Source organism: Odocoileus virginianus, chromosome 30 (assembly GCF_023699985.2).
Source record: "Odocoileus virginianus isolate 20LAN1187 ecotype Illinois chromosome 30, Ovbor_1.2, whole genome shotgun sequence".
Lineage (NCBI taxonomy): Eukaryota > Metazoa > Chordata > Mammalia > Artiodactyla > Cervidae > Odocoileus > Odocoileus virginianus.
Genome location: NC_069703.1, coordinates 33395259 through 33467347, shown reverse-complemented (window position 1 = coordinate 33467347; position 72089 = coordinate 33395259). Strand labels below are relative to the sequence as shown.

The 72089-nt window shown below is 40.4% G+C and overlaps 1 protein-coding gene across 3 annotated transcripts; it reads right to left on the bottom strand.

Moving 5' to 3' along the window:
• Positions 1-14439: 14439 nt before the first annotated feature.
• Positions 14440-64883, bottom strand: CDC42 (cell division cycle 42). Of its 3 annotated transcripts, none has more exons than XM_020874519.2 (6): positions 64780-64882; positions 33838-33992; positions 31240-31312; positions 20972-21081; positions 20643-20840; positions 14440-15975 (listed from the first exon to the last, which is right to left on the bottom strand). In XM_020874519.2, the coding sequence occupies exons 2-6, from the start codon at positions 33940-33942 to the stop codon at positions 15886-15888; spliced, it is 576 nt and encodes a 191-aa protein (XP_020730178.1). In that variant the 5' UTR covers positions 33943-33992; positions 64780-64882; the 3' UTR covers positions 14440-15885. The 3 variants fall into 3 exon arrangements, with proteins under 3 accessions (XP_020730178.1, XP_070314981.1, XP_020730179.1); XM_070458880.1 differs by lacking the exon at positions 64780-64882 and adding an exon at positions 63789-63809; XM_020874520.2 differs by lacking the exon at positions 14440-15975 and adding an exon at positions 16597-17468 and having other exon boundaries at positions 64780-64883.
• Positions 64884-72089: the final 7206 nt, after the last annotated feature.

Sequence of the window (72089 nt, the reverse complement as noted above, 5' to 3'; positions counted from 1 at the left end):
TAGATTAAAGCATTTCCATCCACCAGTACCCAGGACTGCAGGAGCCCACTCCCCTTTCAGGGCCCCCAAGAAAAGCCCCAGCCTGGCCCCCCAAGCCCTGGTTCTTGCACAAGGCCTCCCGAAGGGCCAGCCCATGTGGCTGTGTTATAAATGATGTCCCGACGGCCATCTGACCCACCGTCTCCTGGTCTCCTCATCTCCAAGTTCCCGAAGCCTCAGCCAAACACAACAGTGAGGACTCTTTCTTCAGGGCCCAGAATGCAAGGCTCCCCAGCACCTGGGAGCAGCTGGAAGCTGGAACTCAAGGACTCATCACTGCTGGTCTTCCTAGCCCGTGCCAAATGCATCTGTAAACAAGCCTTCTCAGTGGCTCCCTACAGCTGCTCCCCAGGGGTCAAAAGGGAGAGAAGCGGGCTAGAATCAGGGCGGCCCAGAGCTCACAAGTGAGGACTGAGCCAGGCAGGGCCTGGTCTGAAATGTCCCTGGGTACGGCCAGGCCTGCACTGCTGGTCCTGTGCCCGGAGCCTTAGATGGGTTCACCATTGCCCAGGACTGCTGCCCTGTACCAGGCTGCTGGGACCCCAAGAGGCATGGGGCCTGTGTCACACTGCTGTAGGTCCCACTGTTTTACAAGCTGGCGGAGAGAAAGAACTTGCTGGGGCGGAGATGCCTGGATGCTGGGCTGTTGTGCGTGATCTTGTTTGCTATAAAACAGCCAGACATTCCGAGAACCTGGAATCGCGCCGAGGCCATGCAGCTAGCCTTCCTGGCCATATATCTCCAGGCGGGGGACAGGCCTGAGACATCTGAGATAATAAAGACATGATTGTCTCAGCCCTGGGGCTTGTCTCCCCTTTGTCCCAGGGCCCAGCAGCCAGCAAGAAGTTTAAAGACGTCCTCCCCCTTCTCCTGGGAAAGTACAAATACATCAGATTCTATAGCCCCTGGGGTGAGCTTCCCAAGAACCAGGCCTGGGATTCCTGCTCCCAGCGCCACAGAGCAGAAGACAACCAAGGATCCATCCCGGGGCAGCATGCAGGCCGTTCCCTGTGCCCCATCTCCGATCCTCCCCACCCTCTAACAGGGGAACTGATCAATTTTAAGGAAGAGGAAACTGAAGCTGAGAGGGACCTAATGGGCTTGTCCAAAGTCACAGGTTTCAATAGCAGATGGTTTGAAACCTAGATCTGTTTTACTCCAACGCCTCCTGCCTCCATGTCAATTTTAAAACCACCCTGCAACACTTTAACGCTCCTTCTTTCCTAACGTCCAGTTTCCCATTCTCAAAGCAAGGTTGTTTACCCTTTAGCACCTGAAGGGAAAAAACTCATGAAGGAAGCAAAACCCAGACTGCTGAATCTGGAAGCCAAAACAGCAGTTGCCAGCCTGGTTTCCCCTGAGTCATTTCTACCTCAATCTGACCAAGTGACAACCACCACCTATCCCAGGGAAGGGCGGCTTCATGAGGGAAAAGGGACGTGAGAGGTGCTGAGGATGAGCCCCACCCACTGTGTGCACTAGTGGGACGCCAGCCCTAGCTTTCTTGACCGCAGGAGCCACTGAGCGGAGAGGGGGCATCATCTACGTGGACGTGGGGACTTGAGGAGAGGGAGCACCGGACTCAGAGCCAGAAGACTCTGACTTGGTCTGTCAATCTCACAGAAGCTCAACCCTATGCCAGTATTTTCTCATTTTGTAAAGTAAATACATGGTCTGCTTGCCTCACAGGCTTTTCTGAAAATGAACATTAAAGTGTTTTATCAGTAAATCCATGGCTAATTCATTTCAATGTATGACAAAAACCACTGCAATGTTGTAAAGTAATTAGCCTCCAACTAATAAAAATAAATGGAAAAAATAAATAAATAAAGTGTTTTATCAACAGCTTTACAAATAGATGATATTATGACCCCATACGTGTTTCTTCCCCTGTTGGTTTCTTTTGCATTCCTGGCTCCCCTTCCTCTCCCTGCCTTTCTTCTGTTCAAACATCTGAACTCACTATGTGCTTGACACCACACTGGATACAAGGAGAGGCTCACACACAAGTTAAGAAAAGATGAAAGAGACATAAGATCAGACACTGAGAGAGCCAACTGGCTTCCAGTGAACGGAAGGGCCAGGCCTGCTGAGAAATGGCCAGGATTTGGTTAAGCTTCAGGCCTGCCCAAGACCCTCTCGCCCTGGCTGTAGGGGCCCCAGAACCAGAAGCTCAGCTTCCCTCTAATTCAGACATTCATAGGCCCAGACTCAAGGATATGGATATAACCTTTCAAGACTACTTCCAGCCCCAGGATCCCACCAACCTGCCACTAACTCCTTGATTTTTCCATCCTCTACTCGTGAGTGTTGCCAAAATGAAGAGCCTCAACTCAATTAGATATAAACTTCCCTCCTTGGGAGGAAAAGGTCACTAGGAGAAAACAAGCAGTAGGAAATCTTTCTGAATGCCCCAGGGCAAAGTTGAAAACTCCCATTACCCACCCATTCCAGCCATCTAGGCTCAGAACCCTAAGAGGATGTGGAGGTCATCTCATCTAATAGTCTCAGTGCACAGCCTTAAGGAGTTCTCTGCTTACACATATTCCAACCAACCCCCAAACGCCTGAAATAAACCAGTTCCCTCCAGCTCCCATGCCCCACACAGACGTTTCACTCCTCTCTGGCAGACCAAATCTGATGCTGCTGCATGTATGGACAGAGCATGTCTACACAGAACGTATCTGTCTGGAAGGCCCCCAAAGACAGAGCCTGCACGAAGGCTTAGTTCATGATCCAATTTTAAGGAAGAATAAAAAGGGGGGAGGGTGTGGAGAAGACTGATGCTTGGCTGAAGGTTCACTGAAAGATACTCAGTTATTCTGAGATATGAGAAGCAAGATCATTGGCTCTGGAGGGCAGTAAGAGGTCTCAGAACTGAAGCACAGGCTGCAGGTATGGGTGACAAGACACTGCAGGCAGCGGGCTCTGTCCTCAGCCGCTCGAGACTCTGTACTCTCTTCCCACTCACGACACCTTGCCCAGTCTCAGCTGCATCACCAACCAGACTTCTCTCGCTGTTTCTCTGCCACCTAGTGGCTGCTCAGGAGCACTACAGGTCCACCTTGTGGCCCTTCTCAGCCCCTCCAGTTCTCTTCCCAAATATACCACTTAAGACACCCGGGAATTATGCTGATGCTTTTTATCTATACTGCTGTTCTTAACATGGCAAGGTGGGAATTGATTCTACTTTTCAAATAGGAAAACACAGGCTTACAGAAGTCAAGTCACTTGTCCAGAGTTACACTGGGAGTCAGTGGAAAGTATCACGCCACTCTATAGTTCACCTGAAGGGAGGAACAGAAGGCCCTAAAACTAAAGCTAATCTCAATTCTGCCGTAAATCCCTATATGCTCCAAGCTCCTCACAGTTAATTACCAGCCTAGTCAGGTGGATGGGACTGCAGCCTCCTCCGGCCACGGGACACACTGGGCGAGCACTGGGAAGGGAGCCAGTCGCCCCACTCAGCGCTCTGTCTGAAAACGGAAGCCACACAAAACATCTACACAAACGCTCACAAAACCATTATGTATAATAGCCAAAAGCTGGAAACAAGAGTCCACCAAGTGATGGATGAATTAGACAAAATGTGGTCATACAACAGGGTATTAGCCATAAAAGGGAATGAATTTCTGATATATGCTAAAATATGTATGAACCTTGGAAACATTATGTTAAGTTGATGAAACCAATCAAATGAGAGCACACAAAACTGTACGATTCCATTTCTATAAAACATCCAGGATAGGCAAATCTATAGGAAGAGAAAGTGGTATCCGTGGTTGCTTAGAAGCGGAGACACTGGGGAAGGGCTTAGGCAGAGACAGCAGGGGTTCAGGGTTTCTTTCTGAGGTGAAGAACACATCCTAGGGACCTGCCTGGTAGTCCAGTGGCTAAGATTCCGCACTTCCACTGAAGGGGGTGTGGGTTCGATTCCTGATAAGGGAACTAAGATCCCACGTGCCATGTAGCACAACCAAATAAAAAGGTCATAGTCGTACCACTGAAATTCTCAGTTGTAAGTACGAGGGATGTAATGTACAACATAACAAAGAAAACTAATAACATCGTATGTTATATATGAACAAAGAGAGTACATCCTGAGTTCTCATCACAAAGGAGAAAATTTTCTTCTATCTGTATGAGATGATGTTCACTAAACTTTACTGTGATCATTTCACATTGCGTGTAAGTCAGTCAATACACTGCACACCTAAATTTACACAGTGCCATATGTCAATTTTATCTCAAAATAAGGGGGAAAAAAACCCACTGAATTGTACATCGTAAATAAACTGTACAGTATGTGGATTATCTCTCAATTGTTGCATTTACACACACACACACACACAAAATGAGAGGGTTGGTCTAAATAATCTCTGAAGGCCCTTCCAGTTGTCATTTAGCGGACAGGGTCATCTATCACTATCAGACCAGCACCGATGACCTGACCTGAACAGATGCAACCTGATATTAAGACTGGTCCCATCAAAAGCCACCTGAAGAATTTTGCTCCACTCTCTGGAGCAGCCTCTGCCTCCAAATGGTAGATGCACTCTCTTCCTACCTTGAGGAACCCACATGGTGGACATCTACACACCCACTCACTCTACGGGGAAAAAAACCAGGCAATGCAGCCCGCCTCGGGCTCTGGAACTTTCTCTTTTTACAGAGGTCCTCCAAAGGTGTGGCTTCAATTTGAGCTCAACCCTTCTGAGAATGTTCATTCTCACTTGAAGCGGGCAAGCACATCTTGTAGGAAACACACTGGCTTTTGGAATCAGACAGCTCTGGAGCTGAACCATGGTTTCATTATTTTGAAGCTTCAGAATCTTGGGCAACTGACTTAGCTACTCTGAGCCTAAATTTCCGGTCAGATGAATAAGCTCCCACTTCTGGAGAAGGTAATGGCAACCCACTCCAGTACTCTTGCCTGGAAAATCCCACGGACAGAGGATCCTGGTAGGCTACGGTCCACGGGGTCGCAAAGAGTCGGACACAACTGAGCCACTTCAGTTTCAGTTCAGTTTTCTGGTAAGGGAGGCGCCATGTGTACCATTTGAGGGTACCATTCCATAAGCCACACACACTGCACTTCAGAAACCCCCTCCCTGTGAGCCCTGGCTCAAAAACTCTATCCTCTTGAGTCCTACATGACAGCTCCACCTCACCTCTCTCTCACTTTCAGTCTTCTAAGCCCTTAAGAGAATCTGATGGCCCACAACCTCTGGGGGAAAACCCCATGTCCTCAGACTTCCTGTTTCCCTGTAATTTATTAACTATGTTTTGTTACTTTTCATTAATAATATGCTGTGGTTTGTTAGTGAAGCTTATACCCTCCCCTGCTCCATGTGTAAAATGAGGGACTAAAGATAATTTCCTATTTCTTCTAGGTATACGAGACCCTCCCCCAAACCTGTGCTTGCTAACATTTATTTAAAAAACAACCAAACAAACAAACAGCATGTTTGAATGAGCAGAAAAGATGTCTATAACCAGAATGTAGAAATATGCTACTGGGGACAGATGAGCCACCTGCTAAATTTCGAGTTGTTATCACTGGTGCTAACACTACCAGACTCTCCCTCCAACCTGTGCTCTAACTTTTCTCTTTCTACAGGACTGGACAGGAATTTGTCACCCTAGTATAAAAAACAAAAACAAATCTCCTGAGGAGGTAGGCATTATTATCCCCACAAGAAAATATCAAATAACTTGCCCAAGATTATACAGCAGTAAACAGTAGAGGTGAGCTTCAAACCCAGGCAGGCTGGCTCTACAGAGTCTTTATAATGCTCTCCAGCAAAATGAACAATATATAAACAAGTGTCCCTGAAGTGAATAAATGCCTAAACAAGAATAAATCACACTAGGTGCCTTACCATTTGAACCCACGAATAATATAAAATTGGATGCTCTTCTATGAGAATACTTCTGTAACAGACCAATCTTTGTCCTTCTGTCTGACAAAACATTCATTGGGGGATGAAGATATATTATTCCTAATCTTTATGACAATTCTGCTAAAAAGTCAGCAGGTGTCACTGGCTCAACTTACAAACGTGTAATCGATATTGAAAAACTGAAGTATTAGTTTGCTCTAACACTACTAGCTACTGACACAGTCCAACTCACACTTAAGTTCCCTCTACTTCAAAGTATATGTATCTTTCTTTTTATTCCATATGGTTTCTCTTTAAAATTGCTTGCTTAAATCACAGCAGCTCTATTCCCCATGATAAATTTTCTGTCTCTATAACAGGGCTCTATGCAAGATTTTATTTGGAATAAGAGGCCTACTTCTAAAAAGATACAAACCAAAAAGGAATTGAACACCACTTTATCTACACATGGAGAAACTGAGGCTCAAAAAAGGTATAGCAACTTGTCCAAGGAAATTCTGATGCCCCAACTAGAACATGCACCTCCAACTCCCAATCCAGAGCTTTTTCCAGTAGAGGTATTACCTACCATGGGAGAAAGGGGTAAGACATCGAAGTTGTAAGATAAAACACCATAATGCAAGCTAGAAGCAAAACATCATACTTAGCAGGGTTCAAGAATCTTACAGGTTAAGGAAAGACTGGTCTTTAAAGAAATTAGCATTTAAGACAGAGGAATTTTACAGTAGCAGATGAGACAACTACCAATGGCATCCTAGAGTGAGTCATTCTCACATGAGGCAAGTGAGCACACAGGTGCCTGCCCGCCCCTCACAAGCTGCCAAGGGATGCACCAAACTCCCTGACGCCAATACAGTTGTGAAATACTAAAGCAATAGAGAAAAGGTGGCAGTTCTTAAATGAATGAGATTCAGAATCAAGCCAAACATCCCTCTCCCATCAGACCAGTGCAGATCTTATAAAGCTTTTACAAAGGAGGTCCAGGAAGCTGGTACTAAGGCTCCACTGTGGGTCTGGCACTGTGGACAAATAGCCAGCCCTATCCCAGAGTAGGTTAGATGTGAGATGGGAGGGATAATATACGTTCAAGCTCTCTGCAAGTATTTCCTATTCCTGGCAATGGGGCTGAAACCCCCTCATTCACAGCAGCCCAAGACCCAGAAGCCAGGAGGGCTCCCTGGCCCTGGTGCAAAGTGGGCCAACGGTGACGACAGCTTCAGTTCATCCCGTTTACTCCTGAGTATCTACTACTTGCCCAGGACCATGCTAAGTGCTTCACATACAGCATTTTATTGAACCCTCACATCTCTCAGGTAACAATACTTTTATTTCACAGAGGAGCATGCAAAGCTCAGAAGGCTTACGTTACTTGTCTAAGGCCAAATATCAAGTCAGTGACAGAGCCGAAGTTGTGTAACTTCAGTCTTGCCATCTGGCAAGTGATGTCATCTGTCCTCCCTCCCTTAGGGGGTCCTATTAAAGACCAAGTGAAAGCACTAATACAAACATAAATCCAAGTCTATGAGTTTACTAGGTAAACTCAAGACACAGTGAGGAACCCTGACCTCTGGAGAGATGCAGCCCCAGAATTCCAATTGCTTTTCCTTTATTTGGGTCAAGCTCATGAGAATTTTGTTATCTAGTAATAGAGTTCCTTTCTCCTGATCAGGCCCATGCTAGATATATGGAAAACAATGGTGTGATTCTAAAGGTCATTCTGTGAGTTGCTTTTTAAAAAAAAGAAAAAGAGCATGGGCTTCCCAGGTGGCACTAATGCTAAGAACCTGCCTGCCAATGCAGTTGTAAGAGAGGTGGGTTTGATTCCTGGGTCAGGAAGATCCCCTGAAGGAGGGCTCGGCAACCCACTCCAGTATCCTTGCCTGGAGACTCCCATGGACAGAGGAGCCTGGTGGGTTATAGTCCATATGGTTGCAAAGTCAAACACGACTGAAGTGACTTAGCACAGCACCAGGTTTCATGGTACTCCCAGTATCTTGCTGGCCTTGGTTACTCTCTAAGGTCCAGCTTTCTCATCAACAGACCCTGCTCTGCCAACCCACAGGGCTGCTATGACGAAAAAGGAATATCTCTACAGTTGAGCAGGGACTATAGGCAGACTATCCAAAATCAAAGGCACCTCAAGATCCTCTAAATCTATGCAAAGGAAAAGGGAATCATTCTCTCAGGCTAGAACTATTCCTAAAGTCACCTTCCCCAGAAGTCCTACCCAGTAACCTGCCATTACAGATAAAGCCTTTTATACTGCCATGCTTGCCCTCCGCATTATGCAATGCTTGAACTACAGTTCTTAAGCTTTGTAACTGGTCGAATACATTTTATTTTCACAATATATGTATGGTTAAGTACACAGGTCCCAGAATCAGACCTGAATTCTAATTCCGGTGGGAGATGTTAAGCAGTGATGAAGTCTGAGTTCTTACCTGTAAAACAAAGGTGCGCGTGTGCTCAGCCATGGATGGTAGCCCATCAGGTTCTTCTGTCCACTAAGTCTTCCAGGCAAAAATACTGGAGTGGGTTGCCATTTCTTACTCCAGGGGCTCTTCCTGACCCAGGGATTGAACCTACATGCCCTGTGTCTCCTGCTTGGCAGGTGGATTCTTTACCACTGAGCCACCTGAGAAGCCCCATAAAGCAGTTACTTGCAACATAAATCTCACAGGGACGTTCTGAGTATTAAATATGATAATACTGTGGGTTCAACACAGTGCAAGCACACAGTCTGTAGTCAGTAAACATCGCTATTCTTTTACCAAAGAGTATGTTGTTTCTTTTATGAACCTCAATAATTAGAGCAGAGCACTCTTGGGAGTGGTTAATGCTCCCTCTTTAACAATAAGATGTTTATGGGGGCTCCTAGGAGCTACCTCTCTTCATGCTACACCCACCCCTAAACTGGGCTCCAGTCTACTCCAACATGCCAGGTGCCTCTCTTCTTTGTTTCCTCTCCTTCCACCCAGAAATCCATACTCATCCACCTGACCCCTCCAGCCCTGTGTATCTCTGCATGTCCAAATCAGACCCATCTTTCACCTTTTTCAAGAAGCCTCTCCTGATTTGCTCTTGCCCCCAACCTTCCCGCTCCCCAGTGCACACCCGCACAGCTCAGCATGCTTCCCCTTCTTCCTGGTGGGCTCAGTTCCCCTCCCTGACTCTCATCCTTGCTGGAACCATCCTCATCCACCCCGTTATCTAACGGAGGGCCTCTTAGTACTAAAGGAACATGTAAAACTGACATCACAGAAAACAAAAGCATGGGGGAGGTCTGAGTTCTTAATAATGTTTTCTGAATAGTTCTTATCCCTTGATATTCACAAACTGGCTTGGACCAGGAGGATCTTCATGCTTAGCTTCATGGATTTGGCCAACCTGGGACAACAGTCCTAGTAATTCTGGGGCACGGGGGAAACTGCATGGCTGACCTGATCTTCAGAGGGGTTTTTTTTGTGTTTCTGCCTCCCAAGTGTCCGAGAAGGAAAGCAACTTCAGAGACGAAGCATCTCCAGCTGTTGGGATACATGCCCTATGAATGTGAAGTATTTCTATGAAATTGAGAAGCTTGGGTCTTAGATTCTTCTTAAAGAAAGTTCTAAACTACCTGGAGCTCTACCACCTTAGCTCTATAAAGAGTGAATCTGTACTCCTATAATTACTCAAACACAAACTCTCCAATATACACCCAGTAGCAATGTCAAAATGGTGTAAGTACGTACTCCGTCACATAAACCTAAATTCTCCCCACTGCGAAGCAAATCTGGTCGTTGTTAATATCTGCATTGCATTTATGTGTTTACAGAACACAGTCACATATATGGCATCATTTAATTCTCACACTCACTACCTGAGATGTAGAATTTATCATTATTTCTATTTACAGATTCACTGACAAAATCACGCAGCTAGTAGTCTTACAATTCGGGGCAATTATTTCCCTACAGCACACACCACTTTGGATTTTTACATTCTGACTGGCTACAAATTCTGACTCCTAACTTCTCCTAGGTAATTCAGGAATTTCCCTAGTCCACCAGGGAACTGGCTCAGTCACTATTCCTTTCTGCCTCACCACCTTCTCCACCCACATACAAGGATGTTGTTAGGCGAGTCCACCTGGAGTCACTGTCAGTTTTAACTTAAATTCACCACTAGGCGGAGTTAATCTCAACAATCCAAGAAATCCAGGGGCTACAGAACAGAGGGTCCAGAGTTAAAAATAGCTCAACAAATTGTTTAAAAGAGAGAGAGACAGCTGGATACTGGCACAAGTTTTCCCACTTACATGAGGCTATACCCCAAACAGCCAATGGCCCATTATCAGGGAGTTAAGAAAGAATTTTCAGTTCAGACTTTATGGCTCAAAAGCAATGAACATCTGCAAACCCACCGAGGTACTCCACTCCAGCTGCTGCCTCTGAGAGGACTGGTCACATGGGCGTTATATCAACTTACACCTAAACCACAAACCAAGAAACTAAGACCCTATACAATCAAATATTAATGTATCAGAATAAGGCTAATACAAAGGAAACCATTACCTATTTAACCACTCCAAAAAAAAATCAACCCAACTATACTGACAAAAGAGGAAATAAAGCCAAGTGACACTACCCAAAGGTCTGACAAATAACCAGGGTGGGTGTGGGGTGTGGGGTTGGGTGGGGGTGGGGTGGAATTGCATCAGAGGAACCAAGTGACCATGAGTTAAGGAGATTTCATCTCCTAGAAGTCCAATGTACTCTGTTGGAATAACTTCAATTTATACTCATTTCTAGCACTACCTTATACTTTTGAATCTGGACCTGTGTACTCTCTGCAGGTGAATTAGAATATTCCTGGAAGAGTGAAAAAGATGCCCATCTTCAATGAAATCTGTACAGTACACTTGTCTTCAAGTTATCAGGGAAATACAGTCTTCCTCCACATTCTAGCTTTAACTTAGAAAACCTTAGCTGAACTCTAAGCTCAAATACCTGCCCTCTTCTCAAACTGCTGCTTAAGTAACCTAACTGCTGAGACGACTGCCTAAACCATCTCAGTGCCAGTCCACCAGTAAGACTATGACTATGAACTTCGTAAACCTTCTTTCCGACTAAGGCTTACGAAGAAATGAAGGCCAGTTTGGGACCACAACTATGGAGAACCTCTTCCTCATAGGAGAAAGAAACTGTAAAGACTGTAGTCTAGAATTACTCTTAAACTCACGTCAGATATAAATGAAACCTTAGAGAGACCATCGAGTGCCACAGTTCTGAAACCTGGGGCATATTAAAATAGCAAATGAGCTTTAAAGATGTGATGTTCCTACAAAGAATAATTTGAAAAAAAATTGTGATGCCCAGACCCTATTTCCAGGGATTGCATAAAATTGCTGCAGGCATTATTCTTTTTAAAATAAGCTCCAAAGGTGCCATTGACACAGTCAGAGTTAAGAACCACTGAGGTGCACACTGGTCCCCAAACGTGATGAATCAAAAGTTCTATCTTGGGAATATCTGAAAACTAGCTTGATTCCCAGGTCCCACCCCACACCACACTTGAAACCTCAATGATAATTAAGTACAGAGTTATTTTATATACAAAGGGGCCAGAAGAGTGAAGCTGCCCGCGCACAGAGTTAGAGCTGTCATTCTCCAACGGCTCCAGAGCCTAGTACAGAACAAGCACTCTGACGAATGAATGTGTGTCTTGGGCATGCACATGCAGAGCCAAGTTTTACTCTCTCACATGGTTATTCAAAAGAAAGGCAGGTATCAAAATGTAAAGGAGAGAAAAATCAAAGCAGAAGTCAGGAACTCACATCTGTTTTATTCTCTGCTAATATCCTCAAGAGCCTTATTAAGAAGGAAAGAAAGAAAACCATAATTTTGAATTACTAAGTCTGAGGGAAATGAACGTCTGAGTGGCAGGCTTTGAGTGTGGCTATGTGGAACCCTCTGGACAACGGAATGTGAGGGACTTTCAATGTGCTTGCTCCTGTACCCACTCTGGCTCACCACCTGATGTCCTCTCTGGAAGGCTCCAGAACAAGAAACATGAAGCCAGCCTGGGCCCAATCTGAAGCCTGGAGGCAAAATCCAACTGACCCACAATCTAGAAAAATAAATGCTGTTGCATAAAGCCAGCTGAGAGTTAGGGTGGTTTGTAATGCACCATTATTGTAGGAATACTAATGAAATGGTGTTTTTTAATGGGGATGGGGCTCTTCAGAAAAAAATAAAAGTAATGTATAAACAAAGTATTTTAACAGTCCTGGAAAGAAGAAAATATTAAGGTGAGGTCTTCTGTTGAGCTTTCTAAGTTAAATCACCATGCTCTGAAGTTGGGGCAAACTGGGTAAGTCTTACAGAAAACAGTGAGAGCTAAGTCAGGAATGTGATTAAAGACATTCCCCTCACATGTTATTCAGATACCCTAACCATGAAGAGCTCAGCCTTTCCTGAAAAATAATGGGAGTTGCTACTTGTTGGTGAACAACCATCCAAATTTTCAATGTATGTTAGCTGTACCCAGAGGAGACTAAGTTTCAAACCTCAAGAAGCAGGGTCCCTATAAACCAGTTCCTTAGCAACTCTTCTAATAACCACTAACAACATTAAAATGGGAGGAGGAAAACAAGAGAATAGTCCAAATCTAACAAGGAAGAAAAAGTAATATTTTATCCATTCTGTGAAGATATTGTGAAGATAATTAGAAGACACCAATGATCTAAGGACAGCTTTCCAGGAAAAAAGCACCATTACACTAAATGTATAACACAAAATTTTAAGAGGTATTCTGATTATATTCAATACTATGAAAATAAGCCCTGGCTCAAAAAAAGGAAAAGTAACATTTTAGAATAAAGGAAATATTGCAATCATTCCTTTGATTCCATGATCAACCTTCTATTCCCTTAAAATATATTAATATAGTCCTTCTATTGTCATAAAATCCAACTCAAAGGGAATTCCCTGGGGGTCCAGTGGTCAAAACTAGGTGCTTTCACTGCTGGGGGCCTGGGTTTGATCCCTGGTCAGGAAATAAGATCCTGCAAGCCACGTGGTGCAGCCAAAAAGAAAATCCAGCTCAAAGGATGCCAACTTTAACAAACTACAGAACCTATTTCTAAGACCTTCAGTAAAACATCAGTATTATAGAAATATAGTGATGTATTTATTCATTGTTGTATTAGACTAAACGTTGTAAATTTTGCCATAAGCTAAGTCTGCTAAGGACTTTTTTAAATAGCCCTTTTCCAATCTCTATTATCACACTCGCTGGGCAGTTATCACTAAGCCAAAGATAACAGACAAGTTTGTTAAGTCAATAGAAAAACAGTATTTAAACAGAAAACAATGTCAGTTTCATCCATTTGCTTCTGTTACGTGGAAATCAAATTGAAAATGCTTAACTAGAAATCAGTGTTAGCTTCAAACGCCATTGTTCTTCTGATGTGTGGAAAATGCAACAATACCACCATGTAACCTGCTCTATTTCACTTACTCATTCTTGACACCATGTACCCATCCAATGACTATTTTCAGAGCTATCTCTTACATGTCAAACACTGCTCTAGACCAGCGATCCAGTGAGAATCAGGATGGACCCGTATGCCACTATACCAAGAACGAGGGATACGGAGTTTGGGCTCCCCAGAGTCTCATAATATGATCCATGTGTCTCTCCCAGGTAGGGCCAAGACGGAAGAAGTAAGACACATTGGTTAAAACAGTAAAGCCTAGATTTGTTTCTTCCTAATCTCCTCCCAACCAGCCCAGCTAAGTTCTAGCACAGAATAGAATCAAGTCAAACATGACTCCACATAGAAAACTATGAAAATGAGGCTACACACTGTATCAGCCTTACTAACTAAATTAACAATCCTTAGTTTCTAAGATTCTCATACATATCAGTATAATACTCTTAAAAATAAATGAATCATTCTTGGCACCTACAGAAAATGTGTCCTGTATTCAGATACAAGGCACAGAATCTATAATTTGGTAGAAGCAGTTTGTGGTTAACACCTTAGGAGCAGTGATTCTCAAACTTGGCTGTGTAATGGAAGTACCTGGAAAGCTTCTAAATAATTCCCTGCTCAAGCTGCACTCTACAAAGCAGCAAAGTTTGAAAACCACTGATACAGAAAACTTGGGGAGAAAAAATGGCTGCTTTCCCACTAATCCTTGGATTGGAAGTATGCTGTCATTTCAACAACATGAGCAGTGAGCTGTCAGAGCACTTCTCTATGGAACCCACTTGATATTAAAGAAAAGGAGTTTGTAGGCTACCTGTCAAACTTAGGGGAAAAGGCAGAAACCTGAATATGAGGAGAGGAAAAAATATCTCAAACTGAATTACAGAAAACAAAGTACATTAACTCTTTATGTTCTGTATTTTTATCCTGAAATCTGTTAGAAGTTGATGTCAATGAGAGTCAAGTTCCCACTCCTAAATGTCTAAAGATTAAGAGGCGGAGGGAAAATAACAACCCCCAGGCTGACTTGTGAAGGGTTTTTTTGTTTGTTTGTTTAATACATCTGAAAAGAATGCATATACAAAGAATTGAGACATGAGAAAGCATTGGTTCAACACTAATGAAATCTACAAGAATTAGGATTTAGGGAAGGTGGGGAAGATAAACTAACATTTTAAAACTTGAAAACTGCAACCAAAATAAGCTGATAAAATCCCTATTAACACTTATGAAGAGTCTTCATAAGACTCTCCCTAGGATTTTTGCTGAACTAGAGAGCCTCACCTGGCTGCTCTAGGGTTCCTCATGCAAAACAGAAATAAGGGGATTCCCCTGACTGGTCCCCATGTTGTTAAAGGTTCTCCCCACCCCCACCCCACCCCCAGCTTCTTAATGAAGCAGGTCTCCATCCTCACGACTTGAAAGAGGATGCGAATCATCCCATAGGCATCTGTCTTCTAGCACCACCCCTTGGATTTCCTCTATACACCAGGTCTTCAGCTGTGTTCTAGGAACACCATATCATACACTATTAAGCTGCATGTCTATGCTAAGCATATTAAGACAATGACTGACAGGGAAAAAAAAATTTTTTTAATTATGTACTCAATCCATTTGGTGTATTTCAAAAGGTGCAATACTTTTCTTCATTTATCAGTGAAAGAAGTTAGAAATTAACTTCAAAAAAAAAAAAATCAGCAAATGGCAAACAAATTTCCTTGAGAGTCACAGTCACATATATAGTGCATCCTAGAAAAGAGGAGGGGCAAGACAGGTTCCACCCACTTTCATGAGTTTCATCAAATACTGGACCTACTCAAGGGTGGAGAGAAAAGGCAACTTTCAAAAAGGAGTATATTATTAAATGAGGCGTTTACTATACTCCTTCCTAAGAGCACCAGGTGGGGAACATGTTCTCTAAACTAGATCTAGGAAGTGGAATGTGGAATCAATCCGTCCTCCTCCCCTAAGGGCTGTCCAATGGTTAATGAATTTTTTTTTAAAAAATGACTAAATATAAACAAATCCCACACACACTCCCCCGCCCAAACAAAAAAAAGAAAGAAAAAAAAAAAAAAAAAAAACACTAGATATCCCAGATTACTCGCCAGAGTGGAACCCAGGAACAGCTTCAACAGCCCAAATTAGTCTGTTACAGAGTCATCACAAGCATGCCTTGCTTTTAAACAAACGAAAAATAATAATAATAATTTTTTTTGAAACGACAAAACAAAAACTAGTACTGATCACTTTTCTGACAATACACAATTACTCAAAATTAACTAGTATTGAGAGGGGGAAGGGGGCCATACCTATTGGCCTTGTCTCACACAAATGCATGTGGGTGGGTGCAGGGCATTTGTCATTATTGCAAAAACGAATTTTAATTTTTAATCTTTAGTTTGATTTAAACATTGCTTTTAGTATGATGCCGACACCAGCTGTGCAGAAAGGGCTCTGGAGAGACGTTCATAGCAGCACACACCTGCGGCTCTTCTTCGGTTCTGGAGGCTCCAGGGCAGCCAATATTGCTTCATCAAATACATTCTTTAGGCCTTTCTGAAAAGGGGTAGAAAGAAAAAAATTTGCAGTCTGATATTCAGTATAATAAAATTGAAGGTCAAATTTAAAACACGCAAACCCCCAAGAGTTGGCAAAGAACAGTCATTGAAAAATCCTGAATCTCAACACAATTATCTCACTTCACCAAGTTCTGTCCAGGCAGGGCACTGGAAGGATCCACCAATTCAGGAGCAGAGGAGCAGATATTCATGAGTGAGACAGTGGTTCTTTGAGAAAGCTTTTTGCAGACCAATGTATGTCACAAGAAGCAAACAAGCACACGTGTCATTTGCTCATTCAATATGAGTTCTGTACAATGTGCTGCTGGAATATTTTCCATAAAAACAACTAAGCAGCTCTGCATTCAAATGAAACAGCTGAACATGGAACAGGAGTGAGAGGTCGGGCACTGGGCAGTGGCATCCTTAATACATGGAAGGCGCAGGCAAAGATGGAGAGAACGATTACAGTGGCTGCATCAAAGGTATTCACTCTGAACTCCCTTTTTCCCACCAATTAAGAGCCAGGGGGATTCAAGGAAGCAGAAATGTGGGTACCTTATATACATGTGAAACTAGAGCCAGTCAGTGCAACAGGAATAAAAAGCTTCATCAGGCATTTATACAAACAACTGTATATTTTTAATTTCAAAATTTGAAGGTAACCACAATTGTATGTTTCCCCTCACAACAATAAAATCAGAAGCAGGAAAATATAAAGGTGGCAGATTTACATCTCAACATTAACAAACCTTCAGTCAACTGTTAAAATGGATGCTATTCTTAAAAGAGAGTATAACAAATGATCTCATAAAGCAGTAGCAGGTACATCAATATCTTTCCCACCCAGACTGACAAACACTCCACTACAGCACAGACAGCCAAAGCAATAGCAACACAAAGTTTCACTGCACAAAGGAAAACCAGAAAAGAATCCTCCCTTCCCCATTACACTCTACTAGCAGGTCACCCTTTTCCCATAAATTTTGTCATGCAATTACAATTAACAATGGATCACAAGAGTAAAATGATGTTTGTGTTATTTTCTCCATCAAGAACTAAGATCTAGAAGTGTTAAAAACTCTTAATTTTCTCCAAGAGGACATTCTTAATGCCAAACCAAGTTCCCTTTTGCAATAGTAATCCAAACCAAAAAGCTCTGAGCATCAGGCAACTCAAGCAGCAGAAAGTTAAACAAGTCCAACTTGACTACTGATCACAAAAAATATTCTATAAGATATTGCATTCTTGATCAAAAACTAATACAGAGGTTGCTCTAAGGTGGTGAGTAAAAAGACGCAGAGGCTTTCAAACAGGATGGTTTTATTCCTTTGTTTTTAAACGATCTTTCTACAGTAGTGGGACAGGAAGCAGCAGCAAAGAGGGGAAGGAGAAAACAGTTTAGAATATACAGCACTTCCTTTTGGGTTGAGTTTCCGGAGGCTCGAGGGCAGCTAGGATAGCCTCATCAAACACATTCTTCAGACCTCTCTACAAGACAGAGGGGAGGAGAGAGAACAGCAGCCAGGTTAGAGGATTAGAAAGACTAGCAGATACAACAGCAGTCCGGATTAAATGGGTTGAATTCACAGAAGCAATGCACCTTTAGAAAAGTAACTGCCAGAAAGCTAGATCTTAAGTCCATTATCAAGAGAGTAAATAACTGAACAAACATCTTACCTCAAAAAAGATTAACTGAGCAAGAAAACAACTTTTGTGACAATGCCATATGTTGATTTCTAGAACAATCACACTTTGAAATCTAACATTACAACATATTAATGAAATGAGTGCCAGAGGAATAAAATGGATATGTAAACACAAGATACATGCATTAAATAATTAGGATTAGTACTTGTAGAACCCCCAAGTACTTCTAATGATAAGAATGGCACACACATTTTGGAACTAAACCTATTACAATTTCAGGCTTCTGTGAATTCATCCCCTGAATAACTGAAGGACACAAATAGCAGACTAACAAGCATGCTACATGTTTCTAGATTCAATGACGTATCTAGATGGTATTAATCAAAATTTCAGATTAAACAAGTTTCCCAGATCAACAGGTTCAGGCATTTAGAAAAAGTGTTAATTGTTCAACACTACCAACTTGGAGAAGTTTAAACAAAAGACTCTAGAAACAGCATACACTTCAGTTATTCAGTAATGTTATTAGAGCAAGTAACCACCACCCAATAGGAAAACAAAGAATGGGGTCCTAGAATGAGTTTTAGCAAGCAGATCAATGCTTTTAATGTCAGCGTGGGGTATCAGAGCATAAAGCATGGAGTGAAAACAAAGAATACTCTCAGCTCTGTAAGAATTAAGATGCAGAAATACACTTACACCTCAGCCAGAACTCCAGCATGACAGTATGACTCAGTAGTACTGGTACCAGGTCTATAGACTCAACCTAAACTCAACCTAAATCTGAAGCCACAGATTTACCACCCAAAGAAGTTTCACATGTCCTTTAGGTCAGTTGTATCCCAAGTAAACATGCCCCCCAAAGCCCCAGAGCACAGCTCTGGTAGCAAATGTGCGAGCCCCAGACGCCTCCATTTTGCTCACCACCCCCACACAGTATCTTAGAGGATTGGCACCCCACAGTCCATTAGGTACAAAATAAATGAGAAATTAACAACAAGCGCTTGAAAAGAAACAAAGGTTTAAAAAGTTCTCTTCCTTCTGTGCCTTTCACAAACTAGAAATGCTAAACAAGTCAAGGTTCCTCTGAAATTCTTTCTACACATCTATAAGCAAATTCTGGTTGTCATACATAAAAGAAAGGAGGGAAGCTATGAAGGAGAAATAAATTTTATAAGGGGGAAAAAAGAGGAGGAAAGCAATTAGAAACTAGGGCATCCCTTAATAAGCAAATATGTTCCTGCTTATCGACAAAGATCAACTAATCCCCTACAAAACAAACCTAATCTTTGCTTTAATCACACTATCTGATTATATAAAGAGTTCAGTTTTAGAGGAACCAACAAATTCTGGAGTCTTAAAAACTTGCAGCTTTCAAACTGTACCAGGGACCCCATTTTCTGTCTTCTCTTTTGATTTCTCCAAACTTCAAAATCTGATAAGAAAAACATATTTGCTAAGATTTTTTTCAAATTTCTGTTCTCTGAAAAGGGACTTCCTAAATAAACCTATTCATAAGGTAGAACACCTTATATGGAAGCATCCAATTCTCTAAAATAAGCTTCACTAGTGACCTAAAATTGGGTCCACATGGCCTACTTGTCTCCATTTCCCCCAAAAGCAACCCATATTCAGAGAATGGGGATATGCAAGTTATCTGATTCAAATGTTCCACACACATCCTTCTTCAGGACACACACAACATTTTTCTGGGAATGCTAGCAAAACACAGAAACATTAGGCATTTTTTAAAATCTCAGTCAGCTGTACAATTAGGCATTTTTTAAAACCTCAGCTGTACATGTATGAAAATGTAAAATCATCTCAACTTTTAAATATCTGCAATATCAATACAACAGAACTGAACTGCCAAGAAAAACTGGGCTTTTAACAATAAAACTAGGCCTCAAAGCTATCCTGTGAAATATCCAGCTTCAAACAAAATTTTTGTCTTTACATATTCAGCCCAGGGCTAAACTGGAGATTACTAAATTATGTCTACACCCTACATACTAAATACCTAGTACATGTATAACATTTAACTATATATGCCATTTACTTTAGTGTATGTATAATCAAGAATCTGACAGTGTTTTTTTAACTTAATTAAAAAAAAAACCTACCTGAAAAAGCAGTGTGAGAAATAAGTGAATTTCACATAACTCTAAGAAATCTCTACCCTTCAGTCCTGCCTTATTTTAATTAGGCATGTCTGTTCACTGTTCAAACGTCAAAAGACAGAATGAAAAAGTTATGGGCTAATTATTTCCATAATCCTTCCTTCCACCCCGCAACAGAACAACTCTCAAATGGGAGAAAAGGTTGGTGACACCATGAAGGTAGACAAGATGAGACTACCCAAGTCGGTTGAAACTCTCACTCAAAGTACTTTTAACACTGCTTGCTGTCTTCAGAATCTGAAGTTTCCTGTCAAACTATAGAAAGAGTTCCAACTATACCGTTCAGAAAAAGTGAACAGTATAAGGATGGAATGCCTCCCAAAATCTAGGAATAGAGACACTATATAAACACAAACTTGAGAAATGGCCAAGGTAGCTTTCTCTGAAAATCTCAATGATTACACAAGGTAGCTTTCTCTGAAAGTCTCAATGACTGCGACCAATTCCCGATTTCAGATGCATCACCCCATAAGACTATAGCATCAACTGTCAGTACTGACAAAAGATGAGATTTACTTAGATGAAATTTTAAGTTGGGGCAGGGGGAAGAGGGGAATCATTCACATACTCTTGTAAATTTGTGCTAATCTGGACCTTACCATTAATTTAAAAAAAAAAAAAAAACAATCCCTGACCACTACAAATGATACATAAGACATGGGCGCTCACCAACACAAGAGCTTTATTTAGAGACAAATAATTTTCTTCATAAAAACGGAGACCTCTAACAAGACTTCTAACAGTATTCCTGGGCAGCTTTCTTGAGCGCTGCAGACCACTGTCAGAAATAACCTGTGTCCTAAACGCTACTCAAGCCGCTCCACACAGTCCTCACCTGTGTGAGTGCAGAGCACTCAACATACTTGACAGCCTTCAGGTCACGGGCCAGTTTTTCAGCAGTCTCTGGAGTGATAGGCTTCTGCTTATTCTTGGCAAGTTTCTCAATGGTAGAGGGGTCATCTCTGAGATCAATTTGGGTCCCAACAAGCAAGAAAGGAGTCTTTGGACAGTGGTGAGTTATCTCAGGCACCCACTAGAGAAAAGATATTTTAAAAAAAGAAAAAACACACCTGCATTAATCCACAAGCCTCCAAAGCTATTTACAAGTCAACAGAAGTTTTATGACAACCTTTTTTTCAGGGAGAGAATTTATAACTAACTCACCTTTTCTTTCACATTTTCGAATGAGGATGGAGAGACCACTGAAAAGCAGACTAGAAATACATCTGTTTGTGGATAACTCAGCGGTCGTAATCTGTCATAATCCTCTTGCCCTAAGGGGAAGAAAATCAGACAAATCAACAAGCGAATCTTGGTGTCTAACAGCATTAAAATCACAAGCAGTCAACAAACTAAGCATGTAGTTAACAGCACACTTACTAATGAGAAAGCAACTTATCTAATGAAATGTATGGCTTTGTAATAGAATATTTGAGCAATACTCTCAACTCAGCTAATTCTAGTTAAGAGGTACAAGCTATCTGTTATAAAATAAGTAAGTCACAGGAATGTAATGCTCAGCACAGGGAATATTGTCAGTAACAGTTTAGTAACTTTGCATGACGTGTATAAAAATATCAAATTACTATGCTGTACACCTAAAACTAATATAATATTGTGAGTCAACTATACATCAATAAAGAAAAAAAATGGGGAAACTGTTTTCATTGCTTCAGAACAGCAATGAATTTATGTATTATTTGCCTTATTATCAATTTGCAGTTTTCAACAAACTGCTGCCAGAAATGATTAAAAATCAGATCTACTCAGATCGAAGAAACAATGACAGTGAAACTGTGTAAGTCCCCAACCTCCAAGCCATGAACCAGAACCTCCTGTCAGATCAGCGGCAGCATTAGATTAGAAATGAAGTGTGCAATAAATGTAAGGCACTTGAATTATCCTGAAACCATCCCCAATCCATGGAAAAATCTTCCCTGGTGCCAAAAATGCTAGGGACCACTGACCTAAGCAAACAAAAACCTCAGTGAAACCCAGCTGACAAAATCCACTGCTCATGACTACCAAATCAGGTTGACATGTTTAGTTAATGGGTACGTGTAACACACCAGTACTTGAAACTGAAAACACATAGAAAAAAAAGAATTCAACAAGAATTATTTTCATCCATTCAATGGATGCTACATTAATATGGAGGAAACTCTGGTGAAAAGAAGAATATCTGTATGGTCTTAAAGATTATTTGTAAACCAGAAGGGGAAAAACATAACTACACTGTGAAGAAATGACATCACCTTGTCTGAGGGATCAGTCACTGGTGATTATCATCACCAATGAGTGGCAGATGAATATCATATGCCTCTACATTTATATCCTGAGGAAGACATCATTAAGGTAATATTCCAACCAAAATAGCATAATTTGTATCTAATCATGAGAAAAGAGACCAAACCCAAAATGAGGGGAGGCGGGTGAGGATTCCTGGGTCTGTAGTATATTAAAATGTCATGAAACACCAAAAAAGGGGGTGGGGGCAGAAGAATTGATCCAGATTACAAGAAACTAAAGAAACATAACAATTAAAAGTAATACATGGTCCTATACTAAAAGCAGAAAAAAACTGGACTTGGATCAATTGACAAAATTGGCATATAGATGTTAGAGTACAGTATCAATGCAAAATTCCCCGAAGTTGATTACCATTATACAAAACTATCTCCTTAGCAAATTCATATTTATGCAAGGCTGTGTGTGTTAGTCACTCAGTTGTGTCCAACTCTTTGAGACCCCATGGACTGTAGCCCATCAAGCTCTTCTGTCCATGGAGTTCTCCAGGCAAGAATACTGGAGAGGTAGCGATTCCTTTCTCCAGGGGATCTTCCCCACCCAGGGACTGATCCTGGGTCTCCAGCATAGCAGGCAGATTTTTTACCATCTGAGTCACCAGGAAAGCCCTAATTGAAGGCTAATGATGACTTACTCTCAAACAGTTGGGGGGGGGGGAGTATGTACAAATATGTTGAAAGAGGAAAAAACAGATAAAACAGTAACAACTGGTAAATTTTGTTAAAGGATATATGTAGTTTCCTGGCACTATTTTTGCAACTATTCTTTAAGCTTGAAATTATTTCCAGATAAAAAATGTCTTAAAATATCCAAACACATTTCCAAAACTGTGAAGGAAAGGGAAGAGTCACACAGGAAGGATTTAATTATCCAATTTCAAAACTGAACTACAACAATCCTATGTATTAACAAGAACAGTCCACAAACAAAAAACAAAAAGGAATTCCCTGGTGGTCCAGTTTGGGTCTCCACACTTTCACTGTGGAGGGCAAGGGTACAATCCCAGGGGAGGGGAGACTAGAGTCCCACATATCGTGCAGCCATGAAACAAACAAACAAAAAAGAACAGGAAAGTACTTAATGACACTGAACTGGATGCTAAAAATAGTAAATTTTATGTTATATGCATTTTACCACAATAAAAAATAAGGGAAAAAAGGAAAGTTAAATATTTTGCTTCGTTGTTGTTTGGTTGTTCAGTCATGTCCTACCACCTGGGAAACCCTAAATATTTCCTATGCCAGTGAATTTTTTTTTTGCCACCAATGAGAAAGAATATAAGAATTTAGGGTGGCTATCAAAACACAGTAATTAAAGATGTCAGGAAAGCCTGGTGCACTGTAGTCCAGGGGTCGCAAAGTCGGACATGACTGAGCGACTAACTAAACTGAAATAATACTTTAGTAGGCAATAAACGTATTGTCAGGAGAATACAGCAAGCAAGTGAATAAGGTTTAAAGAAGTCAAAATAAAGATTACAAAACAACAATTACAAAACAATAAAATCACTCTCAGTACCTCTAGCAATTACTGAGGGTTAGAATCAAAGGAAGTCAAGGGTTAGAATCAAAGGAAGTCAAAGGTATGCACTAAAGTGTGTAACTTAATACTTAAATACTATAGCAAGTTACTATGTAACTGAAACACTTACTACAGTGATCTGCTAGGATCAGAATCAAAACAATTCAAAGGTATGCACTAAGGTGTGTAACTATAATGTACAATTGTAGACACAGAAGAGATTAAAAACGAAAGAATGGCGGAGAGGGGAATCAGCCAAACTCTTTAAATAAAAACTAAATTTAGAAAATAAGAGGATGATACAGTTAACCAAACTGTATAAAAAGTACAGATGTTCACACACCTTTTCTTAGCCCTAGTCCCTATTCAAATGGGATATATTTCATGAAAATTAAGGCTGGCATAGACTAGAAAAGGCTACATTTTTAGTTATCCAGCCACTGCATGAAAAATAGACTCCTAAGCACCACTGGGGGCATTTAAATAAATGCCCAATGTTTTACATGCAACCAACCTTCAATTCAGATGAACTGGAGGCAGAAAACAAAAGTCATTTTTTTTAACACAAGACCCAAAGAGGTATTGGTCCATCCATTTACTTGTAATAAACAAGCCCTCAAAGCTATAAATCTTTCTTTTCCTTTGCTAAGGAGAAAAAAAATTCAGAAGTAAAACTGTTCGACAAACAGAAAGCAGGCTGCCTTCCAGCGACATCTGCTACAAGTGCTGCATTAAGGAAGCAGGAGCCTGACTCCGTAGAGGAGCAGGTCTCTGCAACACCGCATAATTTACCCAGCTAAATCCATTTTCTGAGTTTGTCACAAGTAGCCACTATTCACTCAAGATAAAGGTAACAGTATCATTTAACATCCTTTAAGGTACACAACATAATCAAAATTTCTCTATGCTGTCTAAGACAGGTCTTTGACTACAAGTCTTAAATTATATTTAGCACACCAGCTCACCACTTAATTTTTAACACTTGACAAAAAGCAAGGGTACATCTCATAGGTTGCTGGTTTTGTTCCCTGCTCACAATCTCATATTAAAAATTTGAATTCAAGAGGAATTAAGTCAGCTGGAACTGAGGACTCTGGTCCATATGAAAAATTTGAAATGTTCTCATGGTATGAAAAATAAGAATATGGCTAAAAAACAACAATTTTCAGAGAATTGCAGGAGGACATTACAAAGAAGACAAACATTTCATAGAATATACAACTACAAATTAAAACTTAAACATTTTTTCTACACACAATTTCTCTAAATTCAACAGCATTTAGTGATCCCTGCTCCATCTATGCTGTGGAGCTTGTGTGTGTGTGCCTGTGTGTGTGTGTGTGCCTGTGTGTGTGTGCACGCGCGCACGCACAGTCACTCAAGCATGTCCCATTCTCTGCAACCCTACAGACTGGACCCCACCAGGCTCCTCTGTCCATGGAATTGTCCAGGCATGAATACTGGAGCAGGCTGCCATTTCCTCCTCGAGGGTATCTTCCCAACCCAGGAATCAAACCCACATCTCTCGCATTACAGGCAGATTCTTTACCACTGTGCCACCTGGGAAGCCTGTTATGGAGGTTATTCCTAAATAATTTCGTAACTTTTACATCATGAGAAAAAAAAAAATCCAAAAATAAACGGGGACACTGGAACCTAAGATTCCTACCAGCTTATATATAACATCTGTAAAAATCTATACCATTGCATGTTAATGCAGAACTTACTGAAGACTCAAAGAAAGATTCTACAATAACACTAGAGACCAAAGTGGCTATAAGTATCTCTGTGGACAGCATTGCCATTCCTGACAAAGTAACTGATCAATAACTACAGAAGACAGCCAGATACTAGAAAACACCTCAATGAAAGTTTTTTTTCAATTGGAATATAACTGCTTCATGATGTTGTGTCAGCTTCTGCTGTACAACAACATGAATAAAGAACAGCAACTGAACCAGGTCAAAGTGCATCACTATCGCTCGTTCTAAACATTATTCTTTTGCTGAGGAAGAGAATAATATTAGCTGTGCACCAAACACATTCCAGTCATTGTGTTGGGTTTTTTTTTAATAGTAAAGTGAGTCACGTAGGGATGTGAGAGTTAAACCATAAAGAAGGCTGAGTGCAGAAGAACAGACGCTTTTGAATTGTGGTGCCAGGGAAGACTCTATATAAAGTCCTTTGGACTACAAGGAGATCAAACCAGTCAATCCTAAAGAAAATCAACCCTGAATATTCATTGGAAGTACTAATGTTGAAGCTGAAGCTCCAATACTTTGGCCACCTGATGTGAACAGCCAATTCATTGGAAAAGACCCTGATGCTGGGAAAGACTGAAGGCAGGAGGAGAAAGGGGCAACAGAGGCTGAACCACCCAATTCAGGCATAAATTTGAGCAAATTCCAGGAGACAGTGAAGTTATAGGAAAGCCTGGCGAGCTGCAGTCCATAGGGTCACACAGAGTTGTACAGGACTTAGTGATAAACAACAATGAACCATAAATACACAGCTCCTCAATTTTTACATATGTATTCACTTCATTAAACTATCGCTGAATCTTCACAACACCTCTGAGGAAAATATTTTAAACATTTTACACATCAAGGTAATTAAGCTCCACATAGTTAAGTAACTTGCCAACTATCTAGCTAACTGGTCTATCTAGCATCAAAGTCCAACCTTTCTTTTATTTACTGCTATGGTTATGCCTGAAATGACTGATTACCAGAATTCAAAAATAAAGAGATCTTCTGAAAACTGAACCCAACAAGAGAATACATATATAAATGAGAATGGGGGGAAACAAAGTTAATGTGAACATAAATGAACTGAACTGTCTTCCAGATAACACAGCCACAAGGGGGCAAAGGGGGACAAAATCCAAGGAACTGTATGCTATTAGACCAAAGGAAAAAGGTACTGCAAACCAATCTTGAAGTCTTATTACATATTTGCTTTTCACAGTAGTATGGTATAAAATTCTTAAATTGTTTTATGTGTTGCAGAAGTGAAAATGAGAACAGTTTACTCGTCTTTTGGGGACTTAGCGTCTACCTATAGAAGACATGGAGATGAAAATATGGAATTGGTGAAGGCAAAGACGACAGCTTGAATTGGACTGAATTTGGAGGTATCAACAAAAACTCGCTGTCCAGATTAAACATGCTAATGTTATTTTCCTCCCTAGCTGAAAGAATGATATTCAGGACAAGTCACTGTGGTTCAGGACAAGCTGCTACCATGTTGCAGCTGTTCTGCTGTCTTATCTGTGTCCAGAGCTCTGTAACAATAAGCACATCTAGGACTTAGATTCCCATTTTGCAACACTCTAGGAAAAATTGATTCAGGCAAAAATTGTCAGTGATTATTAAATCTACAGGGAGTGCTAAAGAGAATGTTTACACCATTTTAAAGTATCTCCTCATAAAGTGACTATTAATTATAAAAGGAAATATTCTAAATATACAGTAGGAAAGCTGGACAACACCATAATCAAGTGATCAAAGTTACTTTTACCAAAAGGTAATACCCTGAGATGGACATACCCACCAACGTGGTATACTAACCAAATACGCTTATCTTGAATCTACTCATGAGGAAATGGACAAACTCAAACTGAGAAACACTCTATAAAATAAATGGCCAGTTTTCTTAAAAAAAAAGTGGCAATGGCATAAAAGGCTGAGACTCTATACTAAAAGATATTAACCAAAGAAAGTGACAACTACATGCAATGTCTGACCCTAGGTCAGAACTTGTATAAGAAAAATTGCTATAAGAAACAATATTAAGACCACTGACAAAATTAGAAAGCTGACTACAGGTCAAAGTTTAAAATGTTACACACACACACACAATGCTAAATTTCCTACATTTGGTAAGTGCACTTGCTCTTCAGAATTGCATATTGAAACATTAAGAAACAAAGGGCATGAGGCATGCAACCCACTCTACTAATGGCTTAGAAATAAAAGCAATATGCATACAGAGCTGGAGAATGTCACAAAAGGTTCAGAACTGGTGAATCTGGTCAGGAGTTCTTTGTACTAGTAACTTCTCTACACACCTGAAGTTAAATCAGGATAAAAAGTAATAAAAGACAATGAGCATCCAAATACTAAAGTGCTTCTATAAGAAAGATAAACTACAGACTCCTATGTTAACAAAAGACGTTAAACTGTGGTGTGATCTGCCATACAGCAGACCACTGTGTAACCATGAGGACTGTGACAAAGCACAGCCCTGAGATATGTCATCATACTTTTCTGCAGAGAGATAGGCAGGTACAGAGAAGGGGCGGGGGGAGAGAAACAGTATCTTTTTCTTTTCCCTATGTATAAATCAATGAACGCACAGGAAGAGCTCTGCTTTGGACATGCACTAAGATGTGATCGTCTCCAGATATAGATGGTTTTTCAGATTCTCCTTTCGCTTATCTATATTGTTTTTTCCTGTAATAAAGAAAAACCTGTATCTCTATAATAAAGAATAACATTTTAAATTCTGACACAGAAAGGAATTGGTGGTAAAATTGGAATTATTCAATATGGAAAACAGACTATGATAAAGTATGTTAAGTGAAAAAAGCTAAATATAGAATTATAAACACAACAGTAAAAAGCGTAAAAAAAAAGAACGAACGAAAGAACAAAAAACTGGAAACTCATTAAACAAGAATTTGGTGTCGTGACCACAAAAGCAGATGTAAAGCTCTGAGACAGAGGGAGAGCCCTATCTCTGGTCGTAAACAGAATTATTTTAAAATAAACAGCTCTAAGAGTTGTAGCCAAAGACAGGAACAGTATAAAAAGAATTCAAAATGACTATATTCAATACCTTGGAATAACTTAAAATGGAAAAGAATCTGAAAAAGGAGATACATAACTGAATCTCTGTAGTATACCTGGCACTAACACAGCATTAAAAATGAATTATACTTCAATTCTAAAAAGTTTTTCTTTAAAAAAAAGAATGAATTAAAGAATTCAAAACAAAATAACAGTCGATAGGTTAAGAGTAACCAAACAAATAAAGGAAATCAGAAGCTATCTGAGCATGGATGAAAGCTTTAGCAGAAAGAACAGAGTTAATGACATGACTCCAACCAGGATTCTGAGATTAAGGCCTCTGGAAAAGGATACAGAGTCTCCTCAAGTCTATCAAAGACAGGAGACTCAATCTAGATGCCTAATATCCCAGGCCTCCAGCACTTGTCAAGATCTTAGGCTTACAGTGACCTTAACCAGTTGAGGTGAAAACTCTGCAACTTGCCCGGTACAATAAAATATTTTCCTTAGTAAATGTCTTTCAACCCCTATAAAGATTCAGAATCTAATATAGAAATGAAATAAATCAAACATTATTATTGTTAATTTTCAATTACATTTAGGAATAACCTACTCTTACTTAACACTCAGTGTCTATAATATTTAAAATAATCACCATGTTAAAGAACATGATAGTTTTCTGATTCCAATTTAAAATGTGTTTTCATTGAAAATGTTAAGAATTTTATGAAAGTTGTAAATAATACTGTTTAAGATAAATTAAAACAAATACAGAAAACCATAAGTTATCAGGTTTATTCAAGTTATATACGTAAACACTTGGAAATGTTTCACTTCTCATGTCAAGCAAACTAAATCACTTAAAATAAAATCTGAGTATTTTACACAATCTAAAGTGCTAGAAGAAATTTAACGGTTGTAAATGAGGCTGACTAGGATTAAAGTCTGGCCAACCCAAGTTAAATAAACCAATATTAATCAAAGGACCCTGGGCAACTGGAAGAATGATTTGTTAAAATAGATGTTTTAATAAAAAGTAGTAAGTTGTGCAACTATTAATAAACATAAAGGCTTACTCACTTCCAAGCTGTGACTATACAAAGATATAAATATATAAATGTTCACAGCACCATTATCCATCATAGCTTAAAAACGGAACCCAAACCATCAACTTGTTGTTGGTGGATAAATGGATAAAACAAACTGTGCTATATTCATAAACTGAATACAAAAGAAACAAACTATTGATAAACATAACAGATGAACCTCAAAAAAATTATGCTAAGCGAAAGAAGTACAACACAAAAGGCTACAGATCGTATGGTTCCAAAGATATTAAATTCCAGAAAAGTGAAACCACACTGAGAGAAAGCAGATCTGCAGCTGCCTGGGGCCAGGTCAAGGGAAGGGACTGACTAAAGGGCAGAGGAAACGCCTTAGAATGACATGTCTGGATCACTGTGGCAGTTACACAACTGTACGGGCTTCCCATGTGGCTCAGCAGTAAAGAACCCGCCTGCCAACGCAGGAGTCACAGGCGGGGCTAATCCCTGGGTCAGGAAACTCCTCTGGAAAAGGAAATGGCAACCCACTTCAGTATTCTGGCCTGGAAAGATCTCATGGGCAGAGGAACCTGGCAGGCTACAGTCCATAGCGTTGCAAGAGAGTCAGGCAAGACTGAGCGAAAATAACACCACCACAACTATATAGTCAGCAAAAATAATCAAACTGAACACTTAAAATGAGTGAATTCTTGTGCTATACTTCAAAAAAGATTTTAAAAAATTCTGATTAAGACATAAAGGTTTATTAAAAAATAAGTTCTGAAATTTGAAAATAAAGTTTAAAATTAAGTTTCCACCTCAAATAGCCATAAATTGTCTTTTCTCTGTATACAGATTGCCTCCGAAGGCACACAAAAACACAAAAGAATCCTTCACCAACCAAGAGATGTAGGTCATTATCTTACTCTGTCCATCTTTCAAGTTTCCTCTAATATACCATTATTCTTACAATTTTTAATTCATAAAAAATTTCAAGGTCTAACAAACCACTAGAAAGCCTGTAAACTTAACTATTTACTACTGTCTCACCATTTCACTCTCCCAATTAAACCTAGACAGTTCCTCAAAGTGGGTGGTATGGTATACTCCATAAGAGCAATGTATCATCTGGCAGACAGTGAGAGGATAACTCATAAAAAGCAAAGAGGTCAGAATTCCTACATACCAAAACAAATTTCTGAATGTTTCTTTTGCCTAACTGAACTGATAACAGAAATAATAGAAGTCAGAGACTAAGATGTGCAGTTACTGTTAAAATAAGGAAAAAACACTGAGAAACTGTAAACAAAGCAGAAATTTGTTCCTTAAACTTGAAAAGCTGAATGCAAATATCAATACTGTGAGCTAGACACTGGTTTGCCCTAAAAAATTTTTCACATGTAATATAAAATAACAAGCTATAATATGACAGCATAGAAGCTACCTGTATATATAGTATACAGACACATACACTGAAGACTGCATAAGTCCTCAAACACGAGCGTGAGAGTAGAGCCTGTCTCACGCGCCCTGCTCTCACTCCACGTGCTCTCTCCCACGCCATGCCGTCAGGCTGCTCCAAACACCTATTTGCCATCCCAGGTCTGGGACTGCTGCTTGGTCAAGCATCGACCATCATAATATTCAATCCTGCTATTAACAAAAGGAAATGGTTTGCTAATACTCTAGTTTCCCAAAATGTCCCAAAAAAGACAACCATCAAGTATTACAGTTACAGACAAAAACATTATAAAAGACATCAAGTTTTCACCTGCAGTATCAAAAAGTCCAAGAGTATATGGCTCTCCACCAATCATAACTGTGACAGCATAGTTGTCAAAAACCTAAAACAGAAAAATATGACACTGTTAGTGTGCAAGGAGATTGTCAAAACAGGACAGGACAACTCTTAAGCTAAAACAAAGTTTCCTTCCCAAGACTCAATCCTCTCTCAGTCCATATTTCTTCTATGACCAACCATGCCATCTAAGCCCTTTCATGACCTAACAGTTCTTCAAAAAAAAAGTGACAGAAGATGCATTCTGGTATGTCTGCTCCACCCCAATCGCCCAGATAAAACGCCACAGAAGGGTTAGTGGTATGGCAGGAGTGGAGTCCGCTGGTTATACAAAATGATACAATTCAAATTTGAAACTTTCCAGACAGTAATTTCAAGTTTACCTAAATCTGCAATCTAATTTCTAAGAAATTATTCTTCACAGACCATTTCCTTTTAATACAGAATTAAAACCTCCTAGATCCATGATGATCTTTTTCCTTTCAGGGTTCAAGACAAGAGCAGCCTTGCTGCAAACAGGGCCCATTAGAGAAGAACATACGTTCCCTCAAGTCACGCAAGGAAAGTGTCCACAAAAGGCTGGCAGACCTTTTGTTGGGACTGTATGAATAAAACTCATGTTACTGGGTACAAACCACATGACCTGAGATACTTTCTTTGAACTGAGTATACTTAAGGATAATATATAGGTGTGTGTGTGTGTGTGTGTGTGTGTGTGTGTGTACACTTAAGGATACTGAATAGGGTATACTACTTGTAAATAGACTGCAAAACCCATAACAAACAAACTCAGTATATACTAATATATATAATACATACATACATATATATATATATATATATATATAGCTTGTACTAAGTAATTTGTAAAAATGGGAGGTAACTAAATGAAAATGAATGAAATCAAAGTTCCAACAAATAAAAAATGAATAAAATGAAAAAAGACCCAACACTAATGCATGGACTCCTCTGAATTATTAACAATTTACAATTAAAAAGCAAGGCTTTCTAGCCAAGAGAAGGATGGTACATTCTAATATCAGCTCTGCTTAACCCTAACCCTCTGATTCATGTTTTAGTAGACTGGATTGTTGGGAGCTTGTTTAAATGTGTAAAAAAAAAAAAAGAGTAGACTAGAAGAAAGGGCTTGGGAGAGGTGGCAGTTAAAAAGAAACTCAGTTCTTGACAACAAGAACAAGGAAGTAAAAAGAATAAAGTTAAGCTCCTATTTAGGTTATTTTCTTAAGTCATACCTAACCGTTTTCCAGAGATCCACACGCAAACACATACATAAAACACCCACAAGCTCTCCTTAAACACCTAGACTCAGAAATCACGTTTGTATGAAAATAACTTTAAATGGAAACTGAAACACAGACATTCTGATAGCCTTCACTCAAGATCCACAAAACTGATCTATCTCTAAAGGTCCCCTAAAAGTCCCTTTCAACCTCAGAACTTCTTTCACTTCCAAATATCTCCAAATGGGCCAACTCAAAAATATTCATGTTTATAAATATGATTTCTCCCCCTCCAAGAAACCCTAGTTTTTCCTCCTATAGCCTGAGCCTACCTCAATCACTATCTGCCCTGGGACATTACAGACTTCTAATTACAATCAAACATAATTACCAAACCTTTAACCTGTCACCACCCTCTTAAAAATACTCTCATCTCTGAAAATTAATCTGAAGTAATCATAGATTTTCTTCCTTTTCACTTCCAAACAATACTAATCCCATATTAATCATACACAGGTGCTCTGTAACCTCTAAAATAGCTCACTTAACAGAGGTGGTTGCTGCCAGGCCAAGCCTAGCTCCTCTCTCACCACAGAATGGACATCTATCTTTAACATAATTATACCACTGGATTGGTCAACCAACCTGGGACAAAACACTGGATCCCCAAACACATTCACAATGAGTGTTACTCTAAATAACTCTCTCTCTCTCTCCAACTTCAAGATCTTTGTTATCCCCATTTTCCTTCTACTCTTCTAAGGAGCTGATACAAAGCATTATGTGCAAGAGAACTCCATAGGCTTCTGTTGATGTTCTCATAAGAAAAACAGGTCTTCTCTACCTCTAAAAGCCAGTCTGGAGCTCCACTACTTCAAGGACAACAGCTCCATAAGCTTTTCTTCTATTCCCTAAGGAGAACACGTAGACACATACTACTTTCCCTGAAGTTACAAGGCCCCCCCAAATTCATCCCAAAGAACTCCAAGCACTGATTAATCATTGGCCAAGATATCAAAAAAAAGTCACCTCATTCCAAGATGTAGTGCATACTTCTCCAAACTGAGACCACCACTCTTTAGAAGCTTGTCTATTGGAGTTTTGCCTCCCAGCACTTCTTGCAAACCCTTCTGTCACCCCTTCTGACTTTCCACTGATTTTTCAGCTGTTTAATTTTAAAGTGTACATAATTTACCCATGAGAAGTCAAGATCTTTAAAAACAGGAAACAAAGGCAGACAACAGAAAAATTTCAGTACACACAGAGAAAGTTTTCAAAAGGATATCAAATTATAATACATTTCACTAACAGATGGAAGCTTTATACTTACAGTCGGTACATACTCAGATGGAAATTTGTTTGTTGTGTAGGATATCAGGAGACACGTTTTACCAACGGCACCATCACCCACAACAACGCACTTAATTGTCTGCATCGCTGAAACAGTTTTGTATCCACTTTAAATATTTCAAATTTGATGATGACCTACAAAAAGATTAAAAATACTTCTCTTAATTATTTGTTTTTCTTCAATTAGCAACAGACTCACACATTCACAGCAATAACAGAAGCAGTACCTCAACTACCACAGCTAGGAGAACCAAAAAAGAGAAACAGTGATTTGCAAATAAGAGTCAATTTTCTTAAGCTTCTGATCCTTGGTTGTTTTTGACTTAAGTGTTTTTCTTAAAAACTCAAAAGGAACATAAACAGCAGCACAGTTCTTTTTATAATGAAAGAGAAGAGGCTATTTCAGAATGAATCCCAGTTAGTATGTCAAGTGTTATTTTGTGCAACTTTTCCTTCAGTTGTATGTGCCCCCACACGCGTGTATACACATATGTGTACTAGACTGCAAACAAAGGCCACTGCTTCAAAGAATGCTCCCTTTACCCCAGCTAAAATGGTTACTCAGGCCATAACCAACAAGCAGCAGAGCGCAATCACCTCCCCCACCCAAGAGACGGGCATGAAGAGCTGGACAAAGATCACCGTGATCCCTGGTCTCAGTGGCTGCTTCAGCACCAAGGTGTCAAGCTACTAATTCAATATTTATGGCATGAAGAGATCAAAATCTAGACTTTTAAAATGAAAATGATCACTCTAAAACATTCTAACTTATAAGCATATACAATTGCTTTAGCTTCTTTTACTATAGTCCTCCATTCTAAGATGCTATTGATTACAAATACACCAAAGATTTATTAATTTTATCAATTCTGAGATGCTTGTTTTTATACTTAAGCGTTTCTAAAATCAGAACATATCTTTACCAAAAGTTCCTTACACTTGTTACCAGCTATTTTACCGCAATATGTTGACACCTATGAAACTGGGATGTATGATATCTTAGTGTCACTGGAAAATCTTAAGTTTTTCTGAAAGAATAAAAAACACCACTACCTATATATCTATTTTTAAGATTAAATTCTTTTTCTTATAATTCTGAAGGGATTACAATTTCTTGTTAGCTAGAGATGCCACCTTATTAACATAAAAATGTCAACAGAATTAGAAGCCAGGTCTATATGCTCCTATAGTAACCTCCGCAACTCTTAACTTAGGCCTGTTAACATCTCTGTATATATATGAGGAATGGGTAACACACAGGAAATATACCTTCTTCCATTCTTCATCAAAATCATCTTGACTGCATTTCTCTTTATTTAACCTCCTTCTACCTTTCTCTTTTCCCTGTAATGCACTAGAGAACAACGCACTAGCATACTCATACTAGGTTAAGGATCTTGACCCCTAAACTAAATCAAATTATTTATCAAAATAATCACACTACACCAAGTACTAAATTAATTCTAGAGAATTATTCGAGAAGAATGTCTTCTACTGATTAATAAAAGCGAGAAGAGAAAACAGGAATAGCTGTCTTCTCCTGGTTCCTCAATCCACCTCTGAAAAACAGGATAGTGCTTAGTCGCTCAATCTTGTCTGACTCTTTCACAACCCCATGGACTGTAGCCCACCAGGCTCCTCCATCCATGGGGATTCTCCAGGCAAGAACACTGGAGTGAGTTGCCATGTTCTCCTCCAGGGGATCTTCCCAACCGAGGGATCAAACCGGGGTCTACCTGCATGGCAAGCAGATTCTTTACCAGCTGAGCTACGAAGGACTGCTAAAAAACAAGGTCTTCTGTAAAATTTATTTCCAATTCAGAGTGAAGAAAAAAAAGGTAAGCAGAGACTTGTGATCATCCTACAGAATTATCTTCCCAAAAATAAATTATGCCTAAAAAATAAATTTCAAGTTCAGTTCTTGCATCTTCCATGTCTCATGACCATTATGGGTAATTTCATTTTACATAAGAGTTTAATCATAAACACTGGCCAGAAAGTAAGGTTTGAGCAGGGTAGCAGAGACTACTAGCAATTGCTCCTCTCTTCTTTAGTAAAAGAATTTTACTGGCACATATGGCTCCTAGTAAAGACATTTCCTAAATTCTTGTGCAGTTAGATGTGACCAAGTTCAAGCAAATGGGGATGGAAACAAAGCATGTAATTTTCAAGACCAGCCTTAAAAACAAGGGAAAGAGTTTCTCCTGTCCCACCTGGCCTGTAGGCTAGAATACATCATAACAGATGCGAAAGCAGTCACAGTGAACCAAAGACAGAAATTATAGCTAAGGATGAGTAACACAATAGGAGAGGCCAGCCCTGCATTACCTTCCAGGACTTTTACAGGAGAAAGAAACTTTGCCGTCCTTAAGTCCCTAGTATTTTGGACTTCTCAGTTATAACAGCAGAACTGAAATCCTAATCTCTGTATTTCACAGACTCTAAGACAACGATTTTTAAAATACATCCTAAATTTAGAGGTGTTAAGTGTAGAAGATAGTCCTACAATTAATAAAATGATGGTAATATTTGGATTTATCGAGTAACTTTATAGTAAACTTGACGACCTTTGAACTTTGTCTTAAAAACACCTAAGATAAATACTATTGTTAATATAAATGCTATTGTTAAATTTTAACTGTGGTTAAAACTGTCATCCTTAAATATGATGATCCTAATCTTCAGTCTACCTACGGTATTCACTTTTAAGACTTATAACTCATACAACCTAGCAAATACAAAATCATCAGGCCATTTCTAAACTTGAACCTTCTCGTAAAGGAAGAGATAACATTTTTTAAAATTTCACTAAAATTCTCTAGGAAATAAAGAAGAAGTTTAAAACAAAAGGTTTCCATGACTAAAGACACAAATACCACTGCCACATGGCTAAGTCACAAACTGTAACAAGCTATGATGGAGAATGTTAAAGCTGGCCTACAACATTCCAATGAAAAGAGAAGCTATTAATAAATGTATTAAAAGAGAAACATTTATATCTAATTCAAGTTGAACTCCTTTTTTTTTAATTATAGGTATATTAGGAAATTTATCAAAATGAACTGTCTTCAGGACAGACATTTCACAAAGAACAGATTTAGGATACTGGTTCTTTATATTCTGCATGCATGCTAAGTCACTTCAGTCGTGTCTGACTCTTTACAACCCTATGGACTGCAGCCCGCCAGGCTCCTCTCTCCATGGGATTCTCCAGGCAAGGATACTGGTGAGGGTTGCCACTTCCTACTCCAGGGGATCTTCCCAACCCAGGGATCGAACCAATGTCTCTTATGTCTCCTGCACTAGCAGGCAGCTTCTTTACCACTAGCACCATCTGGGAAGCCTTCTTTGTATGGTGAAAACCTAAATTGTGGTACCTCTGTCTCTGATACCATTAAGTATAAGAAAATGCTAAAAATGCCCACCAGGAAACATAACTGTTGAGCAAAACATACAACACAAGTTGTATTAGAGTAAGTCTACAATGTAAGTTTAGAAACAAGGTAACAATATTTCAAATTGGCTAAGTCGGCTTCTCCTCTGAATATAATTTTTAAAAATATCTCTGCATTGTTAAGAACAAAATCACTATCTGAGGAAGATCTTTAAGCTTTTCTGTTGAAAGATAATGGAGACTGAACTCATGTGAGATAAATGGGATCACAGTTTGGCCAGATCACTAAACATTACTACTTTGAGAACTTGTAGAAGTCTGGATCTTTTTTGAGCAGGAAAAACAGCCCCCAAACCAATCAGGCGCTACTTTTGCATCCTGCTTAGTAAGCTGGAAACAATTTCCAAGCTACATAAACTTAATACATAACATGATGATAATTTTCCTAACTCTGAAATCAGGAAAACCTTCGGTTTTAATCTCTGCTCAGCACTTACTAGTGACCTGGGCAAATTTCTTAAATCTCTTTTTGTTTCAATTTTCTCATTTAAAAACAGAACTAATTTAAACCAACACCTTGCAAAGTTGTAAAGATTAAGTAATATTAAATAACCTGGCTCCTAGCACATACTCAATATAAGTGAATTCCTCTACCAAGTAGAGGAATCAGTTAAATCAATCCCATCACACCTGTTTTCATCCAAAGGCGCAAAACTAGCACTGCACTTTCTTCTCTCTTTAGTAGACTGTTACCTAATCAAAACTTTTCACACTTTACCCAAAAGAGGCACATCAAAAACAGGCTAAAATAAACTGATTATATTTGCTATTATTTATTAATAGCGAATGACACACACAAAAAAACAAGAAATCCACCCAAATATTTCTTCTTCTCCTGAAGACTCCCATATTATTTCTTTCTGAATTTCCTGCACTTTTCTCTATTTACAGAGCAGTCCTTAAAACCAAGTTACTTAACAGGTGTTAACAATATATTTTAGGGAGCTTCCCTGGTGATCCAACGGCTAACAATCCATACTTCAAGTGCAGGGGGCCTGGGTTTGATCCCTGGTCGAGGAACTAGATCCTACATGCCACAACGAAAGATCAAACAATCCCACATGCCACAGGCAAGGCCTGGCACAGTCAAATAAATAAATATATATTTTTTAATGCAGCTTTAAAACAAAACAATGTAATTTTGGTATGGGATCAGACCTAGTCAGGTTTCCCTGCTGGCTCAGATGGTGAAGAATCTGCCTGCAATGCAGCAGACCTGGGTTCCACTCCTGGGTTGGGAAGATCCCCTGGGATTACAAATCATCACTGCTCACATGCAAACTGATGAAAATCTGACAACTATTCATCTAAAACAATAAAACAGCCAGTTATTTTACCTTCTCCCTGCTGGAGATACAAAAGTAATTTCCAGGTGGACAATTAAAATCTAGTGGTAGGGTGTGAGAGCTCCCCCTTCTGGTCACCTGTTGTTGTGCTCAGTTCAGTTCAGTCGCTCAGCCGTGTCAGACTGTGACCTCACGGACTGCAGCAAGCCAGGCCTCCTTGTCCATCACCAACTCCCAGAGTTTACTCAAACTCATGTCGATTGAGTCAGTGATGCCATTCAACCATCTCATCCTCTGTAATCCCCTCCTCCTCCTGCCTACACTCTTTCCCAGCATCAAGGTCTTTTCAAATGAGTTAGTTCTTCCCATCAGGTGGCCAAAGTATTGGAGTTTCAGCTTCTGCATCAGTCCTTCCAATGAATATTCAGGACTGATTTCCTTTAGGATGGACTGGCTGGATCTCCTCGAAGTACGTGCTGTCATGTTCAACTCTTTGCGACCCCATGGACTGTAGCCTGAGACCCCACAGACTGTAGCCCACCAGGCTCCTCTGCCCATGGAATTGTCCAGGCAAGAATACTGGAGTAGACTGCCACTTCCTACTCCAGGGAATCTTCCTGACCCAGGGCTCGAACTTGTGTCTCTTGCATCTCCTGCACTGGCAGGTGGATTCTTTATCACTAGCGCCCTATTCCCTGATAGCTCAGCTGGTAAAGAATCCCCCCTGCAATGCAGAAGACCTGGGTTTGATCCCTGGGTCGGAAAGATCCCCTGGAGAAGGGAAAGGCTACCCACTCCAGTATTCTGGCCTGGAGAATTCCATGGATTGTATAGTCCATGGGGTCACAAAGAGGTGATTTTCACTTCAACTCAGCGCCACCTGGGAAGCCTGACTCCAGCTTAAATGAGGTTTCTGTTTAGCAATGTTCACACTGTTAATACCTTTTATAATCTCTTTTTCCTGTTATACTTGAATTCAGCCTCTAAATCAGCAATTCCAAAACTATTACCTCAAGCAATCACTGTCAGGATTACCCGAAATGAGTTTGTTATCAATTCAGATTCCTGGACCCTCACCCCAAATAAACCAGATCTCAATACTCCCTATGTAATTCTCATGTACAGAGAAGTCTGAGAACCACAACCACATATGATAACTAGACAAAAAATACCAGTTACAAAAGAAGGCAAACTAAAATAAACACTACAGGCATTTAAATCTCCAAGAAGTGAGTTTCTTAAAAGTAGAATCCAAATTATCATTGTAAATTATCTGTATCAACCAGGTATTTAGTAACACAAAACTCATGTTGGATACTGAAAGATCACGAACCAAGATTCTTCAGAGGTGCTTTAATACTGGTTCAACCTAAGTGTTCTCAAATAACAGTGCCAGTGCCAACACTTATATAGCACTTACTCTGTGTCACATACTGTTCTAAACATATTACACATATTTCACATGCCAACCTCTCAACAACTCTGAGGTACGTACTATACATCCCTGTTTCACAGGTAAGAAAAGGAGGGTTCAGTGAAGTTAAGTAACTAAACCAAGATGACTGAGCCAGTAAATGGCAGAACTGGAATTTAAGCCCAAGCAGTCTGTCAAGGTTCTGCTCTAAAACTCTATACACTATACCACTTTCTCCTGAGAAGTGACATTAATAAAAACAAACATGTACTTTTTCACTACAAATGAAGTGGCACGTAGATGACAGTTGCCAGCATTAGACAGAGGAAGCCAGAGGAGGAGCGAGGAAGAGGGTTAAGTTCATTTCCTATTTCTTCACCCTGCAGACAACCACTCAGTCTTTATTGGGGAGAAGGGAAGCGAGAATTTGTTAAGAGAGCGAGTTCACTCTTCCCCTTTCTATCTCTATACTCACAAATCTTCCACTTCTTAGGCTTTCTAACCTGACAGTTTAGCAATCTATCAGAAATCAGTTGCGGAACCTGAGCTAAGAGCACTGGTTCAGAAGTCAGACTGGCTCTACCACTCTAGCTTATGTGACCTTAGGCAAGCTACTTAACTGCTGTTTTCACTTATCTCAAAAATGAAAATAATAATACCATTCTCATAAAGTTGACTGAAGAAGATAATATATGTAAAGAAGTAAAAGTGCCTGGCCTCCAATAAATGTTTAGTAAGTGTTTACACCTACTCTTAAATGAGTAAAGTCTTTACTACAAATGTAGTCAAATTTAGAGTTATCATTACAAAGGTGGTCATTTCAGAGTCAAGTTCCAATTTAATTAGGACTATTCTGCAAAGCATTTGACATGTAATATTAGTAATTTCATGTATTAAAATGTCACCAGATGACCCACAGATGGGAAGGAAGTAGGGACAAGGGAAGAGACTATTTTTGCAACATACATAATGGCAGCTTCAACAATATGGAGCAAACTGGGCCAGACATGTTTGTAAATCTTATGTTAACTCTGTCAAATTTAAACCATGTCAAATCACTGTAACAGCAAAGAGGCTATGTGGTACCAATTTACCATTCTGCTATCCAGAGTGGCTAGAAAAGTCATTCTGCACGAAGAGCTAAATACTATTTCTTTTTAATAATGAAGTTCATTTGTACCATAACTTGGAATTGGTTGGTGTTGAGCAACTTTAGGCACAAGAAATGACTGCCAATCATAAGGAAGAAAAATTGTGAAATAAGGTGATCTTCTACATTCCTTCCCAGTATCTATCACTCTTCCTGACAGCCACACCAAAACCTTTCTCTTAGGTTCTTAAATGATTTGGAGGTTCAAACTACCCTTCAAGAATCTCTAAACTAAAGTCCCTTTAGTTTTCTGGGATTCCTGAGCTCTATTTAGATTTAAAGAGACTATGAGGGACTTCCCTGGTGGTCCAGTGGCTAAGACTCTGAGCTCCCAGCGCAGGATCCTGAGTTTGATCCCTGGTCAGGGAACTAGATCCCACATACTGCAACTAAGACCCAGCCCTGCCAAATAAATAAATATTTAAATAAAAATAAAGAGACTGGAACTCTCTCTTTAGCATCATTATTAGCTAGATGCCAACTAAACTCCACCAGACAATGCAATCCCTGAGGAAAAGAATGCACACAGGGGAAGGAAACAAAGCTCCCAAGCCACAGCTGCCTCGTCTGCCATGGACCATCATTCTAGGCATGAGGCACAAAGAGCATATGAAAAGATTTGGGGCTTAAGCATTTGCTAATAAGCATGTTTTGCAAAAAAAAAAAAATATGTATTCTCAATCAGATTATTATATCCCTTATAAAACCATGTGAAATATTAACAGTAAACAGTGTGAATAAAACCCATGTCTAATTTTTGCTATTCACTGTGGTAAAAATAACTAGTCTTTGTGCAGGATTCCTGTCACAGAACTCCTAAACCCTTGAAGTTCCCCTAAATGATAGCAGTATCTTTTGTCATTCATAATGAGCCCCTTCCTAATAGTGACTAGGAAGGGGCCCCTGGATACCCTTGGGATGGGACTGCTCATCGGAAAGGCCAAGCGAGAAGGTTAGAATTTTCAGCCCTACCTGTCAACCTCAGCAATAGGGGATGGGGAGGAGGGCACTGGAAACTGAGCTCTGTGAAAACTGTTGAACAAGAAAATTTAAGAGAGCTTCCAAGTTAGTCACCACATTGTGCTGGAGAGTGCCTACCTGGAGAAGACCTGTATTCCATACCCCAAATCTGCCATCAGCCAGGCAGCAGGGTGGATAGCCTCAGTACCCTACTGCAGCTGCTTGCCTGAAGCTGAGGCAGTCCTGTGGGGTCTACGCTAATTCTGGGAGTTACGTGTTAGAATGGAATTGACAGAAGTGATATCAGTAAAAGATACTACATTCACACTAACACAAAATACACCCAAAGTAATACTCTTTTCATCTGAAATACAGTTCCCCCTGAGGCAACCCATTTTCATACTTAAGATACAGGAAAGAGACATCAAGAATCAAGAGAATAAGAACCCTGAGTAACAATCCTTCCTTATGTATATGATGAAACAGCTGCTCTGGTTACAGGATTAGACAGAATAAATAAAATTGGTACCACTTGTCTCTCCTATCAAATCCAGTCACTTTTAGAGAACATGGTGTATATAACCTTTTGCAGTTCTACCCAAAAATCCTATTACACCTCCGCCCTAGATGCCTTTCTCCCCCAAAACAAGCAATATACAGTAAAAACCTAGAAAGGAACATTTAGTTTCAAACTAAATTTAAGACTTCATCCAGTATTACTTAAAAGAACCCAAATAAAGAATATGATTTTTCTTCAAAATTGGAATATTCCTTAATGAACTGAATCTCCCATCATTTTGCAGATATTCTGGCCTAAACGCAAAGGACTTGCCCCCGTGCCAGATAGTTAACACCCATGTATCCTGAGAGTCTTTCCCAACTCTTCAGAATTCAAGCAAATACATAACAAGTCACATAAATACAGTTCTTTTTGAACTTGATAATCTATTTTCAGAGTCCTAAGTAAACAGGAAATCATCTTAGAAAACTTTGGTGCTCACTCAAAAGGTCAAAACGATTCAACTACTGCTCAAACTTATCTGCTCTAACAAATCCAAAGACGCTTAATATGATCACATGGTTTGCCTCAGTTTTCAATAATAAATGTGTGCATTTCAATTTGAACAATAAATTAAAATCAGAATTCTACAAAGTAACTTTCTGTTAGTAAATAGCAGACAACCCTGTGTTGGGAGAGTGTCCTCAGGGGTCTCTTGTGGTCCTAAGCATCTTCTAGGTATGCTAAGTATGCAAGGCCCTGATCACTCTATCCAGATCATGTCACAGGGTTATGTCTGCAGCAAACAACCTTGAAGGTTACAGGAAAGCCTCCCTCTGGGACAAACAGCAAAGCTGCCTTCCGCATGCTACTAAATAGCAGGTTCCCTAACCTTGGTGTTCCTCAACCATGACACAGACCCACTGCATCTCCCATCTAGAAGTCTTAGGGGTAAGCAACACAGCACACAACACTCGCATCTCCTGCTGCTGGCTGTGGTTTAATTAAATTCGTTGTCTCTGACCCATGTTTTCTGCCAGCATCCGTAAAACAATACAAGGCTAACATATCAGCTTTTAAGGGGAGTAAAATAAAATCCCCAACCCTGTTTACTTAATTGACTGAGCTCTAGGAGAATGACTTTGTTGTGCACTTAAGTTGTGCAAGTAAATATCAGAGGAATTAGATGATTTCCTAGAATAATTAACAGAGTAGAGGCTATGTTACCAGGTCTCGTATCTTATACAGTATCCAAAAGTTTTCTTTACAGAAAACCCTCCTGAAATAATAAACATTTTTTACACCTTGATCTCCTCACTCAAGCCAGTACATGTTCCCTAAGAGCTGAATGGTTGTTTCAATTGTGTATGTTCCAACTTCCAGGTGTCTGTTCTAATAGGAAGAAATGAGTGAAGGCCACAATCCTCTATCAAGAAAGGTGGTAAAATAAAAATAAGAACATATTTGTTTTGCTTTAAATAAAGGTAATAAATCTGCTATTTTTGCAAAAACCAAACCTTATTTTTTTCTATCCTTAAATAGCTGTGAAAGTCAAAGTATTAGTCACTCAGTCATGCCGGACTCTGTGCAACCCCACGGATTGTAGTCCGCCAGGCTCCTCTGTCTGTGGAATTCTCCAGGCAAGAATACTGGAGTGGGTTGCCACTCCCTTCTCCAATCTTCCGACCCAGGGATCGAACCCAGGTATCCTGCATTGAAGGCAGATTCTTTACAGTCTGAACCACCAAGGAAGCCCCTAAATAGCTGTGAGTACACTTATTTTCCCCCAAAATTCTACTTACTCACTTCTAAAATTAAGTCATTATATAAAGGACGAAGTCTCCTGGTACACGTCTGAGAGCCCTCTTGTTGCTTTTTTCCTCTTGATTTTTTAACATGAGATTGGCAAATATATGTAAAATTCACACCAAAATTAGTCAAAGAAATCAGGCAAACAGACTTGAGCAGAATGTGGTAACACTACAAAAGCCTCTGATTGCTGGAAAGGATAATGGGTTTTTCTCCCCTCTCCTAAATGTACTTTCCAGATGTTACACAAAAGAAAAGTATCTTTGGGCAAAAACATCTCAAATTCTTCATGTATCTCTCCCCTACAAAATGTCTGCAAAATTTCTAATATCTCCAGCTGACAATTAGATGAATTAACATATGCAAAGTGTTGAAAGGCAAACATTAGGCCTTCATTAAAGCAATTACTCAATTCTTCCATTCTCTGCCACCTGTGAAAGAAATTGATATATATTGTGAAACCACAACCTACATGAGACAGTAGAGAAGCGGGTGCCAAATTAAGGTTCTCTGGGTACTTGAGACAACAAAAAAATGAAGCAACTGTCAGAGAAAAAGTGCTGACAGTAGCACTCATAAAATGAAAAGATTATGATCCTATGTGGTAAAAAGATGTTTTCAGCAGGGCTCGAAGTTTGCTGTGTCAGCTTCATTTCTGAAAATGACTTCAGACATGTCTGATCCAGTAAGAACGGGAGTCCTTATTTTTAGAACCTTGCTGAGTTTTCCTTCCTCAAATTAGCAAAAATTAAGGGATGCTAGCCAAAGTAATCATTTTTTATTCTTTGTGGCTCAAAAAAAAAAAATTTTTAAAAATTAGTTCAATTAGTAAGTATCTACTAAGCTATATAATTTCTTTTTTTTTTAAGCTATATAATTTCTGAGTGTAATATATTTCAAAACAATTTGGAAAAATGAAGATGCAAAAATGTATAAGAGTACTAAGAATCTGATTAGAAAAGAAGGGTAATTACAATAAGATTTTCCTTCAAAATATTCAAGACTTGTAGATTTATTCATTCAACAAACAATAAGTGCCAAGCACTGTCCTATACAGAGCCATTCCCCCCATGCCTGGAACAAAGTTCATATCCCCTTGGGGCAATAATCAAGTGGTATATACAGACAATAAGAAAATAAGTATCACCCCTGCACAATCTTCCTTCATAATATTAATACGGACACCCTTAAATGCAGTTTTCCTGTTCTGGTCTCTTAATTAAAGGCAACATGATTCTGTTCTCTTAATTAAGAAAGGGCAAGGAGATATTAAAACACACTCAAATCTCCCCTCAGTTTCCTGCAAAAGGTCAGATAACAAAAGACAGAACATTTCACAGATCCCAAATCTCAAATCTAAATTTGCTACAGCTCTGAGGTCTGACAACCTAGGCAAAAACAGGAATGAAACTGCTCAACTAAGTGTGCATCTTACTAGGTCCATCTAATCAATTGCCAATTGCCTGATATTATTTAAATTATCTAATACAGTTTGGTGCTTATTTGAATATCTGTGCTTTTATCCATAAAATCTCTCCAAATCTTGGATGTCTAGCCTTACAACTCATTCTATTTCTAACTTCCCACCCCAAAATCCCACCTTATCTGAAACACATTCCCTAACTATTGCAGCTATCAGAAACCACCCAAATTCTCTAAACTTCCATGGCAAGGCCCTTCTTAGCTCTTAAATTTCCTATTTCATACTCTATCCCTTTCACTCTTCATGCTCTAGCTATACATGTTTCGCTATATTCCTCAAACATGCCAAGTCCTGTCCTGCCTACAAGTCGTTATACTTGCCAAATAGTCTTCCCCTGTTCACAACAACCTTTGACTTCTCATCCTTCAGATCTCAGCTCAAATCATCTCTTCAGAAAATTCTCCCCTAAACACACTATGTAGAGTGTACTATCCAGCTCCCTCCCTCCTTACTTCCATCATATTATCCTGCTTATTTCCATTATAGTACAGTCATAATCTATAATTATCTTGTTTATGTTATACTGCAGTAAAGGAAGACAGGGAAAAAATAAGGAAATCTCTGCAAAGGCAGGGACTCTGCTGTATCAATACTGGACACAGTAGGTACTCACTGAACAAATGTAAAACACAACTAAGCACTTAATTATGTTTTTTTTAGTCACATAAGTTTGTGTTTATTCTAAAAGAGTTTAAGCTCTCTGAGAGGGAAAACTAGGCTTATACTTTTTTATCTCCTTCCCAAGGCACTTAATACAGTACTGAGAAAGAACTGAAAATTTTAATGTATGTAATCCCAGCAAGTTACTTCACTTCCCTACAATAACATCTAACTCACAAAACTGCCACAAAGAGAAACAAAGCAATGTGTATAAAACTATTGATTATCACCTGGTAGAGAGTAAACAACTAATCTGGCACCTTACTTTTATCCCCAATTATAATCTGCAAAAACCAAAATGGCCCTATGAAAAAGATCGTAACCACTGTTGTGAAATGAAAGTATCTAAATACTATATATAAGAAAAATCCTTGTTTCTACTTGACTAGGTTAGGGTTGGTTTCCTTTCTGAAATCCCCTCACTCTGATCTCAAAGAACAGCTTAAACTAAATGCCACATTTGTAGTTTAAATTCCAATGTCACATTTGTAGCAAGAGCTTTTGAATGTTACAGAAAGGGTTGCAATCCACCTTTACTTAAAGAAGAGACAAAGTAACAATTAATCATGCAACAATTATTTAGCAAGTCTCTAATAAACCCAAGAAAACAATACAGAGGAGTCAGCCACAAAATCTTTCAAGTCAAGTAGCCCATTAGGGATTTGGGGGGCTTCCCTGGTGACTCAGTTGGTAAAGAAACTGCCTGCAATGCAGGAGACCTGGGTGCCATATCTGGGTCAGGAAGATTCCCCTAGAGAAGGGAATGGCAACCCACTTCAGTATCCTTACCTTGGGAACTCCATGGACAGAGGAGTCTGGTAGACTACAATACAGTCATGGGGTCGCAAAGAGTGGACACAATTGAGTGACTAACACTTTCACTTTCAGCCCAAATTTTACATTTCCATTCCTGTGTGACTTTGGGCAAGCTAAACCTCTTTTCAAGACCTTGTTTCTCCATTAAAAACAGAAATAGTACCAACATCACAGGTTGTAATAATTAACTGAGTTACTCCTCTGTACAGCACTTAACACTCAAATATGAATGCTTTTTATCACTGTGAAGTGGCCCAGTGTGCTGTGTGCAAAAGTCGCTTCAGTGGTGTCTAACTCTTTGTGACCCCATGGGCTGTAGCCCACCAGGCTCCTCTGTCCGTGGGGATTCTCCAGGCAAGAATACTGGAGCGGATTGCCATGCCCTCCTCCAGGGGATCTTCCCAACCCAGGGATCGACCGCATCTCTTGCGTCTCCTACATTGGCAGGCAAGTCCTTTACCATTAGCACCACCTGGGAAGCCCCGAAATGACCCGGATAAGCAGTTAATTCAGAATCTAATTAAGCAGTCTTCTACAGGGGGTTGTGTTTATACTCCATCAAAACGCAAAGTGAAAGTCAATGATATACCCTTGAAAATAAAATGTGGATTTTACATTAGGACATGATACACAAAGCAAATTTTTGCTTCCAAAAAGTATCAGAAAAAATAAGGAACAAGCTCCCATGTGTAGGCCAGTACCTAACAAAATTTAATATATACATTCTTTGATCTGGCAGTTCCATTTCTAAGACGTTCTCCAAGTATGCAAAGAGGGAGGCACAAACATATTACCACAGCCTTGTTTGCAGAAGCAAAATGCACACCAACAGGGGAACGGTAAAAGAGGTTTTATTACGAAGGAATATCACGCAACTATTTTAAAAGAATGACCTATAGTGACTGTTACGGGACTAAATTGTGCCCACCCCACAAACTGATATGCTGAAGTCATAAACACCAGTAACTCAGAATATAACTGTCAACAAGATGAAAGACAACCCTCAGAATGGGAGAAAATATCTTCAAATAAAGCAACTGACAAAGGATTAATCTCCAAAATATACAAGCAGCTCACACAACTCAACATCAAAAAACAAATAATCCAATCAAAAATTGGTGGAAGACCTAAACAGATATTTTTCCAAAGAATACATACAGATGGCCAAGAGGCACATGAAAAGATGCTCAACATCACTCATTATTAGAAAAATACAAATCAAAACTACAGTGAGGTATCACCTCACACTGGTCAGAAAGGCCATCATCAAAAAATGTACAAATAAATGCTGCACCGGACATGGAGACAAGGGAACTCTCTCTTGCACTGTTGGTGGGAATGTAAATTGACACAATCACTCTGGAGAACAGTATGGAGGTTCCTTAAAAAAACTAAAACTGAAAATAAATAAAACTAACCCAGCAATCCCACTACTGGGCATACACCCTGAGAAAATCATAATACAAAGACACATGTACTCCAATGTTCACTGTAGCACTATTTACAACAGCCAGGATATGGAAGCAACCTAAACATCCATTGACAGATGAATGAATAAAAGATGTGATACATATGTTGGATCATCAAAAAAGCAAGAGAGTTTCAGAAAAACATCTATATCTGCTTTATTGACTATGCCAAAGCCTTTGACTGTGTGGATCACAATAAACTGTGGAAAATTCTGAAAGAGACGGGAATACCAGACCACCTGATCTGCCTCTTGAGAAACCTGTATGTAGGTCAGGAAGCAACAGTTAGAACCGGACATGGAAAAACAGACTGGTTCCAAATAGGAAAAGGAGTATGTCAAGGCTGTATATTGTCACCCTGCTTAACTTATGCAGAGTACATCATGAGAAATGCTGTACTGGAGGAAGCACAAGCTGGAATCAAGATTGCCGGAGAAATATCAATAACCTCAGATATGCAGATGACACCACCCTTATGGCAGAAAGTGAAGAACTAAAGAGCCTCTTGATTATTTTTTTTTCCATTTATTTTTATTAGTTGGAGGCTAATTACTTTACATCATTGCAGTGGTTTTTGTCATACATTGAAATGAATTAGCCATGGATTTACATGTATTCCCCATCCCAGTCCCCCCTCCCACCTCCCTCTCCACCCGATCCCTCTGGGTCTTCCCAGTGCTCCAGGTCCGAGCACTTGTCTCATGCACCCAACCTGGGCTGGTGGTCTGTTTCACCCTAGATAATATACATGTTTCGATGCTGTTCTCTTGAAACATCCCACCCTCGCCTTCTCCTAGAGTCCACAAGTCTGTTCTATACATCTGAATCTCTTTTTCTGTTTTGCATATAGGGTTATCGTTACCATCTTTCTAAATTCCATATATATTCGTTAGTATACTGTATTGGTCTTTATCTTTCTGGCTTACTTCACTCTGTATAATGGGCTCCAGTTTCATATGTCTCATTAGAACTGATTCAAATGAATTCTTTTTAATGGCTGAGTAATATTCCATGGTGTATATGTACCACAGCTTCCTTATCCATTCGTCTGCTGATGGGCATCTAGGTTGCTTCCATGTCCTGGCTATTATAAACAGTGCTGCAGTGAACACTGGGGTGCACGTGTCTCTTTCAGATCTGGTTTCCTTGGTGTGTATGCCCAGAAGTGGGATTGCTGGGTCATATGGCAGTTCTATTTCCAGCTTTTTAAGAACTCTCCACACTGTTTTCCATAGCGGCTGTACTAATTTGCATTCCCACCAACAGTGTAAGAGGGTTCCCTTTTCTCCACACCCTCTCCAGGATTTATTGCTTGTAGGCTTTTGGATATCAGCCATCCTGACTGGCGTATAATGGTACCTCATTGTGGTTTTCATTTGCATTTCTCTGATAATGAGTGATGTTGAGCATCTTTTCATGTGTTTGTTAGCCATCTGTATGTCTTCCTTGGAGAAATGTCTGTTTAGTTCTTTGGCCTATTTTTTGATTGGGTCATTTATTTTTCTGGAGTTGAGCTGGAGGAGTTGCTTGTATATTTTTGAGATTAATCCTTTGTCTGTTGCTTCGTTTGCTATTATTTTCTCCCAATCTGAGAAGAGCCTCTTGATTAAAGTGAAAGAGGAGAGTGAAAAAGTTGGCTTAAAGCTCAACATTCAGAAAACAAAGATCATGGCATCTGCTCCCATCACTTCACGGCAAATAGATGGGGATACAGTGGCTGACTTTATTTTTTTGAACTCCAATATCACTGCAGATGGTGACTGCGGCCATGAAATTAAAAGACACTTACTCCTTGGAAGGAAAGTTATGACCAACCTAGACAGCATATTAAAAAGCAGAAACATTACTTTGTCACCAAAGGTCAAGGCTACTAGTCAAGGCTATGGTTTTTCCAGTAGTCATGTATGGATTTGAGAGTTGGGCTATAAAGAAAGCTGAGCACCAAAAAATTGATGCTTTTGAACTATGGTGTTGAAGACGATTCTTGAGAGTCCCTTGGACTGTAAGGAGATCCAACCAGTCCATCGTAAAGGAGATCAGTCCTGGGTGTTCATTGGAAGGACTGATGTTGAAGCTGAAACTCCAATACTTTGGCCACCTGATGCGAAGAGCTGACTCATCTGAAAAAACCCTGATGCTGGGAAAGACTGAGAGCAGGAGAAGAAGGGGATGACAAAGGATGAAATGGTAGGATGGCATCACCGACTCAATGGACATGAGTTTGGGTAAACTCCGGGAGTTGGTAATGAACAGGGAGGCCTGGAGTGCTGCGGTTCATGGGGTCGCAGAGTTGGACACAACTAAGCAACTGAACTGAACCGAACTGAACATAAGTGGAGTATTACTCAGCCATAAAAAGGAACCCAATCAGGTCATTTGTTGATGGGGATGGACCTAGAATCTGTCATACAGAGTGAAGTAAGTCAGAAAAAGAAAAAGAAATATTGCATATTAATGCATATATATGGGATCTAGAAAACTGGTACTGATGAACATATGCGTAGGGCAGGAATAGAGACAGATGTAGAGCATGGAATTATGGACACGAGGGGAAGCGGGTGAAGTGAGAGAGCAGCACTGACATATATACGCCACTCGTAAAACAAGACAGCTGGTGGGAAGCTGCTGGATAGCACAGGGAGCTCTGCTCAGTGCTCTGCGACGACCTGGAAGGGTGGGGTGGAGGGGGCTGAAGGGAGGCTAAAGAGGGACGGGCTACATGCATACAACACATGTAGCTGATTTACACTGTTGTACAGCAGAAACTAACACAACATTGTAAAGCAATTATTCCCCAATTAAAAATTTAAATTCAAAAAATTTTTAAATAATACAACTATATTTAGAGATATAGCTTTTAAAGAAATAATGAAAGTAAAATGAGATCATATTGGTGGGCCCTAATCTAACCTGGTGTCCTTATAACAAGACTGGGACACTCAGAGGGAAGACCAAGTGAAGACACTAGAGGTCGGCTATCTATAAACTAAAAAGAGAGGCCCTCAGAAGAAACTAACCCTGCCCAAACCCTGATTTTAAACTCCCAGTATTCAGGACTGTAAGGAAATAAACTGCTGCTTAAATCACCCAGACTATGGTACTTTGTTACGATAACACTAACAAAACAGTACCAATACAGCACAAGTGTGGAAGATCTCCAAGATATATTGTTTTTGAAAAGGAAAGTGCAAAGAGTGTGCATAATACAGCAATTGATGCATGGGAATTTTTTAATGGAGAGGAAATAACATATATACTGACAGGTCCAGAGACTCTCTACAAAAATACATCTGCTGGACAACTGACTGCTTCTAGGAAGAGGATATGGGTGTGTCTGCGATGAGTAGACATATTTTTCATCATATTCTCTTTTGTACTGAAGCTCTCACCATGTGCATGTAGTATTTTAATTTTAAAAACAAAGCTATCTATTAAAATGAAAAGATCTCCAAAAGACATTCAACAAGTAAGGAAAACATTATGAGCAAACCTGGTCTATAAGGTATCAAGTACCAATAAACCAAACCCATAAAAATCTGTGATCTACTTCATGAGCATAGGCATATTTTTTTAACATATTGTATTGTATTCCAAGAGTCATAAAATATTCACTCATTTGCCTCAATAATCCCCTTCATCCACTTAGTACTAAAATGTACCAATGTATTTCAACAATTAAAATACTTTTATTCTTGTTTTTTAAAAAATAATTCCACTTCGTATAATTTATCCAAAATAAAGAAAATATTTTATTAAGAAACAATGAAATACCATAATGTTACAACAGAAAAAATGATTAACAAAACACCAGAGAACGACATGCAATACATATTAAAAATAGTTATGAAGAATACCAACAGAGCAAACAATGAAGAAAATAACAGCTATGCTAGAGTGAGTGTGCATGTGTGTGTGTGTGTGTGTGTATCAATTAATGAACAAGAACCAAGTGCCTAACAGATCTTTTTCAATCTTCACTGCATCGGGACACAAGTTAGAATCTAGAACATGTTACACTTCTGTTCTTCCAAGAAAAGACTCTACATACCGTACAGGTCAGCAAGATATTTAAGTGTCTATTATAGCACTACATTGGGTAAGGCAGAAACCCTGACTTCAAAACAAATTTAGTAATTTCCTCAATGCCTACTCTGTGTAAAACACTATACTAGATAGCTTGACATACATCACCTTGTATAATTTACTAGTTATAAGCAGAAGAGACTAACACAATTGCAATAGTCTGCTACAACTTCCAAAGATTTTCAAAAGTAATAAAACATGGGAGTGGTCAAGAATGAGAATAGATTTCAGGAGAAAAGGGCACAAGAAGTGCTAGCCTATCAAGTGAAAGAAACACACACACACAGGATGAGTTCATGTCATACAGACTCTGAAAGCGAAGGACAGGAACTTTCATTTAATGTGGGTGGGGAATAAGAGGCTACCATTTCTTTCTGATCCATGAACCAGTTTTTCTCTTCAGGTGTATCAATCTTGTATCTGTACTCCAAGGTGAACTGTCAAAGGTAACCAGATAAAATACAGGAACTCAGCTAAGAAACTACTTTAATAATCCAAGGGCCTGAGCTAGGGAAGTGGCTGTATGCCAGTGAAGAAACAGTTGACCAGTCTGTGAGTGGAGGATGGGTTTATTTAAGGAGGTGGTAAATTATGAGGAAGCTTTTTTAGTTCGGGAAATTACAGGAGAGATGTGTAACACAGACAAATGGAGAAGTTGGAAAAGAAATCTTAAGGTCAAGCTATTACGTTCTTTTGTAAGAAAACACGCAGAAGAATAGCCTTTTCAGAATCAGAACACAATAATTTGGTCCTAAGTCCATCAAGGATGAAATCATGTGCCAGTCTGTATCAGAAGTCCCACATACAAGCATACATTTGCAGCAAAAAAAAAAAAAAAAGTCACCATGTAACCTGGACAACACACACCACAGAATGAGTGACAAACAGAGCCCTCCTCTAAACAGGCTGTCAGATGAGAGGCCGCCTCAGTTACAAAAGGAACCGCGATCCTTTACATTTTGTTACATCTAATGAGGCAGAGGCAGCTACATTCAGACACTCAACAATGTATTTTACAAACTACAAGACTTTCTTTTTAAAATAAGATTACCAACATTCTGAATCAAAGCAGTCTACCAATTTTGATGTAAAATTAACAGGGTGAACTTCTACAGAAGCACTCAGCTAAGCACTTGAAGAAATAACTCAACGAAGAATGAAGACATTATAATAACACTTGCACTAAATTCTATGTCAAGGCAGTACAGCTGGCATGACTGCAGATGTTTCAGCCTGGCCGCACAGGGGTAACAGTATAGTTCTATCCACTAAAAGAGATCAAGAAAAACAAAAACAACAAAGAGAAGAGCTGCAAAGACTGAAAAACAACCAGTATGTGCTGGCAACAAATATGCCTTTTAGAGCACACTTTGCAACCAAAGATAACATCATCAAAGCAGAAACTTCTACTTTGACTATTAATTCCTTCTATGGAAATTATATACACATACCATATTTTGAGAAGCTAAGCTCCTATAATGGTATTCCAGATGCATTAATAATACATTTCTTTTAAATAATACACTTCTTATTTATAATAGCCAGGACATGGAAGCAACCTAGATGCCCATCAGCAGACGAATGGATAAGGAAGCTGTGGTACATATACACTATGGAATATTACTCAGCCATTAAAAAGAATTCATTTGAATCAGTTCTAATGAGATGGATGAAACTGGAGCCCATTATACAGAGTGAAGTAAGCCAGAAAGATAAAGACCAATACAGCATACTAACGCAAATATATGGAATTTAGAAAGATGGTAACGATAACCCTATATGCAAAACAGAAAAAGAGACACAGATGTACAGAACAGACTTTTGGACTCTGTGGGAGAAGGCAAGGGTGGGATGTTCAGAGAGAACAGCATTAAAACAAGTATACTATCAAGGGTGAAACAGATCACCAGCCCAGGTTGGATGCATGAGACGGGTACTCAGGGCTGGTGCACTGGAAAAACCCAGAGGGATGGGATGGAGGGGGGATCGGGTTGGGGAACACATGTAAATCCATGGCTGACTCATGTCAATGTATGGCAAAAACCACTACAATATTGTAAAGTAATTAGCCTCCAACTAATAAAAATAAATGGAATAAATAAATAAATACTACACTTCTTTTAAAGCAATTATCCTTCTTTTAAAAAATAAATTTTTAAATAAAGAAAAAAATTAATTTGTATATTTTTAAAGACTTCATATAAAATTAGGCAGAACAGATGCCCATCAGCAGACGAATGGATAAGGAAGCTGTGGTACATATACACTGTGGAATATTATTCAGCCATTAAAAAGAATTCATTTGAATCAGTTCTAATGAGACATATGAAACTGGAGCCCATTATACAGAGTGAAGTAAGCCAGAAAGATAAAGACCAATACAGCATACTAACGCAAATATATGGAATTTAGAAAGATGGTAACGATAACCCTATATGCAAAACAGAAAAAGAGACTCAGATGTATAGAACAGACTTTTGGACTCTGTGGGAGAAGGCGAGGGTGGGATGTCTCGAGAGAACAGCATCAAAACATGTATATTATCTAGGGTGAAACAGATCACCAGCCCAGGTTGGATGCATGAGACAAGTGCTCGGGGCTGGTGCACTGGGGAGACCCAGAGGGATCAGGTGGACAGGGAGGTGGGAGGGGGGATCAGGATGGGGAACACATGTAAATTCATGGCTGATTCATGTCAATGTATGGCAAAAACCACTACAATATTGCAAAGTAATTAGCCTCCAACTAATAAAAATAAATGGAAAAAAAAATTAGGCAGAACAGCACTAGTCACTGATTTAAGACTTACTAGAGTAGTCCCCTCTACTTAGAATGCGCTGGCCTGGATGACTCATTCAGTCATATCTCCTACAGGTCTTTGCTCAAATGTCATTCTGGAGTGAGAACTCCTCTGATTACCTTATCTTAAACTGCACCCCAAGTTCTACAAACCCTGAAACACTCCACTGTACCCTGCCTCCCCTTCTTCATTTTTAGCCACTTATCTCCAACCCACACACTAGTGTGTCAATTTCATGGGGCCAGAGATCTGCTTTGGTCGATTGCCTTCACTGCTATCGCCAACACCTAGAACTGTCATTTCCAGAGAGCACACAAAGGGTTGCTGAAATCACTAATAAAACAGTATGGGTTAGAGATGAAGCAAGTAAGAAAAAAAAACTTGTTCTTTGAACTCAGAATATACCCATTAGTCAATCCTCTAAGCTTCTAAACCCTCATCTATTACTATCTGGAGAAAGGGAGAGAGGGAGGAAGGAAAAAAAAAATTTTTTTAACTCCCCCTGAAAGACAAGAATCCTATTCCTAAAGTTTAAGTCAAGGCCACAGCCCCAAACTAGCTAAAGTAATTAACATCAAAGTGTTTAAAAGCCACTCAATATCATTTTGGGGAATAAATACCCTGAATCATCATGAGGAACTGTAGTCCAGGAATGCACAATTCTACTTTTTTTCTTTTTTGTGGCATGTGGCACAGGGGATCTTAATTCCCTGGCCAGGAATCCCCCCCACCTTATATTAGAAGTCCAGTCTTAACCACTGGACCACCAGGGAAACTACTGAGTTTTAAAACTAGCAAAAAAAGATACTTTTCTATAAAAAGCAAGATCCCTATAAAGAATTCGTACCACATGATGTTTCCAACTGTATCACAGTGAAATAGTTAATGTAGCCAATCTTACACTCAGTAGCTTTATAATTAAAATGTGCTTCTAATTCTGGAACAATTCACTCAGATTTAACATCAATTAAAATAGTATACTTAACAAAACACAGAACTGCCAAAAAGTTATTTCCAGAAACTAGGTTGTCACAAAAATCTTTGCTATTGATTAGCTCTATTTTAAAAGCTGTTTCTAAGTCTTACGTTTCTTTGAGTGTGTGTGTTAATATTTGCAAAGAATCACCCCATCTTCGTATTGGAAAAAAAGACAGAGCCTGGGAGATCTATGTTTTATAAGAGCAGAAACGATACCAATGCCTCTAACTTAAAGTAGCAGAGGTAAAGAATCTGATGTCAACAGAAAACACACTTTAAAAAAATAAAAAAAGAAAACACACTTTTGTATCTTCAACATATATCACATCCAAGGCATGAATTGTGATCCTAAAGAAAAATTACCCCACTACCAAAAAATAGTAATTTTTTAAAAAGAACTAAAACAGCCCAACCTAAGTCCTTAACCCTAATCCTGACCCCACAAAATCATCTTTCCCCATTCTCCCACCTCTCTTAGTCAACCATCCAACAGTAAGTAAAATGATTTTTTCTATTCCTGGCTCTGAACTAGAACCAAGGACAATTTTTTAGAACACATCTTCATTTCCATGTAATATATAAAACTAAGGGGGAAAAAGAATCAACATAAAAGATGGTATCTGGGCCAGGTTTTTGTTTTTGTGAGGAGGGAGAATTGGATTGGGCAGTATGTATGACAAGAAAAAGCAAAAGATGTCAAATTAAAAAATACAAAGAACTTACAGATTACTGCCACAAAGTCCTAAAAAACTTGTGTAAGTTAACAATCATTTTTTAAACATAAAACTTCTTTGGATCTCAAAGTAGTTTTAAGAATTACATGACTTTCAGAGCTTTTAAAAAATGGCTTTGAAATTACTGCAAGCTTTTCAGAATACTGGAAAATAATAAATACTCAAACTAGGATCACTGATCCAAGAACAAAGATAACTGGAGACAGAGACCCCATTTCAGAGATTTCCTTTGCAGTCACTACACAATCACTTTCTCAGTCCCTAATAATGGTCTGCAACCTTTCCAATACCTTGCCTGATTTTTAAATTGAGATGGAGCTACACCCCCACGTTGTTACTGTTAAGCTACTAAGTTGTGTCCAATTCTTTGCAATCCCAGACTGCAAAACACCAGGTTCCTCTGTCCACCAATATCTCCCGGAGTTTGCTCAAACTCACGTCCATTGAGTGAGTGATGCTATCTAACTATCTCATCCTCTGCTGCCCCCTTCTCCTTTTGCCTTCAACCTTTCCCAGCATTAAGGTCTTTTCCAATGAGTCGACTGGTCACATCAGATGGCCAAAATATTGGAGCTTCAGCATCAGTCCTTCCAATGAATACTTAATTCCCCCATCAATACCCCAAAGATGTCTTTTATACATAAAATGCTAAATTCCATCCTAAGGAAGTGCATATTAGCAATTTCTGTACAAAGATTTTGAGTGGGGTTTAGGCTACAGCATGAATAGATAATCTATGGCCTCTGCTAAAGTTTCTACCTTTCACTTGCCTCAGGAACTTAAAATTTTTTCCACTTTTCTACCCACAGCAAAGACACACCAACAGCCCCTGAACCTAATGGAGATTAACAAGCCACCAAACACCACTATCTCCCAGTCCACTTTCTCAAAGGTGGAACTGGGTGTTCCATGGGTTGGGGAGGTGGGGCCATCACCAAATAAGTTTAAAAAACAATGAATGAAACAGATTCTGATAATCTGTGATCAAACGTAAAAAACTTCTATAAACCCTTAACAAACTTACACATCATAAATTGCCAAAATGGAGATATATGCAGTAGGGGTTCCAACCCATCCCCATGGAAACCTCTTCCAGGTATTCTGAAACACACTAGAGAATTAACACAGGTATTACCCTTAAATTTTTTAATTTATTTATTGGCTACCCAGCATAACATGTGGGATCTTAGCTCCCGAACCAAGGACTGAACCCATGCCCACAGCATTGGAAAGGCAGAGTTCTAACCACTGGACCACCAGAAAAATCCCACTCTTAAAAATTCTAAAGTATCCCTTATCCCCATCTCCACTGATTTATAAATGCTTAGGATGAACTAACATTTCCTTTGGCCCTTTAAACAAATAAATTATACAACCTAAAATAATTCAAACATTTTCATAGCTTATATGTTATACTATGTATACTATTTATACACTATTATACACTTTCTGAAACAAATTAGAGTATGAGATACTGATTTAAAACCCTAGCACTCACATTTAAAGCCCCAGTATTCAATATTCACAGGAACTATCCATTCATCCCTAGTTATCTGAAAAATGAAACTTTAATTTTAAAATCTAAGTTTACTTTTAAGTTGTACTGTTATTCTTAAACCTCACAATAAAAATGTGGTTTTCTGGAAAAGTAATAAATAATATAGATGGTTTAATTCCACTTCAAAAGATTCTAAAATTGAGCTCCTCTCAAACAGCCTTCAGCTGTTTTACAAACACTAGAAGCTACAGCAAAGCTGTATTAGGATGAAAATCCTTGAAACCACATATAACAAAGGTATCTTTCTTAAGAAACTTGACTCTTTCACATCCTACTCCTCTTCATCTGCTTTTAGACAGATTTAAAGTAAACCCAAAGAAAACAAAAAAATTACAAATATCTTTAAATTGCCCACCAACAAAGTAAACGGACTGTAGCTGAAATCTTGCTTATGGTTTCTTCTACAAAATGTATCATCTCACAGTCTTTAACACTAATTACAGTATTCTTTAATTCCACCTCCATTTCTCCCCCTGATTTCATCTGCTCCTCATTTGACCTGTTATTCTCAATCTCTTCTGTTTACACAAGGAGTAAAAAAAGCAATAATCTTTTTAGGTGAAATTGATGGCCATGGCTTAATATCCAACAGCAGATGGCTTCAAAGTGCCCCTTGGGACACACAGAACGGACACAGGTGTGCGTGAGACATTGATTCCCAGCTATCCTGGGACTGCAGCACCTCCAGCCAGCCAAGAGTAGTCTTATGCTTTTACTCCAAGGTGGTATACCATATTTTTTTTATGTCTCCCTTGATTTGAAAAATGTCATGCAACACTGCTCTGGAGAACACACTGCACAGGGATATTACTGGTGAATCTCTTCTACATCAATCAGTATTAAGAAAAATCAGAAAATTTAATCAAGTCCTTTAAAAATAGCAATAATTTTTTCAGGATGGTAGCTAAGTAAGACTAGGTTTTAGTTATTAACATTTTCCCTTGAGACTGGAGATATGGTTTATTTTAGTACCAAAAAAGCAGAAAACATTTTTTACATTTGATCAGCTAAATGCCAACTTTGTATTTAACCTGTTTTCATAACCAACAATTACGTGAATGATCCTAATCATATGCTCTTCATAACAGTAATTAGTTTTCCATAAAAAGTCACTGAGTTCAAACGCGTAACTGAACTCAAGTTCAAGCAGTTCTAAAACTAGAATTTAAGATTAGTTATTACTAAGTGGGTAATGACTCTTTGGAAACTAAACACATTAGTTCCTGATGATGAGCACAGACATGAGGCGATTCTACACAATAGGCAGGAAACTATAACTCAAAGGGTGCTTCAAACTTCAATGTGCCTGAAAATCACTTGGAGATTGCATTAAAATGCAGATTCTGATTCAGTTGGACTGGAATGGAGCCTGAGATATCTAAGAAGCTCCAAGGTGAGGCTTATACTGTTAGTCCACAGGACCACACACTGCACACTTGAAAACTTACACCCTTAGCTCTATGACACTACTTAAGATAATGAATACAAGCTTAAAGCAGACACCAATTCCCACTTCATTTAATTTTTACGGTTTCATGAGATTAAGCTGGGGGAGGGATGGTTATTAAACTATTGATGTTTGAGAGAAATGCATATAACTTCTCAAAACTGGGGGCATTAAGCAAGACTGTAATAATAGCAAGAGCAAACACCTACAAAGCACTTGCTGCGCCCCAGGTAACTGCTTTAAGTACTCCCTTTAGAACACTCCTACAACACTGTGCGGCTTCCCTAAAGGCTCAGCAGCGAAGAACCCACCAGCAGTGCCCAGGACACGGGCTCAATTCCTGGGTCCTGAACTGGGAAGATTCCCTGGAGAAGGAAATAGCAACCCACTCCAGTATTTTTGCCTAGGAAATCCCATGGACAGAGGAGCCTACCACAGGGTCGCAAGAGTCGGACATGACTTAGCGACCAACCACCACCACCGTGAGGTACAGACTATTGCTAAGTCCTTTCCTATGGAAGGTTAATACAGTCACAAAGACGTTACTCAGGCTGCATGGAGCTAATAAATGCCAAAGCCAGGATTTGAATCTAAGCAGTCTGATTCCAGAGTCTACACTCTTAAATCACTATACTCGCAGTGTCTCTCTCAAAACACAGCAATAGCAAATCAAAATGACTTACTCTTACAGAAAATGATGCAAGTGTAAAGTGTTAAAGAACAGAGTGAACAACAGAGGTTTTCAGGTGACTGACCACTGACACTTGGCAAACACCATAACTTAATATGTAGATGTCTGCTCAATTAGAAACTGTTCTGGATTTCAGCATAATAGCTAAATATTTTAAGAAAAAAATGTTTCCAACTTTCTTTAACAGGACACCATTTTGGTAGCAAAACTGGGGTTTCACTTCATGGAATGAGCAATTTGAGACCAATGTCCCACGGGCAACTAGTAAAGAAGAGTTTTGACATCCAGGACTTATAACAGGAGCAAAGGCCAAAACAAGTAATGAAAATTGATTTGCTGTAGCAAAAATATTTTGGACTAAAGGGATGAGTAACTAAAAGTAGAAACGTAAGGGACAAAACATAACATGACCAAGAATTTTATACCATTAAATTGAGGAAAAGAGGTCGCATAATTAAGCTATTTCAAAAAAGAAATTGGGGAAGGAAACACATTAAAGTCTGAATAATGTTTAGGAGAATAAAAACCGGTCATCAGAAAATATTTTCTAAGCAACTGTTAATTATTCAGATAGTACACATGCAGAAAATATAGGAGTAAACATATGGATATGGTCAAGCAAAAGGAGATTAGTAATCATCAATGAGCCCAAATATGGATATGGGTGACCAAGCACAGAAGTTGTCTCAGGAAACAAAGCACACAGGCCTGCAGAATACGTAGAAAGGCAAAATGCTAACCCTCAGACATCACACTCATTCATTTGACAAACATTTCTTGAGATACATCATGGTTTGGTACTACTCTAAGTGTTAGGGATCAGGCTGACCATACCAGGTCAAAAGTCCTGCCTTCATAGACTTACATTCTAGTGGGTGAGATTAATAGACTTGGAAGAGACTACCGAATATTGAAAACCTAGAATGCAATCTTTAATAGGAAATATATAGGTCTATTTATGGGACAGAAGTTAACAAAATATTAACCCCCCTCCCCCAGCAGAGAAAGCTCTGTGGCCTTAAGTGTTCCTCATCAAGCATTCCTTGTCCTCTCAAAAATAGACCCTAAAACAATAAATGCATTTAAAATAAAAAGTACAATTTGACTTTTACTTCCAAGAATGGCTATAAATACCAATCCCAGACAGGCACAGTAAACTGTACTTCGAAGTTTTCCAAGTGCAACACATCCTGAATCAAAACATTTTGTTAGTGAACCATTTTTAAAGTAACTAGAAATGCTTCTCTAATAAACCATAAAATTAAAAGTGGAAAATGTATCCGAATAAAAAAAATCTTGAAGTTACAAGAAAGTCAAGATGTGGGTTTGGTGGGCTTTAAAAGAATCTCACTGATGTTTGATTTCAGCCCCTGCCTACCTTAGGAGACAGTGGAGGACAGGGGAGCCTGGTCATGGGGTTACAAAGAGTCCGACACGACTTAGAAACTGAATCACCACCACCCTAGGCTGTAATACCTGCCTTGGGTGCCCAAAAAATTAAGTTCAACTGAGTACAGGTGTTGACTATTATATACAAACATTTTAAGAGATTATGATACCTTTGGGGTCTTGAAAAAATTACTGGGAAAGAGCTCGTTTTTAATACTCAATTACCAATCTCCCTGCCTCAGTATAAAAGCTGTAAATCCAAACTATTCTGCCATACTTTTAAAAGGGAAGAAGATAATTGATATATGTGTATTTAAAGCTCTTAAGTACAGAAGAATTGAGAACTATAGTAGATAAGTACTTCAATTTTCTATTCTTAAAAAGAGATACATTATGGCAAACAAATATATTTCAGAAGCTCCAAGCTCCACACCTATATAATCATCTACCAACACCTACAAACTACCAAAAGCTGCTTTAAATCGACCACTTCTATTAAGTGTTTAACAAGCAATCTCTTCTCTCTACAGAAACGAGAAACAATAAGAAAGTACTTGTTCCAACATGAACTATCCTTATAACAATGCATTACACAATTGGATCTCATTTGCTTTACAATGCTAATATTTTTCTGGGCTACAGTGAAGCATACACAATTCAAGATGTGCCTAACATTCTGCAGAAAGAATACTGTGATCTCCAAAGTCTGAAAATGTTATTCACTTAAGGGTTTTTTTTGTTGTTGTTAAAAATCCAAAACTCATTTTAATTACAAAACTAAAGAGACCAGCAAGCAAAGAACAGGTGTAAAATGAACTGATTCTCTTTTCACCACACCTTTGCCACAAAAGTGCACGTGAGTAGACTTAGGTACGTACTCTAAATCAACAAGACACACTTACTAAAGTTAAATAATCTGGGAATGTTATTTTGGAACAAAGAAAGGCTTCCACAAATAAATTAACTTCATTCCAGTACAGTCACAGGGATCTTTAAAGTTACTGCCCACGCCAAATGGCTAAAGCAAAGTGTTGTCTTACGTTTTATTCCCCCGGCATTAAGATCATCTTGAGATCTTAAACCTCCCTGGCTTTCAGACGCATATGAGACGGCCAGGATTTCAAAAGATCATCTCTGAATACCAGGAGTTGGGAAACAGGCAGGATATGCCACTGGGTGGACCCAATAGAGGCTACCAAATGCTACCTTAATTTAGCGAGCCCCTGACTAGCAGGAGTTAAAAACTCTCACCCCTTATATTGCAATGACGTAATCTTCCCCACTGCATTTCTCTAGGACTTAAAGGGAAAAGGGGGGTGGGGGTAGGAAGCAAACGAACAAAGAAAAATTTCTCCCTAAAGAGAGGAATCAGGCAAAAGGCAGAACGACAGTTTCGGGAGGTGGTTAGGTTAACTCTCAGCAAGGGAAGCTTCAGCTGAAGAGGCGGGGAGGGAGAAGAGTTGGGAGAAGCCAAACGGAAATGGTATTGGGAGGAACTCGACCTAAAGCAGGAATCAAGGAGACGGGAGAAGCGGAGACCGAGCCGCCCCGCCCCCCCCGCCGCCACTCTCCTGGCGCGGGACGAGGCGTCGGGCGGCCGCGCCGCAGAGAGGAGGAGGCGCGCGGCGGGGCCGAGCCACCCCGGGCCGCCAGCTTCCCCGACCGCGCTCACGATCCGCTCCCCTCCCCCCCACGCCGGCCGCAAAATGTCCGCGGCGAAGCAGGAAGTCGAAGCCGGGGCGCGCGCTGGGGGCCAGCCGGGCAGCCCCGGTCCCGCCAGCCCGCGGGCGCCTGAGAGAGGGTCTGCGGCCCTCGCTGCCACGGCCCGGCCGTCCGCCCCGGAGAATGGGGGAGTGGGCGTCCGCGGGGCCGCGGGGGAGGACAGCCGGGCGGCCGGGATGGGTGTGACCCTTTCCTTCCGCCGCTGACCGGTGACAGCCCGGCCGCGCCCTCGCCCCGGCACCTCACGCCCTGGCCGCGCGCTCCGGGGCGGACCCGCGCCCCCCGCCGCCGCCGCCAGGGCCTCCGCGACCCCCTCCCCTCAGTCCCCCTGACAGAACCCGGCCCCGCGCCGCGCGAACCCGGCACCCCTCCCCCCGCGGCGCCCCGCGCCCGCCCCCCGAGGGTCCCAGAGCGGAAGGTCCCCGCGGACGGGGAGACGCCAGGGGCGGCGCGGCGGGGGGACGGGGACGGTGTGAGGGGGAAGCCGCTCCCGCGGGGCAACCTCGGGCCCCACACTCACCTCAGCTCCTCCGCCGGGGCGTTGGCAGCACTGCGCGGGGTCTCCTCGGCTGCCGGACAGGGGCACGCGCCTGACGTCAGCACGCAGGCGACGCACGGTTGGGTTATCCGCGGAAATGGGAGAGGCCGGGAGGCGAAAAGAGGCCGAGCGGTTCCGGGAGGGGCCTGAACTCCTCCCCCTCTCCCCCCAGGCCCGTGGCTCGGGCAGCCTAACGCGCACGCGCCAACCTCCGCGGTCGCTAGTTGGCGGCTGCTCTCTGGATTTCTTTCTTCAGTTCTTCTCCTGGGTTTGTAATTTATGCTACAAACGATCGCTTGCAAAGCGCTGCCCCTCACATGTCTTTTGATCCTTGCATCTTTACAAAGTGTTAGCATCATTATTTTGCAGAGAAGACAGTGGCTACTCAAATGGGCAGTGACTTGTCCGAGACCAGGCTACAAGTGGGACGGCCTCCTGACTCGCCCTGGCCTGTATTCAGTTCGCCTTGGCTTAAGCTGAAGGCCGAAGAATTGATGCTTTTGAACTGTGGTGTTGGAGAAGACTCTTGAGAGTCCCTCGGACTGCAAGGAGATCCAACCAGTCCATCCTAAAGGAAATCAGTCCTGAATATTCTTTGGAAGGACTGATGCTGAAGCTGAAACTCCAATACTTTGGCCACCTGATGCGAAAAACTGACTCATTGGAGAAGACCATAGTGCTGGGAAAGATTCAAGGCGGGAGAAGGGGACAACAGAGGATGAGATGGTTGGATGGCATCACCAACTCAATGGACATGAGTTTGAGTAAACTCTGGGTGTTGGTGAGGGACAGGGAGGCCTGGCGTGCTGCAGTCCATGCGGTCGCAAAAAGTCGGACACTACTGAGCGACTGAACTGAACTGGCTTAAGAGCTGAGGTCAGTTCTCATGTATGTTTAGACCCTTCTGTCCCTCGCTCCAACCACATCTCTTGGTTTAGAGACTTCCTCCCCACCACAAGACACCCGCTCTCACTGCCTCCTCTTGAGCTGTTCCGCTGGTTCTCATCCTTTCAATGTCACCGACTTCCTGATCTTGCTATCCTCACAGAATCTGTTTATCATCTGTCTTCCCGGCTAGGGTATAAACTTCAGGAGAGTAGGAACCTTTCCTGTCTTATTCAGATGTTTCCCAGTGTTACAGGAAAATAGCTTATCTTAGTATTAGCTCCTTTGTTAATGACCACCACAGTTAAACTTGGCCAAGAAAAACATTTGTTTCCAATATATTTAATAGTTAAGAGTTTCTTTTGGACTTTTTAATTACACAAGAAAAATACATTTTTGAGTGTTTACTATAGGTTGGTGCTAACAGGTTTGCATGTAATAGTAGCTAATGTAAAATTTACAACCACCCTAGAAGTTAAGAACCACTACCCCCACTTTTTTTTTTTTTTCAATTAGCCATAATCACGTCTGGGATAAACTTCATGGGCTAGGATACTGCCACCGCACAAAGTTTACCCCCACATTGATGCATCAACGGAGGCTCAGATGTGTTAAGGGACTTACCCAAGCTCACCAAGCCAGGCAATGGCAGAGCTAGGACTCAAACCCAAGAGGCCACTGACCTACGTACTACCTAGTAGTATGTAGGTAGTTGTGGGTAGTATGTTGGTAGTAAGTGGTATGTAGGTAGTTACCTACATACTACCTAGCAAGTTTATTAAAATGAAATCAGAAGATAAGCTTTAGCTGTTAGTCCTACCCCTAGTGATACCAACTTTTAACATTTGGTGTACACCTTTCCAGATATTCATAGATATATGTATACACATTTATTGCACAAAAACAGATTGTACTCTGCATTTCTCTCTTAATACTACATTGTGAACATCTTTCCATGTCAAGTAAAGCATGGTATACTAAAAAATATAAAGTGTTTTTTTTTTTAATGTGGACTGTTTTTAAAGTCTTTATTGAGTTTGTTACCATATTGCTTCTGTTTTATGTTTTGTTTTGTTTTGTTTTTGCCTCAAGGCATGTAGGATCTTAACTCCCCAACCAGGGATCAAATCCACACCCCCTGCACTGGAAGGCCGAGGTGAAGTCTAAACAACCACGGAAGTCCCCAGGCATCATTTTTAAAGGCTGCATTTCATTATTCAGGCATTTCTATATTTATCCAATCAATCTCCTACTGTTGGAATTTAGGTTATTTTTGGTACTGTAAATTTTTGACTGTTGGAAAAATGCACGAGCTTAGTTTCTTAAACTGGAAGGGTTACTGGTTGTTTTCTCCCTCCACAAAACCAGTTGGCAGTGACCTTTCCTCCATTCCATCTCACAATTCCCATCAATGTCCCCAGACCATGTCTGCCCTTTCCATCAGCAACAATATCCTGATGGGGTGTCACCCAGCCCACTTGGTTTTTCCTGCGTTTATCCCGAGGACAAGGACTCACTTAGCACTTTGTCTGTTCCATTGTTGGGGTTTGTCAGAACCTTCCCCAACCTTTACAGAGCCCCAAAGGCAGCAGTGTTACTCTCTGACCCAGCCTAGCCCTTCCCTGGCTGTCAGCCCAGACCTCCACCTCCTGGGGGCCCCTCCCCACTGCCCCGCTGGCGGCAGCTGCTTCACTTTTGCAGGAGGGCCAGCCTGTGGGTTTCCAGTCCTCCTTCCCCTATGATTACCAGCCCATTCCTTCTTCCGCTGGTAACAGCATTTTCATTTCCCCTGGGCAGCTCTTCCCCCAGTTCTCAACCCCTGTGGCTCAAGAGGAGATGAGTCTCCCCCAAGTTGCAGGGCTAGACACGTGACCCATGCCTGGCCTATCAGAATATTTTAGAGGACTCTCCGGCCACAGCATCCCAGCAGTGAGCACGTGACACAACGAGAACCATGAGCTCCGACTCTGGGCCTTTGGTCAGAACTGTCCAGTTGAATGAACCCCCCTTCTGAGAGCAGCATATAATCACGGTGCTGCTGGCAGCCACATTCCCACAGTCAGGAGAGCGACGGCCTGAGAATGAGACCAAGACAGAGCGGAGAACACAGCGGAGAGAGAGGACAGTGAAACCAAGTCTCAGCAGCATGATTGAGCCCTTGGATCCAGTCTTGCTTCAATTTGCAATCACATTAGCCAATAAATTCCCTCTACTGCCTGGGTCAGGTGGAGTAGTTTTCTGTTACTTGTAAGTTCAAGGCTCTTGATGCATCATCACTCCACCACTCCTGCCCCCAGTGTCTGCCCCTTGCGGTACTTGCCACCACCCTCTACATAGATGATTCCCAAATCTCTACCCTCTCTAACCCCTACTCACCCCCTTTTCCAAATTTTCAGCTACTCATAAATCTCGTCAGCACCACAGAAATCATCTTCCAGTTCCCACGTGGTTCAGGTTCTGCAGTGCCTAGATCTGCTTTGGATCCCTGAACCTTCATACACCCAGGGTTCCCAAATTTTTTGCAGCATAGAGCCTATGCCCACAAATTAATACCCAACTTCTAGAGGTTTCCTTTAAGAATCTCTCTTTTAGGACTTCCCTGATGGTTCAGTGGTTAAGATTCTGTGCTTCCACTGCAAAGGGTGCTGGATCGATCCCTGGTCAGGAAACTAAGATCCCACATGCCATGTGGTGCAGCTAAAAAATTTTAAAAAGCAGCTGTGTTTGAATTTTTATACAGCAGAGATTTCATCTTCCCAGATGTCAGTTCTTATTAAGACACTGCCCAGTTCAGAAAATCCCAGTGCTTTCTCCTCTGTCTTCAAAATAAAATTCTAAGTCCTTTAGCCAGGTATTCTCTGTCCCTGATGATCAGGCACCAGCTTGCCTTCCAAAGTTATTTCCCCTTCCCTTCTGTATTAGTTCTTCAGAGGAACAGAACCAATAGGAGATTCAATAGATAGATGGATAGATCTACCTCTATTTATTAATATATTTATATTTATCTATATTTCCAATTAGATCTCTATCTACCTAAAGAGATTTATTATAAGTAATTAATTCACATGATTACAGAGTCTGGTAAGTCCCAAGATCTGCAAGATGAGTTGGCAAGATAGAGATGCAGGAACTGGTACAGTTCCCATCCAAGTCTGATGGCCTGAGAACCAGAAGAGCCAATGTTTCTACTGCAGTAAAAAAGCCAGCCACTCAAGACCCAAGAAAAGTCAACATTTCAGTTTGAGTTCAAAGCCAGGACTTACTTCTTTCTTACTCAAGGGAAGGTTAGCCTTTTTGTTCAGACCTTCAACCGGTTGGATGAGGCCCACCACATCAGGGAGTGCAGTCTGCTTTATTCAAATGTTAATATCATCCAGAAACCCTCACAGACACATCCAAAATAATGTTTGACCAAATATCTCAGCACCGCACAGCCCAGTCAAGTTGACATATAAAATTAACCATCACAACTTTCTTTTTTTTTTCCATCACAACTTTCATCCCACCCCCTTATGCTGCAGTTAGACTAAGTTACTTAGTATTGTGCATGCAGGTACCATGATTTCTGGTCTCTATGTCCTGCTAATGCTGTTCCCCTTGCCAACAACACCCTTCCTGTCCATCTATCCTACCTCTCAAGTCCCACTCTCCTTCCCATCATGAACTGCTCCTTTTGCCAACATTGACCTTGTGTCATTTCCCACTTCTGTAACTAGGCAGATTCAGTGGTTCCTTTCTTTGTCTGCCAAACTCTTGTTCTTTTCTTCAAGAACTAGCCTAGATCTCAGCTGTGAAAGCTTCCCAGACAACTCCACATAACCAATTATTCCTATTATGCTCTATTTAAAGCATGCCATATTTGTATCTACTAAAATGTCATTTGGCCATGAGCAGGCAGGGACCTTAACTTATTCATTTTTGTTTCCTTTTACCTAATTTCCTGGCACTCTGCTGACCTTCAGAAATGTTTGCTAAATAATGCATGAATGACCGTCATCCACCTCTTCCATAAAGCTTGCTCTGCTTCCTGCCACCAAAAGTGGTCCCTGCCTCTTCTAAATTCCCAGAGCACTTATCTGAGGATTTCCCCAGGCCTCACCCTGTTCTGTCATGTTTATCAACACCTTGCCTGCCTGACTGTAAGCTCCCGGGCCAGGCTCAGGTTGGGGTGCATCTTTATGCCCCTGAGAGTGCTCTTCAGGAGCTCTAAACATTGTGAGCACTCAAACACTGGTTGAATGAGAGAAGCCTCAACAACACTTTCTCTGACAAACACCAAAGCCTCAAATCCACTACCATCTCCCCAGAGCCTGCCAAGATTCACTGGAGAAAGATCTGTATTAAAGAGGCTGTCCTTGGTGGCCCTCAGTCTTAGGATTTACATAAGAAAATCCTAATTTAAGACTCTCTGTGATGAACATTGGTGCAGCACTGTTTATAACAGCCAGGACATGGAAACAACCTAGATGTCCATCAGCAGATGAATGGATAAGAAAGCTGTGGTACATATACACTATGGAATATTACTCAGCCATTAAAAAGAATACATTTGAATCAGTTCTAATGAGGTGGATGAAACTGGAACCTATTATACAGAGCAAAGTAAGTCAGAAAGAAAAACACCAATACAGTATATTAACGCATATATATGAAATTTAGAAAGATGGTAACGATAATCCTATATGCAAGACAGAAAAAGAGACACAGATGTATAGAACAGCCTTTTGGACTCTGTGGGAGAGGACAAGGGTGGAACAGTATGGGAGAATGGCATTGAAACATGTAAATTATCATATGTGAAATGCATCGCCAGTCCAGGTTCTATGCATGATACAGGGTGCTCAGGGCTGGTGCATGGGGATGACCCAGAGGGATGGGACGGGGAGGGAGGTGGGAGGGGGGTTCAGAACGGGGAACACATGTACACCCCTGGCAGATTCAAGTCAATGTATGGCAAAACCAATACAATGTTGTAAAGTAAAATTAATTAATTAATTAAAAAGAAAAGACTCTCTGTGTGATTCATAGGTGATAAAACTATTAAGAATATCAAGGAAGTGATTATTATAAAATCCAGCTACTGGTTGCCTCTAACTGAGATAGTAATCTGGAAAGGATCGGGGTGTGCTGGGCTTGGGGGATGATGTTGACAATGTTCTGTTTCATGACCTGGGTGATGATTACTTGGATGTTTGCTTTGTAAGTATTCATTGTACTGTATACTTGTTTTCTGTGCTTTTTCTCACGTGTAATATTTCATAAAAATTAAAATTAGAAATAATTAAATAAAACCAACTCCCACTGTTGTTACTAGAAGGTTGATGTTGTTGTGTCAATTCCTACTCCTGGAGGATTTCCCCAGTGGTCCAGTGGCTAAGACTCCGCACTTCCAATGCAGGAGGCAGAGGTTCAATCCCTGGGAGGGGGACTAGGTCCCACATGGCACAACTAGAGCCCTCATGCTGCAGGGAAGGCCTGGCATAGCCAAATAAATGAATTCCTATCCCCGAGACTCAGGCCTTCCCTTCCATTCTGATTTACTGACTGGTCTTTCCCTCCCCAGGCTGGCCACGGCCCCAGGCCCTGCGAGCAGCCCCATTTTTCTGCTAGGACTGCCGCACCTTACGGGACTAGCGCTGCTGCAGCGGCAGACGCCTCCCAGGGCCACCACCCCGCCTCCTCCCCTTTATGCAGTCCCCCCGCTGCTGATTCTCTCTCCTCCACTTTGTGCCACATCGTTACCCTTGCCCAGGGACCTGGACCCTTCTTGGAGTCAGAGGAAGGAGAGAAACTGACCGAACCTGTTTCCTACCTGCCTTTTCTCTAACTGGCCCAGGCTTGCCGCCGTCATCTCTGTTACACATCTCTGGTGGAGATAATCTGGGTCACTGAAGAAGAGAGGATGAGATGGGGTAGGGAAGAGAAGCAGCTAGAAACACCTGAGCAACTCCTTCCCCATCCGGTCGGTTTTGGTAAGAGCTCAGAAGCATACGGCACAAAAATGAAATTTTAACTTGAAAATGATCCAAGAATTGCTTCTGTGGCTTAACTGGTCATGGGCACATTGCTACCAGTATTCAGCAAGTAGTCGGTGTCCATTATGTACTAGGTACCTTGGCAGCAAAGGTGAACAATATCCCCGCACTTAACTTCAGTAGCTTCTCCTGGCTCCTGCCCATCCTCTGGCCTCCTCCGGACCATGCATTCACTCACTGGGCTCCAACTTCGTTGCCTTTTGCTGTTCCTCAGACACATCTGAGCTTCCTGTGAAACCCTCTGAAGCTTGCACTTGCTATTCTCGCTCCTGCTCCGTTCCACCTGCAGGTCTTTGCTCAAATACTGCCTCTTCAAGAAGACCCAACCCCTCCCCCACCCCTGCGGCTTCAGTGGCACCTCGCAGCCGCTCT

Coding starts and splice junctions, on each gene's coding strand:
- CDC42 (XM_020874520.2), bottom strand. CDS start 33,942: ATGCAGACAATTAAGTGCGTTGTTGTGGGTGATGGTGCCGTTGGTAAA. Junction 21,082..31,239: donor TGGACTTTTTGATACTGCAG/GTGAAAACTTGA, acceptor TCTTCCCCTTAG/GGCAAGAGGATTATGACAGA. Junction 17,469..20,642: donor AGTGCTCTGCACTCACACAG/GTGAGGACTGTG, acceptor TCTGTCTTGTAG/AGAGGTCTGAAGAATGTGTT.